At 37.0% G+C, this 68,272-nt stretch overlaps 3 protein-coding genes across 3 annotated transcripts in view; 1 reads left to right on the top strand and 2 right to left on the bottom strand.

The window, feature by feature from the left end:
- Positions 1-7,866: 7,866 nt before the first annotated feature.
- Positions 7,867-36,480, bottom strand: LOC140159053 (elongation factor 2-like). The gene is made up of 14 exons (XM_072182381.1): positions 36,272-36,480; positions 34,454-34,635; positions 33,219-33,427; positions 31,563-31,796; positions 30,527-30,640; positions 28,023-28,161; positions 27,108-27,306; positions 26,041-26,179; positions 24,487-24,714; positions 18,349-18,492; positions 11,442-11,651; positions 10,553-10,735; positions 9,183-9,315; positions 7,867-8,136 (listed from the first exon to the last, which is right to left on the bottom strand). The coding sequence occupies exons 1-14, from the start codon at positions 36,448-36,450 to the stop codon at positions 7,943-7,945; spliced, it is 2,487 nt and encodes an 828-aa protein (XP_072038482.1). The 5' UTR covers positions 36,451-36,480; the 3' UTR covers positions 7,867-7,942.
- Positions 36,481-43,707: 7,227 nt separating this feature from the next.
- LOC140159052 (RIIa domain-containing protein 1-like) lies at positions 43,708-51,388 on the top strand. Its single transcript, XM_072182380.1, has 3 exons — positions 43,708-43,812; positions 48,629-48,705; positions 50,239-51,388. Exons 1-3 carry the CDS (start codon positions 43,717-43,719, stop codon positions 50,381-50,383), a joined length of 318 nt encoding a protein of 105 aa, XP_072038481.1. The 5' UTR covers positions 43,708-43,716; the 3' UTR covers positions 50,384-51,388.
- Positions 51,389-64,526: 13,138 nt separating this feature from the next.
- Positions 64,527-68,272, bottom strand: part of LOC140159051 (prostaglandin E synthase 3-like) — a 21,542-nt gene continuing 17,796 nt past the window's right edge. The window contains exons 4-6 of the mRNA XM_072182379.1: positions 67,781-67,867; positions 66,271-66,358; positions 64,527-64,877 (exon numbers count right to left, since the gene is read on the bottom strand). Coding sequence (XP_072038480.1) covers positions 64,837-64,877; positions 66,271-66,358; positions 67,781-67,867 — 216 coding nt within the window. The 3' untranslated portion in view covers positions 64,527-64,836. The remainder of the gene's footprint in view (positions 64,878-66,270; positions 66,359-67,780; positions 67,868-68,272) is intronic.

Here is a 68,272-nt window from a genome sequence, read left to right as displayed (position 1 = left end):
TAACTTCGCTAATTTTTGTCCTACAGACATGGTTGACCCCTCATTTTTTTAAGTTAAATATTATCAGTATCACCTAAACAAAATGTCATGAATGTGAAATATTATTATAATTATACTTGAAAATTTGATGATCATACCTAACTTAACAAACCCATCGATATACAAAAATTGCTGAAAAGGTACCCCAAATCCGTGGCACATCCCCGTATACCTTCAACCAGGGAGAACCCCTCCGGGTGAACACCATTGCATTGTCTTTTCATGATTGTCACTGTGTTAACGCCGAATACTGCCGAATTCGGAAGATGTGTCACATGTGTCGATTATTTCAAATCGCTACTGTACGGTCGAAAAAGTAACAAGTAGGTATCCCAGGCAAACCTTAGTTAACACATTTACTAGTCAGCGAAATTCGCCGAGACCGGGGCCCAAACACAATGCATATTTACATAGAAATTTGAATTTTTTTTTAGAGAATAGGTTGGTGAAGGAAACCTACATAAATATGTTTTCTATACTTCACTTGACCCAAATATATGATTTTTATGGTGATAATCAAGTCGCATGGAATTTTAGAGGATTTTGATAGCAGTTCCATTAAAAAAAGCTGCTATCGCCATGCGATTAAGATCTAGAAACACCCCTAAAAGCCGTTTTGGGGAATTTTGCTAGCAGAATCTTTTTGATGAAAGTCAATCTTTGACAAGATGTAACTTTGTTACGGAAAGTGCTATGACAAAAATGTTTTCAGTTTTGGCTTTCTTTACTCAAGGCTTTAATTTGATATGTAAAATGATGCAGTTTGATGGCAAATTTGAATTCACCTAGGATACCTATAACAAGTAGCTATTTGTGCCATTCCCTTAAATGTCTGAATCTTAACGATGTCTTTCTTAACATTTCTGATGAATATAAAAGCTTAACTTACCAAAAATATCGACAACAACATTCGCTTCTATCGTCGTTTTCGCTTCGTTTATCTAGGGATGTGCGGTATGAATAATTATATAGGGATGTGCGGTATCTGTCAAATTTATGGGCGCACACCACCATAAGATTCCACGGCCAAAAAGTGATTTTCAGTAGTCCCTGGAACATACTGCAGTTACTGTCCGTTTTCCTATACACAATACACAGTGCTCTTTCCCATTGACGCGTGACCTCTACAAATAGCCTACGTTAAAAGTATGGGGATATGCCTAGTTAACGTCGCTGTGTGAAAAATAACCGGCTAATATTAAAAGTACTCTTCTAAAGTTCTAGAAAATATAGTTTTGTAACATGTCCTAAATTTTTAGCTATTAAAAAAAAATGTTTGGAAATATGCGTACTTTGGTGTTTTAGTTAATGTTATAGTACATTGCCTAGTTAACGTCGCTGTGTGAAAAATAACCGGCCAATATTAAAAGTACTCTTCTAAAATTCTAGACAATATAGTTTTGTAACATGTCCTAAATTTTTAGCTAATTTAGGTGTTTGGAGAGGGTCGCACTTTTGTGTTTTAGGAAGGATATGTAAACGACAGATAACACCAAAAATATGAAGAAATTATTTCCAAACCGTGTTAAGTCAACAATCATTATGTTGCTCATTTTCAAGAATGCTGGTTTACAAAAGCACGCCATTGTCTCATTTCGTGAACAAAGGTACACATACCATTGTTTCCTTTCGTTTCCTTTATAATCGGTTACCCAACTGAAGCTATAATAGTACCAGCTTTATTGCGATATCGCACATGTAAAACAGACACTTGTGCACAACCAGAGAAGATCCGATTTAATCAGTTGAGCTGTTTCAATGAGTGTTATCTTGGTTTAATAGCTTTTAATGGGGTCTAAGTCCTGCAAAGGTCGAGATGAATTCTACTGTAGACATGACTGCATCATGAACATTGAGCTTATTTTTGCTGAACCATGAAATGGTATCAGCCTATATTGAGTGTATGTTACTAGCTTACTTACTAGCTTACTTACTAGCTTACTAAGTTACTAGCTTACTAACTAACCATTTGGTCTGAAATGGACATATCTCTAAATGCCACGAAGGTATGACCCCATGAGTGGTGTCATATGAAAGAGGAAAACATAAAGAATATAATAAAAATATTTCCAAACGTCGGAGGTCATCCAGGGTCACAGGGGTCAAAAAGGTCATTTTAACTGAAAATGCTCCGATTGAGCTTAAATTTAAATGCAATGATCCTTGTAACATTCTAAACATGTTTCAAACATTTAAAAATTTATTTAAGGTCATTAAGGGGTCATAAAGGGGTCAAAGGTCAAGGTTCTCAAAATGCTTCAATTGAGCTGAAATTTAAATGCAATGATCCTTATGACATTCTAAACATTTAAAAAATATTTTAAGATTCATTTAAAGTCATTAAGGGGTCATAAAGAGGTCAAAGGTCAAGTTTTCCCAAATGTCGATTGAGCTGAAATTTAAAACGCAATGATCCTTATGACATTCTAAACATGTTGAAAATATTTTAAAATTCATTTAAGGTCATTAAGGGGCAATAAAGGGGTCAAAGGTCAAGTTTTCAAAATGCTTCAGTTGCTCTAGTTTATTTTATATTCTTTACTTTTCCTCTTTCATTAACACCACTCGGGTGGTCATACCTTCGTAGCATTTCAAGATTATGTCCATTGCAGACTCCGGGTGACAGTGGTAGGCCTATAGGCCTACCACAATATACTGCCAAAGCCACATGGTTCAGCTATGGTGCGGTTATCGCTCTAGTTTTTAAATCTTCAGCCATATACAGTGGCGTAGCTTTTTAGAAAATTCCATTGGATAATTGAAACTAAGCGGCCTATGCTATACCATCAGGCCCCCCCCCATGCCACCACAATTTATGAGTGATGAGTAATAGAAGATTTCAGCGCTGGAGGTATTAATTATTTTCTTTGTAGGCCCTAAATGCTATCTTCAGAAGATAGCAAGCAAAGAAAAAGACAAGAAAAATATTAATGTTCCGAAAAAACATTGCCTATATATACGCGTTCTAGATGATGATTCAGTACGCAGCGGGGTTATACTAATTGACCGCGCGCTTAGGAAAAAATAACCAATAGACCGAATGCAAAACTATAAAGAAATGCTAAAATAACGAAGCTGACCAAAATTAAAAACGGCATTTATATAGCAGAGATTAGCAGGAACACGAAGAAAAAAAATAAAGAAACAAAATGCAAAACATGGCTGATATTGAAAAAATAATAATAATGATTCAGTACGGCGCAAGAGATTATATACCCGCTGACATTGCTATCTTCGGTAGATAGTCAAAATTTAAAAAAAATCATTTGACATAAAGAAAGAGCGGTTCTCGGCTTTCATGTTCTCAGCATTCATGTTCTCGGTGGGTGTTTTCGACGCATAAGGCGTCGAATGGGATGCCTCCACCATGGGGCGATTTAAATGTGTACAAATCTTATAACGCTAAAAGTCAACTAAGTGGTAAACAAACAAACATAAAAAAATATGGGCAACAATAAGAGTCACATAAATGAGGTTGAATTATAGGGAATTATATGACAGTCTTTACTAATTTGACTTCAGATGACCCCTAGGTGACCCCAGCTGACCCAAAATGACCTTCCAAAAATTCAGCCCTCAATGTTGATGGTACCCACCACGTTTCATGCCCATACGGCAGTTTTTACTAATTTGACCTCAGATGACCCCTGGGTGACCCCAGATGACCCCAAAATAACCTTCCAAAAATTTGGCTTCAAATGTTGACTATACCCACCAAGTGTCATGCCCATACGACAGTTTTTACTAATTTGACCTCAGATGACCCCAGGGTGACCCAGATGACCCCAAAATAACCTTCCAAAAATTGGCTCCAAATGTTGACTATACCCACCAAGTGTCATGCCCATACGGCAGTTTTTACTAATTTGACCTCAGATGACCCCTGGGTGACCCCAGATGACCCCAAAATAACCTTCCAAAAATTTGGCTCCAAATGTTGACTATACCCACCAAGTGTCATGCCCATAGGATTTGAACTGTTCATATGAGACCACATTTACAAGTTGACCTCCAATGACCTTTGACCTCAGTATATGACATTCAACCCCACCCAAAAAAAAGTATCCAGGGTTTTTGACCATGACCCTCCTATCCTGTAAATGTGAAGTCAATCCGCCCATCCATGCCTGAGATACAGCATCCGGACGGACGGAAGGACGGAAGGACGGACAGTGCAAAAACAGTATGCCTCGCGGTGGAGGCATAAAAATATATATACAAAAAGATTTTTAACAGATTTAGCTGGAGGTATTAATTATTTTCTTCGTAGGCTCTAAATGCTATCTTCAGAAGATAGCAAGCAAAGCAAAAAACATGAAAAATAATAATGTTCCTAAACAACATTGCCTAACGCGCGTTCTAGATGATGATTCAGTACGCAACGGGCTATTACTAATTGACCGCGCGCTTAGGAAAAAATAACCAATAGGCCGGTAAGAAATGCTAAAATGACGAAGCTGACCAAAATTTAAAACGGCACTTATATATAGCAGAGATTATCAAGAACACAAATGATTCAGTACGGCGCAAGAAATTATCCTTTGTCTTATATAAACCCGTCGAAATTGCTATCTTCAGTAGATAGTCAAAATTAAAAAAAATTATAATTTGACATAAAGAAAAAAAATATATACGAAACGATTTTTCACAGATTTAACTGGAGGTATTAATTATTTTCTTCGTAGGCCCTAAATGCTATCTTCAGAAGATAGCAAGCAAAACAAAAACCTAAACAACATTGCCTAACACACGTTCTAGGTGATTCAGTATGCAACGGGGTTAAACTAATTGACTAATATAATTAAAATATAATTAAAATTATTTTCTTCGTAGGTCCTAAATGCTATCTTCAGAAGATAGCAAGCAAAACAAAAACATGAAAAATAATAATGTTCCCAAACAACATTGCCTAACACGCGTTCTAGATGATGATTCAGTATGCAACAGGGCTATACTAATTGACCGCGCGCTGAGGAAAAAAATAACCAATATATAAATAACTTATATAGCAAAGATTATCAAGAACACAAAGAAAAAAATTAAGAAACAAAATTGCAAAACATGGCTGATATTTTAAAAAAAAAATGATGATGATTCAGTACGGCGCAAGAAATTATCCTTTGTCTGATATAAACCCGCCATAATTGCTATCTCAATTAGATAGTCAAAATTTAAACAAAATTATTAAGGGATCTGGAATGAGCGTTTTGAGCGTTTAGACAGTATTTTTTGTGGGACATGAGAGCACATCAGACATATCGAATTGCATTCTGAATACATGAAACGTCTTTCTGATATCAAATAATTTTCATTTTTGAAATTCACGATACAATACAAATTTTCTGACAAATTATTAAAATTTGATATTTTTCACATTTTTTATATATAACAGTCCTCGAAGAAAATTGTATAAAGCTAATGATATATTCTTAAAGTGTATGTAGCTGGGAGGAAAAGCCGACGATCAATTGGAAAATTTATTTTGATCTTTCATATTGAAGATATGGATTTTTTCCCAAAAAGACCAATTTTTTTTTTGGTGTTTTGGGGAAAAAATCCATATCTTCAATACGAAAGGTCAAAATTTTCATTTGATCGTCGGCTTTTCATCACACCTACATACACTTTAAGTATAAATCATCAGATTTATAAAGTTTACTTCGAGTACTGTTAAATATCAAAAATATCAATTTTTAATCATTTGTCATAAAATAGAAAATAAAAATTATTTGATATCATCAGGACATTCTTCGTATTCAGAATGCAATTCGATGTCTGATGTGCTCTAATGTCCCACAATCAATACTGCCCAAACCCCATCCCTTAAACATAAAGAAAAAATATATATATACGAAAAGGTTTGAACAGATTTCGTTGGATGTATTAATTACTTTATTCGTAGGCCCTAAATGTTATCTTATATAAACCCAGATAACACGCATATATTGGCCCAACGTTTGGTTTTCGAACGCCAATCTTGGCATCGGCATTATTTTGCTGCCCATATTGGGCCAATCTTGGCTTACCATCGGTAATCTTCATATTGGCATCACAGTGGCAGTCTAAATTGGTCCAATATTTGGCCCATGAGCAAATTATATTGGGCCATTATTGAATATATATCGGGCAACCATCGGACCAATATCGCTATGTTATCAGGGCACCCGCCGTAATTGCCATCTTCAGTGGATAGTCAAAATTGCCATCTTCAGTGGATAGTCAAAATTTAAAAAAAATTATAATTTGACATAAAGAAAAAAATGTATATACGAAACAATTTTTCACATATTTAGCTGGAGGTATTAATTATTTTAAATTCTTCGTAGGCCCTAAATACTATCTCCAGATGATAGCAAGCAAAACAAAATCCATGAAAAATAATACTCTCAAGTATTTGCCCCTAATATACATATCTTACTTGTCCCCAATGCGCTATAATTTTTGAGAAAAATACAAAAATAGGCACAAAATTGGACAGGGGTGTAGTACCCCCTTAATTAAAACACATTCTTCTAAATGTGTAAATAATTTTTTGTATTTTTATTAAGCTCTAAATGCTATCTTCAGTAGATAGCAAAAAAAGGAAGCATCATTGTATAGTATACCAGCAGATAACTGGTGTTTAGGCAGGGCGCACTTTCAGAAAAATAGTAAGAGATGACGATGCAGGCCGTAACACAAAAAAAGTTCACAACTAACACTTGTATCATAGTTTTTGCATATTTTAATAATTTATATCTTTTTGAGTTACATTATAACAGTTAATGCTTATAATTGCATTGCATAATAACAATATTCATAAAAATGTTTTTGAATAGAATATATTTTAATCATTGAAAAAATAATTTGAAGCAATCTATTTTTTGTCAATATATACCTATTTGCTTCAAACTGTATGATATTAATAATAAAATAAAAATCATTCTTACACACCTCATAGCATTTATTTCAGTATAGCAATACAATTCTATGTCTTTAATAGTTTTATGTGCATATTCTGATATTATAGTTTATTATTCAATTAGAAATGTCTATACCTTTTGCATGTATTTTTTTTATCCTTTTCCTGATTAAAAAGCATATTTTTATTGCTTCAGTTCCAAAAATATCTGTGTATGTCTGCAACTTGCAGTTGGGTCTTGCACAATTGGAATAATCTCAGTGTATTGTTTTGTCATTAATAACTGCCTTTTCAACAACAATATTTTGTTCTTGTTTCTAGTTCTAAAAATGTGAAAAATTCACTACCTTTGTTCTTTTGTTTTGTTTTCTGGGTTTTTTATATTAATTGTTTGCTTTTATTACTTTGTTTGGATAGTAAGGTTATGTCTTCCATGGATTTCAACTGGGAGAGTACAATGTAATCTTTGAATTAGTATATACGACACACAATTTTCTTCATTATGTTAAAATTAATAGTACAGTTTATGATTTATTGTCTATGTTTAGCAGAATTTAATTGTACTACAAAAGACTTTTAAATTTGATATCCATCTTAATGTTGGCCATACAATTCAACATAAAAGTCCCAAGTTGTGAGATATTTTCCCAAAATATCAAGAGCTATCTAAAGAACCACTTAACCAATATTAGGCTTGTTTGTACTCATTTTAATGCATTTTTCATGCTGAATCCAAATATGTTCATAAAATGTACAATTTTGAAATTTTTGAATATTTAAAGAAATTTTGAACCTCATTGTCTGCAGTCGACACCGACGTGCAGAGGACCTACACCCGATACATGAAGCTGATTACATGTTATTGCAATTTATAATATAAAATCCTTTGAAATTGAACCGAATATTAAAAAAAAAAATTCTACATGAATTAAATCTTCTCCTTCTTGATCTATACCTATATCCCAATGAATATTCTAAACACTACTTAAGGATCATGAAGATTTACAATCTATCAAGAAAACGATCCAACGGAGGCACCGATTCGCTCAGTCCTTTGCGTTTCCTTGTTTCTACGACAACCATTCCGGCCATGGATGTAGGGTCCAGCGGGTCACCTGGTAAATGTTGCCAATGGTCAAATACACACTGTGGAAATGCTTTACCACCAGTGCCAAGTCGTAGTTCTTGGGTGAAACCTGTACGGAAGAAGAAAATGAAGGATATTGACTGATTAATCCTCTGCACAAAGAAGTTGGTATTATCACAAAAGAGTTTTTAAAAAGTGAAGCAATTGGGAGTATTGGGCTATTCCATTTAAAATCCCCACTACCCCTATATTTCCAATATCTTCCACAGGGGGAGTATAAATTTCAAATCGAATGAGCACATTAGGCAGCTCCATTTTGAAACTTTCTCCCTCAATGGAAGATTCAGGTTGATCTTTCTCAGAGGGTGTATGAAATTCAAACGGAGCTGCTCATTCCATTTGAAATTCATATTCCCCCTGTAGCAGATATTTCAAAAATCTTCCACAGGAGTAGTGGGGATTTTACATGGAATAGCCCATTTCATGATTCTAACATCCTCAGTTATGAAATTTCAGTTTATTCCGATTTGCTTTAAATGCATGAATGTAATGTATAGGCACATAGGCCACTGTGTTGTAATAAGTACACATTTGACAGTATTTTTGCCAATTAAGTGAATGAATCTGCAAGAATTTTTTTGCACACAACTTACATTACGTTGCGAAAGGTTTCCGATGGTATAAAAATCTGAATCATTTTTTAGACAAGCAGGTGGGGGGAGAGGCTGTGGATCATGAAATGCCCCTTAAAAGGAAATCTTATTAAAATTATTTTAAAAATTCCCCAAAAGAACAACAAATTTAGATACACTTTTGCAAAAGTGCCTGTTTATAGTGTTTGTGCTTATTGGATAATCTTGGAAACTTGGAAGTATTACGTTTGTGAAGTTTTGGCTTGAACTTCTGCTCACACATTATGCACTATATAACAGAACATGTGCATCAAGAGCTGGTCACAAACGATACCAATGTCTGGCTCCTCAGAATGACATTTTTGAAGATTGTCCAATCTTATTTTTATTACCACTTTGATGAAATACAATCAATGAATGTTTCTGGTATGTATGCATTGGGTTCCTGATGCAACATGTTGTAAAGGATTCTGGGAAGGGTAAGATACCTTCTCTAGTATAAAGTCAAATAGGATGAACTTACCAAATGACTCATTGACAGGAAGATAGGCCTTGACAATGAACATAGGAGTCCCTGGTGTCTTAACTTCCTCAAAGACATGTCCTCGTCTCTTGTTCAAGACACCGTACACACCACCGACGGCTGATTCAGGACACTGAAAGATCAAAGAGCAAAATGTGTTACTGTTTAACTCTCTCCATGTGGGTGTCGTGACTGTCGTCTGCAGATGACATGCTCCAAATTTTCTTTAAAAATTCAACAATTTCAGAATTTTAAATTTTCATGACCATATTTGGAATCAGCATGAAAAATGCATTAAAATGAGTACAAACAAGTCTAGTATTTGGTCAGGGGTTCTTAAGATAGCTCTTGATATTGTGAGCAAATATCTCAAAAGTTGGGCTTTTTATGTTGAAGCCTGTGGTCCAGTACTCAGAGCATTAATATTAAATTTCCACTTTACACTTGGTAACTGTACAGGATACAGTGCAAAAGGCAACCAGTGCATATAGACAACCACCTTTATACTAGTGGATATTCATACGTAGTGGTAGATAAAATGATTAAAGAGTTTAACTTCAACACTACACTATTTTTAGCGCTCACCTGGAGCGTTTTCACTAGTTGAAACTAGCGTCTTCAGCAGATGGTGATGCTGTGATGATATCTTGTCTACAATCGGGATATCTCTCACTGATGACGTCATATGATTGACAGGATGACGTCATAGTATGTTACGCTGTAGCGCCGCCCCCCCTGGGCATCAGCAAGTTATCCCAGATGGGGTTTATCCCAGATGGGGTATAACTTGCTGATGCCCAGGGGGGGCGGCGCTACATCGTAACATCCTATGACGTCATCCTGTCAATCATATGACGTCATCAGTGAGTGAAAACGCTCCAGGACGCTGAGTGAAAACGCTAAAAATAGTGTAGTGTTGAAGTTAAACTCTTTAATCACCTTTATACTGTTGGTGCTCTTACAGGTGGTTTGTTTTGATCCAGATCAGTGTAGACTTGTGCAACACCCTATGATCTAAAACTGCATTAAATAGTTTACTCTGAACACCCACAAGGCATTTGCATTCTACACAGGGGCAACCACCACAGGATACTTAATATTAATCCGCATCATTCCAAAATCAAGATTGATGTGGGTTTCCACATGGCATTTGAAAGGAACTGTAGCATGTAATAAAGTGCAAATCATGCAACATATAATTGAGGTATGCTTTTTGTGTTGCAGTGAAAGTCACACACTTTTCAGAATCATGTTAGCATCACGTTGGAGAAAGAGCATTTACTATAATATAACTTGTGTTTCTTTTTGAAACACAAATTCTGTTATTTTACATGATTTTATTTGCAAAACTAGCAACAGTATATTCTTACCTGTATTTCTACCAGATAGACTGGTTCCATGACACGTGGTTGAGCTGTGAGAACACTAGCCAATACAGCGCGCCTAGCTGCTGGGATGATCTGACCTCCCTTGCGATGCATTGGATCACGGTGTATCATCATATCTGTGATGTTGAAGCGTACACCACGCATGCTCTCTTCGCACAAAACACTCTGTATTCAAAATGATACCATTAAGAATTGAATGAATAATGGTGCACGTTTATTCCCAACATTTAAGTTGGTTTTGGTTTTGCATTTTATATTGTGAATTTCAAAAAATCTAAATGATTTGATATCAAAAGGACATTCCTCGCTTTCAGAATGCTATTTGATGTGCTCTCAGGTCCCACAAAAAATACTGTGCAAAAAATTAATGTCGCTGACTGATCCGACAGAACATAGATTTGACGATATTTTTGCCAGGCGAATGTATATGTAAGAAATTTTTTGCACACAAACATTATTTAGCCAAAGGTTTCCAATGGTGTAAATCTCAACTTTTCTTTTTGAAAAGTGGGGATGAGGATGAAATGCCCTATACTTTGATCAGCTCGTAATCGGGCGGAATTTTAACATCATGCGGATTAATATCAATATATTTTATTTTGAGAATTGTCTTGTGACACCTCGCCAGAAAAAAATCACAAATTATTAATTCAAGTCCTAAACTTGTCTACTTTCATTAACATGCACATTTTAGATCTTCCAGATGAACAAATATAACTCTTAACGTGGATCTACTTTTTCGGCGTAGTGGCAAAAGCCTAACAATTCCCGCCGATTACGAGTTGATCAAAGTATAGGCAATGAAAAAAAAAACCTGTTCCACGGACGGATGGGTTGGTTGGTCTGGGCTTTTGCAAACAACCTTACTCACCTCCTTTGTAGCCCAGTGGAACCCAGCCACCACACTGTCTTTCATGTCCATAATTCCCTGTACACCTTTCGTGGAATCAAACAGTAGGTTGGGACCATTGACGTCAGGACCAAAACACCAAATCTTTTGTGCTTCTCTATAATCGTAATCATAGGTTCCTTCAAGATGTAAAGCGCGCTCCTTGCGGTCTTGTCGTGGGTTGACATCACCCTACGATAGAAATGATAAAATAATGACTTTATTTGATATGTGAATTCAAAGTTGATTAGAGAAATGATTGTAGATAACTGATGGTAGCTATTTCCAGGGTTCCTGCGGTTCTTGAAAGTCCTTGAAAGTCTTTGAATTTGAAAACACCTTTTCAAGGCCTAGAAAGTCCTGGAAATTTGCACAAGGTCCTTGAAAATTGGAATTTTACCTAAAGTATAATTTTGACAAAATTTGGGGAATGGAGAGGAGCAATCACTTTCATATGAATTTCTCCATAGTCAGAGCCCCAAGAATACAAAAAATGAGTTAGGTTACCTTGAAAGAACTATTTTTAAAACCTATGTATATTGATAGTCTGGAACCTCAGGATTATGAATTCAGAGGTCGTATTTTTCTCCAGGATTGCAAAAAAATAGATATTGCGTAATAAGGATGACGTCATCAAATTTTGGTGAAAAAAGTGCAAAATTTATTTAAAAAATATTCTTGCCTGTGTGGATATATTAATTACCCCTCCTTCTATTTCTGTTAAGGTAGAAGCTGTATTATATTTAGATATTGTGTTAGGGAGCTTTTAAATTTATTTTTCACATTGACGTGTGTACTAAATATTATTTTTGATTGCGATTTTCTCAATATGCCGTTTTTTCACTTCTCGTGGCTATAAATATTGGCTATTTTCTCTGATAAACATATATTTTAATCAATTTTTAAATCTTTCAAACTATTTTCATTATACACTAGGATGTTCTTAGTAAGAAAAAAATATGTTTGATTTCAAAACATATATTTGTATAACGCTATCTATGTACAAAATATGATGACGCTCATCAAATTTTGGATAAAAAATACAAAATTTACCAAAAAAAGATCTTGCCTGTTTGGATACATTAAATACCCCTACTTCCATTTCTTTTAAGTTAGAAGCAGTATTATATTCAGATATTGTGTTAGGGAACTTTTAATTTGATTTTTTACATTGACGTGTGTACTAAATATAATTTTTGATTGCGATTTTCTCAATAAACCGTTTTATCACTTTTACATTGCTATAGATATTGGCTATTTTCTCTGATAAACATAATTTTTTATATATTAACCTTTAAATATTTATAAATATATATTAAGACTATTTTCATATGCATTTGGATGCTCTTAGTAACAAAAAATATGTTTGATTCCAAAATACATATTTGTATAACATCTATGGGACAAAATATGATGACGTCATCAAATCTGACTCCACATGTAAAAAATATCGAAATAGTTTTTATTGTTTTCTATGATGACGAGCATCGTTACCTTTGATTTCAACTCGTGTAAAAACCGCACACTCAATTTCTTTACGGTTTATGAGCGACAGAAACTATTGATATGCATTGCTGTCTGTATGAAAATTCAACTACAAGCGAAGTTTTCTTGCATTATATGACTTTTGAGCTTCACAAGACTTGTCTACTTTTTGTTTTTCTTGTAATGCAGCGTGGTTAAAATGTTTATCTACATAAATTTGAAACTTTGATGTATAATTTGAGGTACTGTATATATCATAAATAGGTTTAATTTCATGCATGATAAGAAAGACTCTGTTGGACTTATTTCTGTAACCTAGATTTCTCAACAGCAGTTTCTGTTGCAGTTGTTTCACCACTTATTCTGTCTGTAGTTTCATATCTGACACTACTCATCATCCTTATCCTGCAGAATGCAATCAGCTGCAACACGTATGCCTTTATCAGGGCTACCTGACTGTACATGCATACACCTTACACCGTTATTTGCACATTTACAATTTTTCGTGCACTTTGACACCCGCATGGCTTATGTTTTATTGCGATTTGGAGTTTGGGGTCTTTCAGCATTATGATTGGGACAGGTTTGCCATTGACAATCTTCCGTCCAGCGTTCGCAAATGCATCTTCTGTAGGGGGCAAGGGGGAAATAATAATAATATGAAAATTTATAACGCGCAAGTATCCGTCAGAGCCGCTCACTGCGCAATAGCCGGAATATGACCACAAAGGGGAACATGATGAACAGAGCAAATACAGAAAATGTCTCAAGTCCACTTTTTTCTTTTGCAAACAGAGGGGCTTGCAAATCATCCAAACTATAAGAGAAGCCATGATATCGCCCATAGAGCGCGAAGAGGAATTGCTGCCCTTATCACTTCTTCTTCCAGCTCCATATATCACCATCTTCACCATAGTTACCTTATGCTGTGAAGGCATTGCATCTACCACTAAATTACTCAGAAACCAGAAGGTCGGTAAACATTTAAAATGAAGCACACATGACAGTTGACAAATCCAAGTATTTATCCCTTCTAATCTTCGTTGAATCTGATTTTTCTTTCAAATGAGCAGACCGTCGTCTATTTCAGTACATATTTTTCAACAATTAAGCCGTATTCGGTTTTGCATGGTGGGCATGTATGTGAATTCGCAACTTTCATTGACATATGATTTGATAGCAAACATACAGGCCTTCGTTATGTACCAATATGGGCATTGGCATGAATGGCGGTGTTTCACAATACTGTCATGATGTCAAATTGTATTCAGAGGTAATATTCGGTTACCGAAATTTACCTACGAATACTTCCTTTTATTGTTGACATCTCAGAAATATTTAAACACAGGCTATTGAAACTTGGTATAAATAAAGAGTGTATTACCCTGCACCTATTCCTTAACTGTTGTTTACTATTCTCTCACTTTGTGGAAATGACACAGCTTTTAACATGTATTCGGAGGTAATGCATATTTTTTACCAAACCTAACTTTGTGCCATTTAGAATTTCTGGCAGCTAAACACAATAATAAAGATGTCCGAATACAATGCATTTCAGTATTGGACATATCAAAGCTTGTATCAATTGAGCATTTATTAGTGATTTCCATTTTTTAAAGATATATCTAGTTCTATGAAAAATTGTATTCGTAGGTAATGTAAAAAAATACCACTCAAAAAATGATCACAAAAATTCATAATTATGTACAAATATGTGCAAAATTGAACAGGCAATCTTTGAATACACACCTTTCAGGAAATCAATTTAGATTCAATCCAATGACTTCTTTTCATAACTGATTTAGATGTTTTAAAAATACCTTAAGAAATATTTTGAAAAAATGGGTAAAAATAGCATGTTTTGGGGTCTCTGTGTCTAAAATTTTCACAGAAGGGGGTCTTATTATATATGGCGCGAAGCGTATGATCAAGGCGAATAAACACAATATAAAAAAACGAATGTCAATTGATTAATACTTTTAAGTTATGGCCCTGAACATGCCGTGTACACTTTTCGTTGGATTCGACCATATGTACATCAGTCAAATAAGACACATAGGCGATGTGTACTGGGTTTTCTGGAATTCGACCATTAAAGCAGTTACAGCCTTCAGTGATTCATCTGCCTGCATGACTACATCACTGGCCTTGTGTGTGTCCTCTGTTTTCAATGCTGCCATAAGTTCTTGTATATGGAGGGATATTCCAGAAAGGCACTCAGCATCCATTCCTTCACCCTGAAAACACTACTCAAATGATTCCCAGTATGATTCAAACATAGCATCTGCCACTAAAGGGTGTGCTCGCAGCATTAGGTATAGTAATCTTTCCCTGCCATTATTTTACTTGCTGTTCCTCTTAAACATGTTTTCGATTCTACCAATATGTCTTCAATTCCTGTTGACTTCATTAGGTGAAGCTCCCCTGAAATTTGATGCAATATGACCATGGCCTATTTTGCTGTGTTACCTAGGTAGTGAAACATGCAAGATGGTGCAATCCTATCCTTATTTGAATTGATTTATCAAAACGAACATTTTGACACCTCTTTTGGCAAAATCGAGCACGTTGATGTTTTTGACCACCATGAAGCCAAAAACGTGACATTTGACCTTTTCGGTTATAACGATATGTCCTATATAGGTCAAACTATACAGTTTCTGAATCTTTGTGACTAGAGATATGGTTTGTAACACAATTAGAGCAAGTTTGAAATTTGACCCTGTGTAAAGTTCGATGACCGTTTCCCGCCAAAAGCTACACCGGTTCAATTGCTATCAGGCATTTTTGTATAACCCATGATATCAACTACCTATGGTAAAAGTGCAACTTTGCCCCACCCCCAAGTAGTACCGTCCAACCCCGAGCTCACACACTATTTGGATGGGAACAGAGATATGGGTATTTGTGATAACGCTGGGGATTCATTAATGTAATATGCAAAATATCACCAAGCTCAATCGTGTTGAACATTAAGCTGTTAAACGTCATAATGCAAGAAAAATGCATTTGAAGTTTCAATTTTATACAGGCAGCAATGCATGTATATATTTTGTTTTGCTCAGAAATCGTACATCATGGCCAGGTGAGGTTCCTATTTGAGTTTAAATTACATTAATTGATGTCAGCTATCGTTTTCAGTAACAAAAATGATTTTGATATTTTTCACATGCGGAGTCAAACTTGATGACGTCATCATATTTTGTTCGATAGACGTTATACAAATATATATTTTGGAATCAAACATATTTTTTTCTTACTAAGAACATCCAAGTGTATAGGAAAATAGTTTAAAAGATTTAACAATTGGTTAAAATATATGTTTATCACAGAAAATAGCCAATATTTATAGCCCCCAAAAAGTGAAAAAACTGCATATTGAGAAAATCGCAATCAAAAATTATATTTAGTACACACGTCAATGTAAAAAATAAAATTAAAAGCTTTCTAACACAATATCTAAATATAATACAGCTTTTAACTTAACAGAAATGGAAGAAGAAGTATTTCATGTATCTATACAGGTAAGAATATTTTTTTTATTTTTTTTGCATTTTTTCACAAAAATTTGATGACGTCATCATTATTGTGCAATATCTATTTTTTTGCAATCCTGGAGAAAAATACGACCTCTGAATTCATAATCCTGAGGTTCCAGACTATCAATATACATTGGTTGTAAAAAAAGTTCTTTCAAGGTAACCTAACTCCAGTTTTAGAGCCCTTTTTTAATGCTGGGGCTCTGACTACCAATGCAATTTTGTTCAGTGAAATTGTATAGTAAATTCACTGGGCATTTATCAATTTTCTCTGACCACCATCTGCTGTTCAATACACACAAAGCAATGCAAACAACATTTCTATTGTTCGATACGAAATTCCGCACACACAGCGTTACTGGATCGGAAAACAGTTAGAAATTGTGGATCACACTTTGTTTTTTCGTCATAGCCCCCAATAATTTATTTTATGACATTTAAAACAACAGTAAAAACATACACATTTTCAGTTTTCTGTACATATAATATTGTGTATATATCTACATTAGCAAGGTTGTTTTGATCGGAGGAAGCCGAGTCCCGTGGCCGAGTTTGTAAGCAATTTGGGCACCCATGCAAACGCTATGGAAATTGCTGATATTACGCCGCTTCGTATTGGTTAATATTTTGAGATTTACAATTCGACGGTGCTTTATTTTAACCAATCAGAAAGAATTTTATATGAGCATTTTCCTAAGATTGTCAGTAAAATGATTGACCTTGCGTCCAAAATAAATAATACACGCCGGAGTATTTACACACAGAGGAGGCCAGTCACCATGGACTAAAAATGATCACGCCACAGGAAATTTGGCAAAACTTGGGAACAGAAAAAATTAAATGACGGCGGATTTTTACAAGATATAAATATAAATTTTATACTACAAGATCGGTGACAAACTAAGCTTCAACAAACCTTTTTCGTCCATGAAAAAAGACCTTTCCATTCAGAAGAACGGACTAAAAACCATGCGAAATTGGCCATTTTTCAAGGTTTTTCAAGCCTTTTCTAACCCGAAAACAAGTCGCGCTGAAGATGAAGCTTGAGTGAACACGACAAATTCATATGCATGGAGAGCTGGATCATGAATTTTGTGTTGTGATAAGTCCTTGGACCTTGAAAATCCTTGAAAAGTCCTTGAATTTTAAAGGCTTCACGGTGCAGGAACCCTGTTCCCTATCCCCCTGCCATTTGGATTTTGATATTCCCAAAAATTAGCTTCCTGAAATTCAGCTTGAAACAGAAGTAGGAGAAGCTGAAAACCAAAATTTGTGTGAATTGAGAATAAAACATGTGTAGGCCTCTGTATTCATGTTACATATTCAGGTTTTTGCATAGGTACTCTGGTTTTCACCCTGTATTCTATAATTAGACTGTCTTCTTATATTTCTGTTCTGTCTTAAAGTTTGTTCAGCTTGAAATTGGCAAAAAGTGTTTTATAGGGATGATTCAATAGTTTGTCAAAGTGGTCCATTCTGATGTGACACATTTATTTGTACTATTTCATGCCACTTAGAAATGAGAAAAATGCTATATATTTTCAAAGGATTAATGAACTGATTAACAACAAGTTAGTTAATGAGTGCAATGATTATTAAAGTGACATCCAGAGATCAAGAATTGGATCTTCAGTGTCCCCAGGGACTAGGAGCTTTGTGCAAGCAAGGAAGCTGAATTCGGATTCAGACACCATGCTTTACATAATGACGCTAGCACACGACATTATGACAAATGAATGGACATATCAAGAAAGAATTGCTTGACCTATTTCATTGTATTTCATAAAAGTTTGCATGATCAATGATCATGATGATAAATGATTCTTGAACAGATGACATAAAAATCAAACAAAAATTAACAATACCTTTTCTATTTCTTCAGCTAACCCATCTGGCAATGGTGATGCATTCATGTATATCCTGTTTTTCTTATTAGCTGTTTTGGCTAAGCAGTCACGGTCAGATGAAGCCCCTACTGTCTCCCTGTACGACACAACTGGGTTGGATTTCTGGAAGAAAAGAAATGAAATACATCAAAATTACAGTGGAGATACAGAGGAGAGGCAAAGTTTTGAGAAAAGGAAAGTTCATGGTAAAAGAAGCTAATTTTTTATCAAATGCTCTCTGGCCCGGCTCTCTGGTCGGGACAACATTTTCCCAGGGTTGCGATGTTTGTTGTGTTATATTGCAATGCTAATTATAATCTTCATGGCATCATCACACTACAAATTGATGTTAGCCCTCAAAGACTTTTTGTATACAAGAGCACCAATGGCGCTGTGGCTCTACGCTTTTTTGTGGGAAAGCAATTGTTCTTGGAGTCGAATGCGCAACAGGTTGGTAGCTTTATGGAAAGGATGGGTAGGTCGGTCAATTTTTTAAACCTTCAGTTTGAAAAAATTCCCCTAAATATTCAATACGGTCCTTGAAACTCGATCGCGGGGTCAATCTTCCTCCGCCACATTATTATTTTTTGCCGCATTATTTTTTGCAGCATTACTATTAGTTGCAAAATCTGAAAATAATTCATTATTGTGCAAATTACTACTGAACCAGCAAGAATAATTTGTTCTGCAAAATTTTAAAATCCCTTTTTTTAGTATTTGAAGCTTTCAACAACTATAGAAAGCCTTGGCAACTATTAGAATTCATCTAAATTGACCTCAGACGACCCGAAATGACCTCCCAAAAATTTGGCTCTAAATGGTGACCTCAGATGACCCCGAAATGACCTTCCAAAAATTTGACTTCAAACGTTGACTGTACCCACCAAGTTTCATGCCCATATGACAGTTTTTAGTAATTTGACCTCAGGTGACCCCTGGCTGACTTGAAATGAGCTTCCAAAATTTGACTCTAAATGTTGACTGTACGCACCAAGTTTCATGCACATACAACATTTTTTAGTAATTTGACCTCAGATGACCCCTGGATGACCCCAAAATACCCTTCCAAAAATTTGGTTCTAAATGTTGACTGTACCCACCAAGTTTCATGCCCATACGACAGTTTTGCTAATTTGACTTCAGATGACCCCTGGATGACCTCTGGTGACCGTGACCCACTAACCAATACAAACTTGTTCTGTGCGACCCCACAAAATTAGGCTCCAAATGTTGGCCGTACCCACCAATGCCCATATGACATTTTTAGCAATTTTACCTCAGATGACCCCTGGGTGACACCGGTTGACCCTGAAATGACCTTCTAAAAATTTGACTCCCAAATGTTGACTGTACCCACCAAGTTTCATGCCCATATGACAGTTTTTGCTAATTTGACCTCAGGTGACCTTGACCCACTAACCAATACAAACTTGTTCTGCCTGGGGTCAAGATGCACCCACCAAGTTCGAGGAACATGCGACCTCACAAAATTTGGCTCCAAATGTTGACTGTATCCAGTTTCATGTTCATACAACAGTTTTTTAGTAATATGACCTCAGGTGACCCCAAAATGACCTTCCCAAAATTTTGATTCCAAATGTTGACTGTACCCTCCAAGTTTCATGTCCATACGACAGTTTTTAGTAATTTGACCTCGGATGACCCCTGCTGACCCCAAAATGACCTTCCCAAAATTTGACTCCAAATGTTGACTGTACCCACCAAGTTTCATGCCCATACGACAATTTTTAGTAATTTGACCTCAGGTGACCCCGGATGACCTCAAAATGACCTTCCCAAAATTTGACTCCAAAGGTTGACTGTACCCACCTAGTTTCATGCCCATACAATTTTTAGTATCTTCCCAAAATTTGACTTTAAATGTTGACTGTACCCACCAAGTTTCATGCCCATACGAGTTTTTAGTAATTTGACCTCAGATGACCCCTGGGTGACCCGGATGACCTTCCCAAAATTTGACTCCAAATGTTGACTGTACCCACAGTTTCATGCCCCTACAACAGTTTTTGCAAATTTGACCTCAGATGACCCCTGGATGACCTCAGGTGACCTTGACCCACTAACCAATACAAACTTATGCTGGGGTCAAGATGCACCTAGAACCAGGGATCTATACGATGATTTTGTTTTTGGGTGGATCACCGCATAGGCATTTTACACATAAAATACACGTAACCCACACACAACGCAATTGAATAACAGACCGGCAGTGCCGCTGGTTAATACCAGTTGTTCTCATTTATGTAATCAGCAATTGGAGCCTACAAAATGTGGTGCATTTATAGTGTACGGTACTAACATGTGATATCGGGAATTGACACAAATTTTACGGTAAAAAAATCAGTCATACCCTGAAAGGATAAAATTCGAATTGAGAAAATATTGTATGTGTGACTTGTTGTACTAAAGATGCATCCACCCACCAAGTCATGCGGCGGATGACATGATCGAGCCGGCAACTCGTGAAACCGCCCGGCCGTATGGCATTTTCCATGTACTCGGTTAGTTTTGTGGGGTTCATTATCGAACCCCAACGGTTTTAGCTTGTAATTATATTATTTATCATCATAGGCCTATTTGTTTGTGCTCTTTCAAGCGTTTTAAAATTTCAAAATAATCCCATTCAATTACACGGTTGACGATGAAAATTTACTGAATTTAGGGACTGCACGTCATACACCACCTGCACCAAGTTAGAGGAACATGCTTCCCCTACTATGCTAGTCTGAGCTGAGGTGCTCTGACGATATACTCTGACGATAACACTCCGATCGCCATGCAATCTATAGGTATGCCAGGTGAATTCAAATTTGCCATCAAACTGCATCATTTTATATATCAAATTAAAGCCCTTGAGTAAAGAAAGCCAACACTGAAAACCTTTTTGTCATAGCACTTTCCGTAGCAAAGTTACATCTTGTCAAAGATTGACTTTCATCAAAAAGATTCTGCTAGCAAAATTCCCCAAAACAGCATTACGGGGTGTTTCTAGATCTTAGTCTCATGACGATAGCACCTTTTTTAATGGAACTGCTATCAAAATCTCTCTGAAATTCCATGGGCGAGTCTCTCATCACAAAAAAAAATCATATATGTGGGTCAAGTGAAGTATAGACAACATATTTATGAAGGTTTCCTTCTTAAAAAGCTTCTTTTTAATTTCAATGTAAATTTGTATTGCTGGTTTAGGCCATTTTGACTGACTAACAAATGTGTTAACTGAGGTTTCCCTGTGATACCTACAATCTAAGTTTTGTAGGCCAGTGGGACAACGGAATCACTACGTGAACGAGCTACTACTACACTAGTCTCTGAGAAAAGAGGCAGACTCTACAAACAAACAGATTCTAGTGAATTAAATAGTGATGATCAGTTGTAGCAACTACAAATTTTGAAAGTTTGTCAGGGGGTTAAACCCCCACCATTTATATTTCCCCCACACTTTTTAGACAGACACCCTTTTATCAAAAATTGAACCCCCACCCTTATGCAGTGTTTGTGACCAAAGCTTACAGCATTACTTTATCAAATTCGAAGACTGAACATCGGCGCTATCACCGCTTTCATACAGTCACTTCGGGTCCATTTTATTACTATCTGCGCCATCAATCCATTTCAGAATCCGAATTGATGCAGAATTTATCCTCATCTATCAAACACTCATGATTTTCTTATTCATCTGAAACATTTGCGACATATTTATGATATTAAATGTTGGCAAAACTGCATCACTGCAACTGCATCGAAAAGATACGACTTTTGTTTATCATAAACACATGGGCAAATAATAAAGGGCTGAGATACCTGTGAGATCCTGAATACTATACTCTCTACACGGCCGCTGTGGTTCGGATCGCTCCACTTCTAGTGTGAGCGAGCGGGCCAAAGCGGCTGATGTAGAGACTGAAAATTATATTCATTCCAGCCTGATTCATTCATAAAACTCACGGCGCGTCGATTCTACTACGGGTGACGTCGTATGAATTGAAAACATCAGCAAATAAATTTTGACATTTTCTTTCCAGATTTATGAAGAAAATATGAATGTTTTTCAACAGATCATCAAATTACTTTATTATATATTTTTTTTCAATTGGTAGCGTTACCCACACGCTTTATAATTATATATTGCTCCCACGCTTTTTAGAAACCCACCCTTTATTCCGCAAAATTGTAATTTTTACAGATTTTCAGAATTCCCAACCCACGCTGTAGAAAGCGTGCCAGACAAACAATGATAATGAAAAGCCAGATGTGACCTTCGCTGTCGAGACGTTGTTTTCAGGGTTGTCAAACCCAGTGGGACAACGGAATCACTACGTGAACGAGCTACTACTACACTAGTCTCTGAGAAAAGAGGCAGACTCTACAAACAAACAGATTCTAGTGAATTAAATAGTGATGATCAGTTGTAGCAACTACAAATTTCGAAAGTTTGTCAGGGGTTAAACCCCACCATTTATATTTCCCCACACTTTTAGACAGACACCCTTTTTATCAAAAATTGAACCCCCACCCTTATGCAGTGTTTGTGACCAAAGCTTACAGCATTACTTTATCAAATTCGGAAGACTGAACATCGGCGCTATCACCGTTTCATACAGTCACTTCCGGGTCCATTTTATTACTATCTGCGCCATCAATCCATTTCAGAATCCGAATTGATGCAGAATTTATCCTCATCTATCAAACACTCATGATTTTCTTATTCATCTGAAACATTTGCGACATATTTATGATATTAAATGTTGGCAAAACTGCATCACTGCAACTGCATCGAAAAGATACGACTTTTGTTTATCATAAACACATGGGCAAATAATAAAGGGCTGAGATACCTGTGAGATCCTGAATACTATACTCTCTACACGGCCGCTGTGGTTGGATCGCTCCACTTCTAGTGTGAGCGAAGGGCCAAAGCGGCTGATGTAGAGACTGAAAATTATATTCATTCCAGCCTGATTCATTCATAAAACTCACGGCGCGTCGATTCTACTACGGGTGACGTCGTATGAATTGAAAACATCAGCAAATAAATTTTTGACATTTTCTTTCCAGATTTATGAAGAAAATATGAATGTTTCAACAGATCATCAAATTACTTTATTATATATTTTTTTTTTCAATTGGTAGCGTTACCCACACGCTTTATAATTATATATTGCTCCCACGCTTTTTAGAAACCCACCCTTTATTCCGCAAAATTGTAATTTTTACAGATTTTCAGAATTCCCAACCTACGCTGTAGAAAGCGTGCCAGACAAACAATGATAATGAAAAGCCAGATGTGACCTTCGCTGTCGAGACGTTGTTTTCAGGGTTGTCAAACCCGCGATTTGGTAACCCAATTAGGCGACTTTTGAAGATTTTCCCCGGGACAATTTCCTGCCCCATAGGATACAAAGGGTAAAGAAAAAAAAAATTGGGCGACTTTTCGATTATTTGACCTGCGATTCGGGTCGGGCTAAATTTTGTTGGCAACCCTGGTTATTTAGCGTTAATTTAACTAAATTACTACGCCGCTGGTCTCTATAAAATAAGTGTTGTCCCATGGTAACAAAACTCCCGAGAACTCAATAAACAATCTGGACAAAGGAATCATCCAATCACGTTTCTATCCATGTGAGATCACCACAAAAATTCATGATAAAAGGTCACTTTCCCAAAGAAAAATAGTGCAATCCGTCAATTCCCGCCATGATCTCACAACTTAAATTACTCAGACCAAAATAATCTCTAGCGCATACAGGGAACCAAGCAAACCGATAGAAATGACTTGTTTCTCATGACGACTTTTGACTTTTCTCACTTCAAAATAAGTACTTTCCCCACCCCAAATTCACTTCTAAAGGAGTGCAATCGATTGCTAAATAACTAAGCAAACCTTGGAACGTAATTTCAAAGCCAGATATCATAAACAAAAGAAGCCTTAGCATAAAAAGCAAGAACGCAAGTGGCCAAAATATGTAGCAAAAATACAGTCCTCACTGACTGCAATGACTAAGGCTCAGTAGCTACGCTAGAGCCAAAAAACCACATTGAAAAAAAGTCATAATTTTATCAGCTTACTTGAGCTGTTGTAGATTATACTCTTACCTTGATTGGAATGGCAGCGTAGTCTTCCTCCAGATCTTTAAGGCAAACTTCTAGATGAAGTTCACCTGCTCCTGCCACGATGTGCTCACCAGACTCATCAGTAGTGCATTGCACCATAGGGTCGGACTTGGCCAGACGCTCTAGGCCTTTCACCAATTTGGGTAAATCGGCTGAATTCTTGGCTTCCACTGCAACACGCACCACTGGACTCACGGAAAACTTCATCACCTGAAACAAACCAGGCATGTTTGAGATCTGTTTAGTTTTATATCCCTTAAAGACAACATTAATAATTTACTAACAGAATGGTATCATTTTGCTTCCATGCTTTATTTGTACCTCTCTAGAATTTCAGTTCAGCTGCGGTACTGAACGCAATCTTCAAAATGATAAAAATGAGTTCACTTGCATTGGTCTACCAGTCCATAAGGCCAAAAAAACAAAAACAAAGATTGCTTGCTTGTCCTCCACAACTTTTTCAGAATTGGATCGGTTCGTCAGGATTTTTTGACATGACTGTATGCCTCAGTTTAATTAGCTTAATAAATAGCCCAAATAGTTACCACTTCATTTATGTTTTAAAACAGTTTAGAAGTGTGTAGAAACTGTAAAAAAAATTTCAGGATGTCAAAAATGTTGAAAGAAAAAACACCTTTACTGGAATTTCCAAAATTAGGGTCGGTATTCATTTGAACAGTAAAACAAAACAAAAAAACTTTTTTTTTTTTTTTCCAGATTATAATATAGGGTTGGTCGGTGGATGACAAGCAACCAATCTTTTTATTTGGCCAGGGGATCTGACCATTATCAATTTCATGTTATTCGAAAGGATCAATGTAGAAGAACATTTGATTGATCATTCTATTTGATCTGAAGGCCCATTAAACAATACATGTTTTACTTGAATAAGAGAATAATGGTATTAATTTTAGCCACTGTTGTGCATCAATTAGCTTCTATTGTCTCATATAACATGGGCAACATCATATTACAACAAGGCGAAGTAGAAATAGTCTATGGAATATAATGACTGATGTCAAAGTGAGTAGACTCATTGGGCTATTCCATTTAAAACCCATACTACCCCTGTGGAAGATTTAGCTCAAGTATTCCACAGAGGGAGTATAAGTTTCGAATATAATAGACAATTGGATATCTTCCATTTGAAATAGTCACACCAGTTGTGGAAGATATATTTGAAGTCATAATACAGGGGGAGTATAGGTTTCAAAGTGAATCCCTGACCAATTACATTTGAAAACATACTCCCCCTGAGGAAAAAAAAATCAAAATCTTCCACAGGGGTAGAGTGGATATCCACTGGAATATTCCATTTTGCTTAAATTCTTATCGCATAAATAAAACCTTTCTTCCGGTGTATATATATAATAATGAAAGAAGGAGATAAAAAGACTAGTTCGCATCTGAAATTCTGACAACTAGACAGAAAATTCCGTACTGCGCAGGTCGGCAACCAATCATGGTGCACCATTGCCCTGACGATAGACACGATATAGTCTTTTTATCTCTTGTCTTTCAAAATAGTAAACTTACCTTCATGTTGTGTGCTTGTTCATAGGTGGTGATGGTACCAGTCTTGATTAAGAACTGATCAATTCCTGCGAGTCCAACGATGTTGCCACATGGAACTCTACCTATAGGTTCCATATGACGACCCATCATTAAAACAGTCCTGTTTGCAAGGAAAGAGAAAAGTAGAAAGTTTATTAATGTTTTGAAGTTGACTTACTCCTGATTGAACAATATTAAAAGGAAAGATGTCTTATTTATATTTGTCATTCAAATTTGGTATAACTTGTGCATTATTGGGCTGCTTTTGGACATCTCCTCCATACATGATTCACTTGTTTGATTTAAATTGTGATGTTATAGTTTGGTATTTATAATAAATTATGTGAAGTATAAAAAACAATTTATATATCTTGAATAGATTTGTTTTGAATCTTGTAGAATTTCTCAGTAACATCAAAAGATAGATGAGGAAAACATTTATGTATATTTTGAAAATTCAAATCCAAATAATACAAAGTTTTTTTTGAAAACAATTCAAACAAGCTGAGTTTGCATGAAGTCACAACAAAGCAGGGGCGTTGGCAGGGGGCGGGGGTTGTGGTCACCCCCTAAAATCACCAACGGCCAAAAAGGTCCACTTTGCGAGGTAGTAAGTGAATAACAAATGGTTTTTATACTTTTTCAGTCAAAAAAGGTCAAAATTTGCCCATTTACTAATGTATCGAGCGGAAAGGTATGATAAGGTTATTTATGCTTTCTTGGTCAAAAAAGTCCAAACTATTGGGAAAAGGTCCACTTTTTCAAAATCAGCCTCCCCCAATAAATCCTGGCAACGCCCTTGCAACAAAACATAGAATCTGTTCCATCACACATTGGTTTTGACACTGAAACTGTTGATAACCAATGGCGGTGCCGGGACAACTTTTGCGCAAAATTGCTGCAAAAAGTGGAAATTTACATGATTTTGGGAGTTTTGCCTCAAAAGAGGGGGGGGCAAGAAAAATAGGGAGGGGGGAAATACCCACTTGCCCCCCCACCCCATTATGCCACCACTATCAATAACAAATTTCTTTCTGATCCTGCCTCACCTTTGGATTGGTGCAATGTACAAGTCATCTTTCTGGCCAGGGATGTAGTTGGGACCCATGATGCGACACTTCAAACCAGAGCTAACCGCGCCTGAAAACACACGGCCAAATGCGTAGAATCTTCCCTTGGCTGAAGTTGCAGGAACCATCTTGGAAATGTACATCATCAATGGTGCCTCAGGGTCACAATTCTTGATGCCTGTAAAAAGAATTGTTGCCATGTTAAAATGTAAATGAACGTGAAATTTGGCCTGTTTTGATTGATCAATATCCAATCAAACATTAAACATTTTCGTAAAAGGGTAGAAAATGGCAGAAAAACTTGCCAGAAACAGATATATAAAAACAAATATATGGTCGAATAAAGGGTATAAAACATTTGAAAAACTTTTTTTAGTTGTTGCAAATCATAACATACTTTTATTTTAGTGTTCACAACAATTTTTGACAACATTCAAAAACTTATTTGTAGTGTTTTTCCATACAAAGGTTTTAAAACACTTTCATGGCCTTTATGTAAACTGACATTTAATGTTATTAAAATCTTTTGACCAAAAAAAAATGTTTGAAAACATTTCTGTGTTTGCTGGGATATGCCCTCCACAAAACAGAATATTTTCATTTGCTTACAATTTTCATGCCTTCATCACATTAAAAGGCTCGATCATCGTGGAATAGGTTGCAACATTTAAATTACTAGCATATTCTTTGGTTTGCCTAAAGTTTGGTAGGGACATCAATGCTTTATCAAAGTCCCACTGCAAGCATGATGACAAACCACCCTTGTATGCTCTGAGCAATTAACTCTATGCACATGATTTGATACTGCGATTGCTGACGATTAAATACACACCTACATCACACCAACCTTTAGGCGAACCAATGTATAGCTAAAAGGGGGGAACTTTAGCTTACCCATGCATACTGGATCATCATTGGGTCCTTCATACAACAGCTCAGCTCTGTACTTCTGAGCTGTGACAGGAGAGGGTAGGTGAATAGTGATCATCTGGAGGAGGGCATCACCAGCTGGCAGCCACTTGCGCATCAGAGTCTGATTACATAACGAGAATAAAATCAAATGTTATTTTCAAAGAAACCTTTAAAAAAGATAGTTTATGTGTAATTCAAAAGGGCATTACTGGTACCATCTTCTAAAACACTGGGTCATTGGCATTTAAATCACAGTAATAATAGATGCATTCATTAAACCACTTAACTCTCTCCACATGGGTGTCGACTGCAGACAACAAGTTTCAAATTTTGTTTTAAAAATTAAAAAAATTCAGAAATGTAAATTTTCATGACCATATTTGGACTTAGCATGAAAAATGCATTAAAATGAGTACAAACAAGCCTAGTATTGATTCAGTGGTTCTTGAGATAGCTCTTAATAATCTGAGAAAATGTTTCAAAACTTTTTAACATTTCATGTTGATGCCTATGGCTAGCATGTAGAGCATTAAATCAGACTAATGCATTCATTTAACCACTTCACAATTCAAATTTGACTTTTACAGACAGTTCTAGTTAAAAAATCTTTTCACTTATGAAAGTTTCATCGCAAAATGTAAAACCCATTTATATCAAATGTGAAATTGATTGTGATCAGTCATGGCCCAATTTGGTTGATCAAATCAGGTCTTAAAGTGGAAGAAGGAAGCATCAGAATTACACCCAGGCCTCTTTGGAATTTAAATCTTACATTAAAATATATGGTACAAGAAAACTATCACATAAAAATGTTCTGCAAGAATCAAGAGACTGGAATCAAATCCAGACTTGGCTGGGAACAAGTTTGCAGTAAACTAATGGAAGATGAAGTTTAAAGGAGTATTTAAGTGATCCTAGCATCCTCTTTTTGTGACATTTTTCAGTAGATATTCACGATAAAGGTTTTTCTCACAAATTTTCTTTGATTTCGAATTTGCGTTTGCGAGTTATGCGTGATTTATGTGTATGACACGTACTGCTCCATAGGCCACTGTTGTAATATTGTTCTGGTATACCAGAACGAAATTCAAATTTGGTGATTTTTTTTTGCTAAACGAATTAATCTGCAAGAAATTTTTGGTACATGAACATTATGTAGCCAGAGGATTCCAGTGGTATAAAAATCTCAACTTTTTTTGAGAAAAATGGGGGGATGAGGCTGTGTATCACGAAATGCCTTTTATTTAAGCAGCAGGGAGAAAAAAAACTCATGGGAAGTGAAACTTTAATATGATCCAACAGTGAACATGTCAACATGGTGAGAGAAACTAAATGGGAAGTGAAACTTTAATATGATAATAATCTTTAGGGGATTGAGTAGAATGCAGAAAACCACCTACAATATTGTTCTTATTAAACATGGGCAGGCCCGTAACCAGGATTTACTTTGGTGGGGGGGCTGATTTTGAAAAAGTGGACTTTAAATTTGGACCTTTTTTGAACAAAAAGGCATAAAAAACCCAATTTTTGGCGCTCAATACGCTCGCAAATGGAACTTTTTGGGTCAAAAAAGGAGACTCTTTGGTCATTTTGGGATGTTACTGGCCTGCACATAGGCAATATCAAAGCACAACCTTGTTACTCAATATGACATGCTCGAAAGCAACTAAGATAACAACGAAATGTGAGAAACAAAATGGGAAGTGAAACTTTAAAATGATGATAATCTTTAGAGGAAGTATAAAATAAAAAATACTGCCTACAATATTGTGCTTATATTAAACATGGGAAATATCGAAACACAGCCTTGTTACTCCACTTCACATGACATGCTGAAAAGTATATTTAACTCCTATTTAATTGACATCAAAATTATGTCATGTATTATGTGTATATGCTTTTGGTTTTATTTGATTGACATCAAAATATATGTGTATGATTTTGGTTTTTATTTCCAAAGTAAGAAAAGATTTTCTAGCGGTAAGCTTTAAAGCAACCTTTATAGACCTGTGTCATTCCCACACTATATACAGTACAGCTCAGTACTGACCCCTGCAAAATGTTCCAAAAATGTTCCACTGGTCATAAGGTTTGTTGTCACCAAGTTTGACTTGAGTCCCGAACTCCTTGCAGATGTCCAGAAAACGCAATTCTAAGATATGGTTCCAGATGACTTTTGACCTGACCCCTGTAAAATGTTCCCATGGTCATGAGGTTTGTTGTCACAAAGATTGAGCCCTACCTGACCTTTGACCTTGGATGACCGTTACGGTTTCATACTCTCCAAATGTCAGGGCTCATTTTCCATGAGTTATAACCCGAACTTTCACCTGGGATGATCTTTACGGTTTTATACTCCCCAAGTGTCAGGGGTCATTAACTGCAGGTTGCAGTCTGGTCGGAGCAACTTTAAATTGGTCTTGACCTTTGACCTTGGCTGACCTCAACAGTTGCATACACTCCAACAAAATTAGCAATAAACATACCTTGAACAGGTGTTTTCCAGTCAGCAGTTGTTCTTCTGGTGTCAGTCTGATGCTGAGTTTTTCTATCAACTTGGCTGTTTCATCATGCTTCAGGTTCATTGTTGCATCATAGATCTGGAATAAAAAAATTGTTAGAAATGATTGCTGTTAAAAATTACATTTTCATTATTAAATTATTGTATAGATGTATAGAAAATGTGTTTTGGAATATTCATAAAAATGTTTTCTCTTCCTTGACATTCATCTAGTCAAATCATTAAGAGGGAGGAGTTGTAGCTTATATTAAGGGTAGATGCGGTATTGTTGGTCAAAGCAGCCAAAAAAATCAATATGTTAATTGTTATTAAAAAATACTGCACTTTGATGTTTTGCAAAAGTTCATTCTACAAATCATATACTTTGAAAACTTGCTTAATTTATTGTTGTTAATGAGTTATGTACATTTTACAAAAGTGTTGTTGTTTCAGCGTTCTTTACAACATAACTCAAGAACCACATGACCTACAAAAGTATTTCTGTGATATTTGAATTCTTCTACATGCTCGCAAAGCAATGCAATTTTTGCCAAAGCTCACTACCATTCGCAAGATGTAGTGAACTACCAAATCGCAACACTTTAAAATAGTGTATTACCTTAACATGTTTACATCACATCATTACTTGAGGAATGTAATGATAGTGCCAACACACAGTTCAACTTTCTAATCATTTTTGCTTTCCTTACTTATGCTGGCTAAGGTATAAAATGCTTAAATATAAAACAAGTCAGATTGATTGATTATCTTGTCATATCCTCAATCTCATTAACTCTCTCCACACAAGTGCAAATGACAAATTTCAATTTTTTTTTAATTCAAAAATTTCGGAATTGTAAATTTTCATAACCATATTTGGAATCAGCATGTAAAATGCATTAAAATGAGTACAATCAAGCCTAGTATTGGTTCAGTGATTCTTAAGATAGCTCTTGATATTTTGAGAAAATATCTCAAAACTTTTTATGTTGAAGCCTATGGCTAGCATGCAGCCCCTTTACCTTAAATATGGGATCCAATACAAACATGTTGAAACCTCTCACGCTGCCTTCTCTTGGTTCCTTGCTCCACTTCTTCTCCACAGGATCATAGAAGTTATCACCCCAAAGACGCTTCATCAATTTGGCTGGTTTGATCTTCAACTTGTCACCATAGATCTCCGCAAACTGTTTGAGAGTGAAAGCCCATCCATGAAGACCAGCTCCAAAGCCAACTGAACCATCAGATGCAGTCACCTATTATAAATGAAAATATTTGAGATGTAAATACCGGTAATGATTTTTTGTCATTAGTTATTATTATCATTGTTGTCATACCAAGCAGGGTTTGAAGAAACATGCACATTTGGCAAAGTTTAATAATTCTACCATTGAATTCCATCTACAAGTATATGTGACACGATCTGGTCCATGGGGGCCAAAGGCGGCAAATTTGAAACTGAGATAAAGGTAAAAATATGGGAGTAAAAAACAATGAAATACATAAGAAAATAGACATCAAAAAACTTCATAACTTTAGAACCAAGTATGCAAGACCTTTGGTATTTTCAGTAAATGATAGCCTATTGTATGTGTAATGTATTAATTACAGTAACTCAATTTTCACAAATGCCTCCTTTGCCCCAATGGACCAGATCGTGTCACATATGTTTCTAAATGAGTTTTGTTTTACCAAAGAGACACAAGGCAGACCTGAGACGAATATACCTATATTTAGGTATTCGTCGGCAGACATCCTCTATTATAGTACTGATACAGGTTGCTGTACAAACATATATTATTGTAAGACCAGTCTATTGTATGGTAATGTTTGGAGGGTGTATGTCTGCCTTTTGTCATTTTCATGAAAAAAACCTCATATGTGACATGATCAAGGGGAATGAGTCACATGTCGGTAATTTTCAATTAGAGGTTTTTACATCATTTCTGGCAATTTATTAATGCTACATTTTGATGTAAACCCCATCAAAATTGGACATCTGGTTACCGAGTTATGAGCAATTTATCAATGGCCGAAAACAATATAAAACAAAAGAATTTGAACACTGTTTTTGTCAATATCTCGAAAACAATATTAGCGACATCCGACTCATTCCTCTTGATCATGTCACATATGTGCATGTAAATGGAACTGACGGTATTTGGCTATTAAAATGTTCACCCCATCATGCTTTGAAACACCAAAAAATCTATTATTTTAGTTACGGGGAAGATGGGGAACAACCATAGCTATATCCATGGTATCAATGAGGCGTTCCAAAAACTAATGAAGAAGCTACAGTGAATTTACACCCAATGTCACAAGACTTTCTTTAATATTCAGCAGTTTTTTTTGTATACTTTGCAAATATTTTCTCTAAACATGAAATTTAATACAAAAATTGCATTAATATTACTGCCATTTTTTAACCGATCGAGCTAGACCCAGTGGCGTAGGGGGTCATCATATTGGGGGCACTGACCATGATTGAGGAGCACAGGGTCTGATGGGGGAGGGGCACAATTAAGCCATTTTTTGGCAATTTTCCTATGTGATTGTCTAAATTTTGCAATCGATTGGAGGGGCACGTGCCCCCGGCCCGCTATGGCGCTATGCCACTGGCAAGACCACCTTCCCCATACCTTAGCTGGTACCTATAATGTGCTACACAAACTTACTGACACATTTCCCATAGGTCCATCTTCATCACTGTATGTGCCGACGATAACATTGACATTCTCTATGATGCGTTGGAAAGTCTGGTAGAGATCCTCCTTGTCCATTTGCAATTCAAACAAGGCACGATCCATCTTGTTGAGGAATAGGACTGGCTTGATGCGTTCAGTGATGGCCTGACGAAGGACAGTCTCTGTCTGGGCACATACACCTGTTAAGAATAACATTAAAGGAGTATCTTGTGATTCTAGCATCCTCTTTTTATGACATTTTTTCAGCAGATATCCACAAAAAATTTGTTCCCAAAATTTCAATTGATTCTGATTTTGTGTTTGTGAGTTATGCATGATCATGTGTCTTACTCTGCTCCATTGGCCACTATGTTTTTGGCCACTGTAATTTTGTTCTGATCCAGCATGTAATTCAAATTTGACAATATATGTTCGCTAAATGAATTAATCTGCAAAAAATTTTTTTGTCCATAAACATTATGCAGCCAAAGATTTCCTGTACGTGGTATAAAAATCTCAACTTTTTTGAGAAAAATGGGGGATGAGGCTGTGGATCACGAAATGCCCTTTTGATTTTTGAAAAAATATCTCAAAACTTTTTATGTTGGAGCCTATGGCTAGCACACAGGGCATTAATGAAAGGTTACGGTTCGCTATCTCTAAGGTTCGATATCTCTAAGGTTCGTTATCACTAATTACGAAAAAGGTCCGCTATACCTAATTTCGATATCACTAATTTTGAAAAAGGTTCGGTATTTCTAAGGTTCGATATCACTAATTTTAAATAAGGTTCGCTATCTCTAATTTTAAATAAGGTCCGTAATATCGAACCTTAGAACTAGCGAACCTTATTCTAAATTAGTGATATCGAACCTTAGAAGTAGCGGACCTTTTTTTAGGTATAGCGAACCTTTTTCTCTATTAGAGATAGCGGGATTCTGATCTCCATAAACTTTACACGTTAGTGATAGCGAACCTTAGAGATAGCGAACCTTAGAGATAGCGGACCTTAGAGATAGCGGGATGTCACCTAATGAAATACTGTGTCTAAATAAGTTGTACAGTACACAGTGGCAGAGCCAGGGGGCATGGGAGCAGCTATGTACTCCTCTGTGAGAACTCTTGCCCCCACTCTTGAATGATGAAGGGTGAGGGAGGGGCTATAAAGCTATAATAATTTGTCCAATCAATCAAGTTCTGTGTATGCCTATATCATCAAGACTTACCACTCACGCAGTCTACAACCACCAAGGCGCCATCTGTTACACGGAGAGCAGCTGTCACCTCAGATGAGAAGTCCACATGTCCTGGAGAATCAATTAGGTTGATCAAGAAACCTTTGCCTTCCTTTTCTTGTTCAATATACTCAAGATCCTTGTCGGGTAACTCGTAGTACATTGAAATGGCGCTGTAAGAGACAGATCAGCAATACAAGTTATTTGGTTTTTATTGGTGATAATTAAGCCAAGGAAAGGCTATTGATCTGTGCTTTCTGGAAAACTTTACAAAAGGATGTAGCTGGGTTTGGTGCGAATTTGGTTTCAGGAAGGCACTTTTCAGTGGTGTAGTGTCATAGGGGCATGGGGAACATGTGGAGGTACATCCCCCAATTGATTTGAAAATTCCACAGGATAATTCTGAAAAACAGCTTGTACCCCCTAATCATGGTCAGTCCCCCCACAGAATGACTCATGCTATGCCAGTGGCTCTTCTCTTTTTAATGTCAACATTCCACCGGCGTGTCCATGATCTTTTCCTGCGGGGCTCAGCCCCTCTTTCAGATTTATGCGGAAGGGGGGGGGCTTAATGGCTAAAATCACCAAAAATGGCTGATTTTACATCTGCATCTGTTAGCTACTGTGTAATCTCCAATAGGATGTCCAACACAGGGACATGATTTTTAACAAAGTGCGGAGGGCTTCAGCACCCAAAGCAGGGCTGTCAACTTTTTGGAATTGCTTGGCGTGAGACAGAGGCGTACCGGGATTGCCGACTCCAATGTTCATTTTCCACCATGATTATTTGAGCCACGGCGCTCGGGAATGTGAAAAAGGGGGGTAGGGCAACATACTATTCATGAATGTGAGATTTTACCAATTTTCCAGCTTTTTGCGTGAGATTTAGTACCTAGACGTGAGATAATACTACCTTGGCGTGAGACCATGAGAAAGTGACCCAATGCGTGAGACTCACGGCCAATGCGTGAGAATGGCTGATTTTACATCTGCATCTGTTAGCTACTGTGTAATCTCCAATAGGATGTCCAACACAGGGACATGATTTTTAACAAAGTGCGGAGGGCTTCAGCACCCAAAGCAGGGCTGTCAACTTTTTGGAATTGCTTGGCGTGAGACAGAGGCGTACCGGGATTGCCGACTCCAATGTTCATTTTCCACCATGATTATTTGAGCCACGGCGCTCGGGAATGTGAAAAATTTTCCAGCTTTTTTATGAGATTTAGTACCTAGGCGTGAGATAATACTACCTTGGCGTGAGACCATGAGAAAGTGAACCAATGCGTGAGACTCACGGCCAATGCGTGAGAATGGCTGATTTTACATCTGCATCTGTTAGCTACTGTGTAATCTCCAATAGGATGTCCAACACAGGGACATGAGAGTTGACAGCCCTGCCCAAAGCCCCCCCCCCCCCCTGGAAATGCCACTGCATTCATAGCAATTAGCAGAGAGGCCTCACCACTGGTGTAGTCAGGGGCAAAGGGCAGCTGCCCCTGAGAGAAGTCTTGCCCCCCCCGATCATAGATTTTTAGGCTATTTTGTACTTTTCAGCCCATTTTGACCATTTTCATCAAAGTTTCCTCCTTGAAAGTTGCCTTGCTCCCTCCCTCCCCCCTTGGCCATCATCTGAAAAAGTGCTGGCTACGCCACTGGGCTTTACATAGGCCTATTTGAGGTCTGTACTCTGTACCATCTACTTCAGTATCACAACACCCCACACACAGCTACACACCCTCACCCAGTCACCCCCTCATGATCAGGAACCCCCATCCCCTAACACCCCCCCCCCACACACACAAATCTTACGTTGATTTGATGGTTATACACCTGTCCCGTTCATCATCTCTAGTATCAGTAATCCTCTCCCCAGTCTTACTGGCTGCAACTATACCAGCCTTGACCACCAGAGAGTCGGTCAGTGTGGTCTTGCCATGGTCAACATGCGCTATGACCGACATGTTACGGATGTTTTTACGCTTGTCCATGATGGACCGGATCTGGTCGATTGTGAATTTCACCTGCACATGATAAATTAAAACAGAAAAACATGGAATTTAGTACTTTTTACTTTTTAAACTTTGCTAGCCCAAATGTTTCATTTTTTTTTTAATTGTCTAAATTTTGACAGTGATGCTAGGGTTAAAAATTACCATGCAGCTTCAGTGTTACCTCCCTCTTGAAATAAAAAGAGATTCTCGATCTCCCTCTTGTAATACACAAAATCTTTGCCCTCCTTGCACACCAATATTTTAAAAAAAACACCTTTGGGCTGTGTACTATTCATGAGCCCTGGGATAGGGTAAAATTGGGGTGGTGTAAGCTGGAAGAGGGTTGGGGTAGGTATTTTTGGGCAGTTTGAAAAAAGGGGGGTGGGAGCCACATGATTTTGGCACACATGCATTTATACCTTTAAAAAAAAGGTTCTAAAAAGGAACAGGAAAACAGTTGAAAGTTCCCCTGGAAGTGCCTCCTCCCCTTGTCCTCTCAGTCCACCCGGGCGGGGGGCACTCGAATATGAAAGTGACGTACCTGTTCACACCAGCGTACAAAACTAGGGGTCTATCAGCAGTGGCGTGTGCAGCACATTGAAAGTGGGGGGGGGGGGCAGGTTGTTCAGTTCCCCGAATGGAGTCTGATTTAGGTGTGTAAGGTGCGGTTTTAGCGTTCCCAACCCCGAATTTCCCCGATGACCAACAAAGGGGGCACATGCCCCCTGCCCCCATTTGCTTTTACCACTGTCTATCAGTGTAGAAATTTTCAGAAAAACAGGGGTGTTGGCAATGTCAAAAATGGGGTGATTTTGAATGGGAGCGCCCAAAATTTCACATCATTAACAATCAAAAGTAGCTTTTTACCCAATTTTACAGTACAAAATCGACAAAACTCATTTTTTACAAAATGCACGTGAAGTGCATCAAATTTTGAGGACTAATTATTCAAAAAAGGGGTCATTCAGTGTAGGCTACTGAAAAAAACAGGGTCATTGGGTGTAGGATTAGCCAAAAATAACAGGGTCATTTCATGGGCACATGACGCATGTCAATATATGGGAGTGCCCCCCCACCCTGGACTCTTTAAACTCAGATTTGTATTTATAAGATCTAAATTTATAAAATTCAATTCAACTTTTTTTTTTTTTTAAAGTTTGGATATCAAGTAAGTCAATGAATCATCTCCATATTTCTGAAAAATCACTCTCCAAAGAAGTGAAAATCACTCCAAATGGGTGAAAATAAAATATTACTCCGAAAAGAGTGAAAACCACTTCTAAAGAGTGGAAACCACTCTTTCCAGCTTTCAAAGCTAATTACTAGTTTAGAATTAGAAGTATAGCGATTTTCACTCTCGGTTCTTTAACTCTTTTTGGAGAGTGGGGTTCACTCTTTAATTGCATTAAGATAGAACAAAATCAAATTTTACTACAGAACATATAACTTGATACACAATACTAGTTCTCTGACAATACAAACTATTACTCTTCACTATTACAAGCCTAGCCTATAATAGGCCCTACACAATGAAAGAATAATAACATGGAATAATTTATAAAACAATAATAGGAATATCTTATTTTTAGCATTCACTGACACTGGATATAGAATACTGGCACCCCCGGATGGCATGATCCCCGCCCGGGGTACCATCATCAGTCCATCAGCAAAATTGAAACACAATGATTAAAACAATGACAGTCTTTTAATTTTTTGTGTTTCTAAAACAACAACAAAAAATACTCAAATTATAAATGCCCATATTGGTTCAACAACAGGCCTATAATTATTGAAGAGCAAATTTAATTTAAAACATCTCCCTTGACTAACATGACTAAAATCATCTCCCTTGATCATCTTTAGCATCAAATGAATAATTTCTTTCAATAGAAAATCAATAACTTACCATTTTGCTAAAGTACTTTTTCCTCCAAATATCTTCTTGAATTCCTGTATTTTCTTTAGTTTTAGCTTCTTTTGTTATATCCTTGACGAGTAAAGATGACTTGTACAAAATACTAATCCGGGCAAATCGCCAAACCCTATATGGTTACATCGCGAACCGCTTCAATAATGCTGCAAGATAGCTTGCAGCTCTTTTTATAGAGAATTTTACTATTGCACCACCAAATGACATGCATCCAGGGACCATCTCATCCCATTATGCCAGCTTATGCCATACCAACTATTGCTGCCATTCTGTCAGAACGGTTCTATTTATAAACACCATTCCCATTGGTTCTAGTGCAGGTTCTAGTGTATTTCATTGCATTGGACCATGCTTGATTGATATGCATGGTCAAGGCCAAACTATGACGTCATCAGCCCGAGCCTTTCGCCTGGTTGTGCAATCAACGGCACGGGTTTTTCAAGGAATACTTGTTTGTTTTTGCCTCATCGTACTGCATGATGGGAAGCATTTCCATGTCAACAACAATCAGTTCAGCAAATCCGTCAAAACGAGCATATATACCAAAACGGGATGTACATCCCGAACGGGATGTATAAGCGGGAAGTACATCCCGAATGGGATGTATAAAACGCCATGCTTACAACCGGGCGCCCAGCAGGGCCCGCGTATAACTAAACTCATTTGCAGTGATTTATTCCAGGACATTAATTAGGCCTATAGCCTTTCTTGCAGCACATGTTCTCAAACGCGATGGAAAGCAATTTATTTTTATTTTAAAGATTGTAATTAATTTATTTGTATGCAATATCAGATTTAACCAGGGACTCAAACAGAAGATAGATCAGCCAAACATTGTTCTCTTAGTGCAACGTAGAACCTTCTTTTTTCCCCGTTTTCAGCGCCTTATAGCAATGATACTATATAAAGAACCTTAAAAAGTTACATAAAGCATAGACTCTACTTTTTAGAGTAGCCTACGTGTACATGCATATAAGAACCTTAAAGATTTAAATAGGCCTAGTAGAACAGCGACTTTCAATCTAATTCTAATTATTTCAAGGACTCACATCGCAAAGTTAAGAAAAGTGAAAAGCAGTAGGCCCTATGTTGTTGTTTTTTGGTTTTTTTGGATAAAACCATTTGCTTGGCTAGGCTAAAGAAGATTTCTCTTTTTGATATAGAATCTTTGAAGGGTTCTTAATGTTCCATCTTTAGACAAGGAAATGCTTTATTGTAGAACCTGGAACCCTTCAAAGGTTCTAAGTAGAACAGAAAAAAGTTTTTAGGCGAAAAAAATATACATTGTACTAGAACCAAAAAGGGTTATCACTTCTTTTCACTTTGTGATTAGTCCCTGAACTATTGATTATTATAAACTCAAAACTCGAAATTTGACACTCGATACTCGAACCTCGAAATATGAGACTCGCAACTCTAAATATAAGACTCGAAACTCGAAATATGAGGCTCAAAACTCGAAATATGAGACTCGAAACTCGAAATATAAGACTCGAAACTCGAAAAATGTAACTCGAAACTCAAAATACGCGATACGAGACTCGAAACTCGAAATATAAAACTCGAAACTTTCGAAACTCGAGACTCGAAAATTTGACTCGAGACTCGAAACTCGAAGATAAGCAACACACACGAAGTAGCACTATAGCTTTTTGAGTAGGCCTATTCTATACTGATTTTCATTCAATATGCAGAAGTCGGTTTTAGTGGTTTTGTAATTTCGTCCCAACCCTATTATAGGCCTAACACTGACCCCAACATTTTATTATAAACTGTAAAAAATAAAAATAAAAACCAAGAATTGCGAAGCAGATGCATGAAATTGCACTATAACATGGGCATAGGCCTATCCTCGATATTGCTCAACATTTAAAGATCTTACCATTTTTAAAACGAGTAGCCTACGCAAAAAAATTAAAAGTTTATAAATTGCTTTAAAGTGAAGGATAAGTCATTCAAATTGTCATTTGGTATTTTTGAAATAACAAATTTGGCAAAAAACGAAGAAAACAGCAGTAGTGACGAAGTTGAAGCCACATTCAAATACATGTATACTGTAAGTATCTAAATAATCGTGTAAAATGTCTTATTTTGTCTTAAATACACGGCTTTAGGCTGAACCACTCGCATGCTGTGTTAGCACATCTATGACAAAACAAAGGTACCAAAACCTGAATTTTGATGATTTTTACGAATGTCCGGATGAGCAAATCACTGAATGGGCCTTTAAATACATTTATAGCAAAAACTAAAAATGTCCTATACCTTAATGGTTATGGAACAAAGGTCCCCCCCTTCGGCTCGCCAAAATGGGCTTGCCCCTCCCCAATTACCCTCCCCAGGGCTCATAATAATTATTACACAGCCCCTTAGTGTAGGCCTAACCAAGAAAATCATGCATTTATTTCAAATCGTGTTTCAAATCTATTAAAAACATACCTCAAATTGCATTGAAGATTCAAACATTTTGGTTCAAGATTGACATTAAAATTTGGCTTCCTATACCATTTTGGTGAGCCACACTGGGGTGCCTGGGGTTCCCCACAGTCAGGAAATTTTACAAAATAGGTCACAAACAACCATTTTCCTCTATTTTATCACAATTTTAAACTTCACCTAGGAAATACCTTTCAGCCCCCCGCACCAAAATTATTAAGGGAGCTGAACCCCCCCCGTTCCTGAGCCTATGATTTAAGCATCAAAAAGATATTTAAAATATTACAATTCTGAAAATTCACCAAATGACGACTCAACACATGCCCTGATGTGCTGTAGAGATTGGTATGGTGTATCCAGGCCCGTACACAGGATTTTGTTGGGGGGTGCTGATTTTCAATTTCGTGAAAAGTGGACTTTCTTCCCAAAATTGGGACAATTTTTGACCAAAAAAGCGTACAAAACCTGATTTTTTTGCTCGCTACGCTCGCAATTTGTGATATTTTGGGACCTTTTGTATACTTTTGCAAATGGGGGTGCGTACGGGCCTGGGTGTACGTGTATCAGAGAAGATCTTCTCTGGGTGTACGTTGTGTTCGAATTTCCGCGGAAAATCCGAGCAGCTCGACTACCAAAAAATTGCGGGGAAATATATCATAAACTTGAAGGAAAATGGTTCCTTGAATGCATGATATTTTAACAATGAAAAAAATCATGAGCCGAATTATTCCTCTCTGCCTTTTATTAAACGCATAACAGAATATTGGAACTTGATTACTGGTGAGGCCGGGCTGGTGGCCTACTGGGAGCTACTGGGTACGGTGGGCAAAATAATTTACTAGGTGGGCTAAATTAATGTCCTCGCAGTTTTAACGGAAGGGGCTTCGCTCTACAAAAAAGACCTTTGCATACATTGACATTTTCTGTAATGTTCAGTTTCTAAATTCTTTTCGCCAGCGTTAGCTGGCTATCTAATTCGGAGATCGTCTTTGTTTGCTAAAGAGATTACGGGGTACTAGCATTGGTTTGAATTACTTTGGGGAACTTTTTATGGTGAAAATATATAATAGACCTGTTATTGGATTTGTAAGAAAAAGAAAGTATGTTTTGCCGTTTCAACGAATGAAAACGAGTGAGAATTTCAAAAGTTATGGTTTGAAGGAAATATGACATTAAAAGTTCATGCCAGGCCTATAATAGTTTCCACAGCATATCAACGAAAGAAAATTATAGAATCCTTGTTATCAGGCGTTCTTAGATTTACATTTGCAGACCACCTGGAGATCAGCACAGCATGAGATGTGAGTGTATTGATAACATGATTAAAACCTTTATGGACGTAAAAGTCAAAGTAAAAATATCCTATATCCTGTATCGTTTTATGGATAAAAATGACTCAAAATGTCATTAATGAAATAATTTATATCTTAAACATCAGTTTTGTCTTTTCAACGGGAAAATTTCGATGCAATTTCAGGGCCTATTTTTGATATGGGTATAATTTATATACATGTAGGCCTATTATAATTGAACAATATCAGTCTTTATACATTTTATAATGTGCTATATTAAGTATAAATTGCGAATTAATATAAAATTAATGTGCATGTATAAGGCAGTAGGATGGCAGTTTTTAGCCAATTAACTAAAAACTGCATTTCTTTATATTAATAATGAGCTAAGGGTAGCCTAAAAGGCAGAAGAGACAAAAAGACAGAGCTGTCATGTGGACTGTCATGAAACATGATGGATCATAAAAAAGAGTGATCCTAAAAATGCCACCACCCAAACTAATTACAAGGCATCTTCTGCATTGAAGCTGGCTTTCCCTTTAAAGGAAATTTTTATTATAGCTTAGGCCTATAATAGGCCTAAAGCGTTTTAAAGTGTATCCGTAATATATATCCCCCTTTTGACTTGCACCCTTTCCATTTTCAACTTAGGCCTAAATGTTGATAAACATTTTGAATTTTTTTCAAAACCAAGTGAATTTTTACTGACTACATAATTATAATGTGTCGTCCTACAAACAATATTGTATAGTGAGTAAAAATTTACTTCGTTTTGTCAAAAAGCAATCCAAAAATGTGTAGGCCTAAGCCTACATTACTGAACAAACCTGCATGATGAATCTATTCAACGAACTTAAAAGTTGCTTGCCTTGCACAGCTGCACCCCTACCAAAATCCTCCCTTGCTTAACAAAAATCCCCCCAAACAAAAACAACATAACAACAGCAACAAAACAAAACAAACGAACAATGAAAAACAACAGTAAACAAACAAACAAAAATTTGAATGAAGTAGGCCTATTGTGCGTGTGCGATCTGTGCGACTTGACTGATCAATATTTAGGCCTAAAAGTGCATCCTTCAACCATTTTAGCTCATTTTTACATCCGAGATCATATCTTCAAAACTGTTTTATTATGAGCTCTATTTTTTGCAAATGATAGATATAAGTCGTGACTTTCATCTGAATGTTGGAAACACATTTTATAATGTCGCCACATTCGTTTGGGCCTGCTTTTTCTGCGACAACCTAACTAGGGACCCTGAATTCTTACAAAATTAGTTTTTTCAACGTAAAATCCAACTTTGAGGCTCTATAACTTTTTTTTTGCAACGGTAAACCTCTTTTTTCCCACGGTTAACCTAGGGGTAAAATTTTGTAAGGAATCGATTAAACATGTTTAAAATTTTCCGAAACCATGAACAAATTTCCGCCAGCGTGTTTGTCACACCCTACAGTGGTCACACCCTACCCTGGTACGCGTTAGCGAATACGAACTGCCCACGTGTTTCATTTCCAAATGCGCCATATACATCCCGATTGGGATGTACATCCCGATCGGGGTATACATCCCGATTTGACGGATTTGCCGAACTGACAATCATGGCTGTCCCAAATCACAATCCTCCCCACGGAATGGAAGGCTACGATTTTGGTGCTTTAAGCCCAGAACAACAAGAAAAACTTAATCAGTTTAAGGTAAATGATACTTTGGGTTTCTGTGACTTTCAGATTTCAATAATGAAAAGCGGTAGATGTTACAAAACTGCGTAAAAGAACACGTTAAATCATCATGTCACTGTCAGACATAAAAATTTAATTTTAAGCTTACCAATTTTCTGATTTATTCATGTATTTGCTGTTAGAGGGTTCATACCACTAAATCCGCGTGTGAAGCGGTTTCCGGTAAAAGTTTATCACGACTATAGTCCCAACTTTGCATAAAAAATGTGCAAAATCGGTACAATATTAACAATTTTAGTGTTGCAAATCGTGTTTTGTTAGAACTTGTGAATGTGATCTCTACTAATTTGAACAGAAAACGCTAAAATTTGAGTGATGTTTACAATGATGAGCGCATGAACACACGAGGTCAAAAGCGCGTTAGCAGTCAGGCGTAAACACGGGAAAATCGGGTCTTTTTATATGGCGCTATTTTTCTCAAAAAGTAGACCTAAAATATGGTATCATTTTCAGATATGTTATGCAGAATTTTGTTCTGATTAAAATGATATCAAATATATATTTCAAATTAAGACTTAACTTGACTTATAGCCTAAAACGTGACCCCTGTTTTGCACGTAAAGTCTATGGAAAGCTATTTGGTGGCATGTACCCTTTAAGGAGCAATTCCATGCGTTTTCCGCGCGTCTTTATCTATTTAAAATGCACGCGAAGAAAAGAGGAGGGACATCAGCAAGCGCGTTCATGGACGCCACCAGGTTTTTCGCTGTATGTGCGTTTGCCGCGAATAGGCCTGCTTTTATTTCCAATTTAATAAAAGTTCCGATTTTGGTAGAAGTTTGAAACCTTTTGATATGAATAAAGAAGAGTTTCAAAATATTGAAAACATTGTTTATTGGTGTTTAAATTACAAAGAAGTTTTTCAATTTCATTGTTATTTTTAACCAATTTTTTGTCATTTAAACTCAAGTTTTGGCCTTCAATTTTAATAAAATTACATAAAAATTAGATTTAAGATATTTAAGTTTCTAGTTTGCTTTATTTATACCACTGTCCAGTATTTTAAATTGTTATAACATTCAAAGTTTCATTTATATTAATATTTAATTTCAACTAGCCATTCATTACATTTGCTTTTTGGACAAAACGGGTTAAAAGTGACGCTGGAGGGGGGGGGGGTAGGCCTAAGTTGATTGACATTTCTTGTCTTTTTAAATATTCTGCAGGTACTGAGAATGTTTTAATTTTGAAGTTATGCACTTGCAAAAGATGTTCAAAGAACGTTTACTATTAACATCAATTAATATCTTCATGAAAATAGCAAATCAGCAACCATTGTGCATTCATGTGCATCAAAATGACGAAAAATGGCAATTGTCGGCTATCATGTTTGTGCTTGAAATCGGCATCCTGTCTAAAGTATGAAAGAAAATAACCCAAAATTTCTTACAATTAATTCAAAATGTAGTGAAAAAGATAACAAAATCATTTTCAAGGCCTAAAAGCGATGTTTTAGCCTCTTCAAGGGTTCATACCACTAAATCCAGCGTGTGAAGCGGTTTCCGGTAAAAGTTTATCACGACTATAGTCCCAACTTTGCATAAAAAATGTGCAAAATCGGTACAATATTAACAATTTTAGTGTTGCAAATCGTGTTTTGTTAGAACTTGTGAATGTGATCTCTACTAATTTGAACAGAAAACGCTAAAATTTGAGTGATGTTTACAATGATGAGCGCATGAACACACGAGGTCAAAACGCTGTTAGCAGTCAGACGTAAACACGGAAAATCGGGTCTTTTTATATGGCGCTATTTTTCTCAAAAAGTAGACCTAAAATATGGTATCATTTTCAGATATGTTATGCAGAATTTTGTTCTGATTAAAATGATATCAAATATATATTTCAAAGTAAGACGTAACTCGACTTATAGCCTAAAACGTGACCCCTGTTTTGCACGTAAAGTCTATGGAAAGCTATTTGGTGTACCCTAGAGAAGTCTGAAGAACGACACTTGTTTGATATATATTCTAATACTAGCATGACTAGCGTACACAGCGAAAGTATGCCTGCATGGAAGTGGGATTCCAAATGGATGGGTAATATTCATATTAAGGGACCGCTCATTATTTACAGGGGGGCCGGGAAAAATGTAGGGGGGCTATGTGATTTTCACTTAAACAAACAGGGGGGGTTATGTGATTTTATTTTTCCTGATAGGGGGGGTCAGGTGAAATTTAATATTAAATTATTCACTATGATTATGATTCACTACAATATTTACCTCGTATTTAGCCATTTTAGCCACAAAATGTCAATTTTTAAAAGCTTCTTGGCAATTTATTCCTACACCATATTTTGAGTTTAGCTTCAATATGGCAACATTTTTGTGCGCTTCGCACGCATTTGTGTCATAAACTTATACACATGTCACTTGTATGACCCACCCTAGGATAGGTATGTTCATAACATTTTGAAGTTCAATATTTTTAGCTGAAAGTTCTTTCATTTGAAAGAGAATCAAATTACCTAAACAATAAGGGGTCAATCATGTTTCTAGTGCATATACTTTTGAAGTTACAGACAAAAATAGTGTCACCAAATTGTTCAAAATTTTGTGTGTGAAATTGTGACAGCAGGCACATGTACAATGTACACTACTGTATGTGACCCCAGATGACCTCCTATTCTTTACTGCAAGAAAGCTGTTTTGGATGGTCTTGATTTACACACAAATTGCTTTTGCGCTTTAACAAGCGTCCACTTGGTGGAACATAGATTGCACTATGTGATAGCTTATGAATCCATTATTATGCCAGTACCAACATAAGTCAACATCACTTAGGTTTTGGTTGGCAAAATTAATTTTTAGTAATTTTTTTCCATTGAGCCCCACAGTAAAGCCATTTTTTGACTGTACATGCACATTCCACTTCCCTATGGACGAATAGCGCCACCTATAGTGTGTGATGTGAGCCTGACTACCTAGGACCCCCGGGGGATGTGCGTCATGGTTGGGTCATTTACCACCCAATTAGTGACGCAGGGTACGGTCATTTACTCAATATGTGCGTCACAACATACCCCGAGGGGTGCGTCAGTGTCAGTCACTTTACCTAGGTGCGTCAATGGTTAGGCGCATCAGTGTCAGTCAAAATACCTAAATGCCAAAAATGGCGAGTCAAATTTGCGTCATGAGGACAGTCATAATCCTTAACATGTGCGTCACAATTTTGACCAGGGGCTCAGTCATTGTCGGCAAATGTCAGTCATTGTTGTTTAGACGCACATGTGGGTCATGGTATAGTTAAATCCGACGCACCTATGTAAAGTGACTCACCACTCCCGGGGGTCATAGGGTGGGTCATACAAGTGACATGTGTATTATTCTCTCACCAAAAAGTGCTGGATTCACATAATAAGTTCAAGAAATTTTTCCAACCACCTCATGTCAAAAAGAAATCTACGCCACTGTTCAGCACTTCAGCACATTAACCATATGGCAGGGTGGCAAGTCAGTCCCCTCCCCTGCTCAGTCGACAGATGTATTGTGACAAAACTTATGATTTGCATCTTCCTTTTGGTCTATTTTAGACCCTAAATTAATCCCATTTTTTTAGTATCAAAATGCCAAATTGCTGCGCGCTTTGCGCGCATTTATCTCAGAAAAACCATTCTGTGAGTAGATCTGCGAGACGTGCCCTTGTAAATTCTGGTGTTGTTTTCATCTTGAACTTGAACACGAATGTCAAAAATGAGAGTTATAATTCCATCCATTCTATAATGTAAATCATAAATATGAGTGCTAGGGCAGCTCCTCTGATAGCTTCTGATGCTTGGAAAAAGCATAAAACTTGTATACTGGATCAAAATACTGGGACTAAATTAACCAAAAGTTGAGAAAGCCATATGCATCATCCTTTGGAATGATTTTAGGGCACATATTGTCCTTAATTTGTTCATTTTAGCTTTTTTTTCGCGCGCTTCGAGCGCATTTGTCCCGGTAATGTTCTTTTAGTAGCAGATCAGTGGGACGATTTGGAAATTTTGCCCCCTGGCTCGGTGACTCCGATACATCTCTCTTTGAATTTTAGCATTGATACTATGCTAACCAATCACGAGTGCGTTGGCATGGTTGGGTTCACTACCGCGTTACTCACGCACAGTCGCACTCGCTGGCGCACATATCTCACAGTTTACGCAAAAAATCGTCACACTATTGATAGCTGCGTTCATTCAATTGGAATTCGCACTATAAAGTCTCATGTGACCGAAGTGATGCTGATTTAACGAAGAAAATGTACATTTCTTGCTTTTCAGATCATTTTCCAATTTTTTTTTGAGATAAAAACTTTCTAGAAAAATAACCGGTTCACTTGTTTACTAAAAGTTGTTTTGACCTTATTTTTATACCCCATAATTTCCTCATTTATTGAAGCCCTGCCCTCCTTCCAATACATTAAACCTGGACTCCAAATTGTTTGGCAACTTTGACCCTAAAGACAGACCCAAGGCTCGAACCCTCACAGATTTTATCCTGGCTGACAGGGCAGCGCCTTAAGTTAGAGAGCCCTACTCAGCCATCTAACCATCTCGCTTAAGCTAAAGTTGATTCTTAGTTTCCCGTCACCCGCCCACATCACCTTTTCAATTTAACCAAAACTTTCATTATTTTCATAAAAAAGTCAAATATCTGAAAATTGAGATGGAAATAATCAAAATTGAAACTCTCATTTATTGCATTATTGGAGTGAGTTTTGACAAATTTATACTAACTTTATAAATACCGGTATACATGCATTTAAATTTGAATATAAATATTTCTTTTCAGATACAAACAAGGCAAGCAAATGAGAAGTATTTACGAGAGCACCCTGAAGTTGATCTCCTACTTGCTGGATTTCTAGGGTATGGAAATGTGTTTCTTTTCTGCATCAGTTGTTAAAATATATTTAAGTTGAAGTTCATGAGATGGGTTAGGTTCCAGGTGTATGCAAAAGAAAGAGCATCTTATTCCATCAGATAGGTAGTTTTACAATCACTGCAGGGTACATTGTAGGCTAAAAAACACATTGTTGTTTGGGCCTCATTTACACAAAATATATTCACTTGTATTTAAAAGCTAGCACCGTACTGGTATGCCCAATTTAATACTGGCCTCCAGTTATAGCTCTCTCTCTCGAATACAACAACAACAAAACAGTTTGAAGCACACAGTAACCTTCTAAAGTATGTAGCATTTCTGGATGATAATCAGTCTCAGACCAAGGCCTCAAACTTTTTTTTTTATTTCTAGGGCTACTTGTGAAACAAATCACCCGTGTAAATACTAGGGCTGCACGACATAGGCATTTTTAGTACTCGACTAATCGCCACCCAAATAGTCGCGACTACGACTATAGATTGGTGACTATCAAAGGTCAAAATTTGCTTGAAGTTCAAGCTTACTTTTTTTTGTTCAGAATACACTTAAAACATACACTAATCCTTTTTTGCTGAACCATGAAATGGATCAGCCTATAATTGCATATGTTACTAGGTCCCTAGGTTACTAGGTTACTAGGTCCCTAACTAACCATTTGGTCTGAAATGGACATATCTCTAAATGCCACGAAGGTATGACCCCATGAGTGGTGTCATATGAAAGAGAAAACATAAAGAATATAATAAAAATATTTCCAAACGTCAAAGGTCATCCAGGGGTCACAGGGGTCAAAAAAGGTCATTTCAACCAAAAATGCTCCGATTGAGCTTAAATTTAAATGCAATGATCCCTATGACAGTCTAAACATGTTTAAAACATTTTTACATTTATTTAAGGTCATTAAGGGGTCCTAAAGGGGTCAAAGGTCAAGTTGTTCAAAATGCTCCAATTGAGCTGAAATTTAAACGCTATGATCCTTATGACATTCTAAACATGTTGCAAATATTTTAAAATTCATTTAAGGTCATTAAGGGGTCATAAAGGGGTCATAGGTCAAGTTTTTCAAAATGCTCCAATTGAGCTGCAATTTATATGCAATGATCCTTATGACATGCTAAACATTTTAAAAACATTTTAAGATTCATTTAAGGTCATTAAGGGGTCATAAATGAGTCAAAGGTCAAGTTTTTCAAAATGCTCCGATTGAGCTGAAATTTAAAGGAAATGATTCTTATGACATTCTAAACATGTTGCAAATATTTTAAAATTCATTTAAGGTCATTAAGGGGCAATACAGGGGTCAAAGGTCAAGTTTTCAAAATGCTTCAATTGTAGGTATAGGCCTACCACAATATACTGCCGAAGCCACATGGTTCAGCTATGGTGCGGTTATCGCTCTAGTTAATGAAATATCTGGGTTTTTTTGTTCTCATTTTAATTGCATAGTTTTAAATTTAAATTCTACCCAAAAATAGTACAGCAAATACAATTTGATTCTTTGGTTTGTTAATTTACAGTGAAGTGTTAACCAAGAGACCGGACAACGTACGTGACTTTGCAGCTGATTGGTTCACCAACCCTCAGTTACCCGATATGGTACGGAGTCAACTGGAACAGAGAGATCGCACACTTAGGGAAGCCAGATTCAACAGAAAACTATGATACCTGGTTACGCATTGGGCTTCCTTCCAATCATTAGGATCCACAACATGCTCATCTACCAGGGCACATTTCTTTAACCCCAATACAGTTGCACATTCATTGAATGACCTTTGAAAATTTGGGTACACAAACTCATACTCTGCAACTTGAGGTCAAATTTTGCTTTATGGTTGTTTAATTGAGGTTATTGAACTATGGCATTGGGATGATGCTATTGTGGTCCACAGTGAGTGGTATTATATTAGAACTTTGTTATGTATAAATATGGGACCAGTGACTTCCTGAAACAAATTTATATTCACATTGAAAAAATTGTACAGAGTGCATGATGGGAAGTTGGCAGTAGTATTCATAAGTTGAATAATGTATTGTAACAAATGAGGTACATGTACAACTAAAGAGTACCCCCCCAAAAAAAAAAATTATTGTGTTGCCCATTAATACATAAAATTTGTGGATAGAGTCAGGCTGTATTTTCTACCCAAGGGTGAATATTTTTCTAGAAGTCAGCCAAAACAATTATTCACGCTTCATTCGAGACTTTTCTCAACTGTTTTCCCTACATTTTCTTACATTGTACTTCCCCAAAATGTTGCAAAAATCGGGTCGGTCGGGTAAGGGCAACACAACAACAATTTTACTTTGCCTAAACAAGGACATTGTGTATATTTCCTGCACTAGCTTCCAGAGAAGTACGTCAGTCTTTTGCTCTGATTGGCGTAAGCACCCTGTTAATGAGTAACATATGCGGAGATTAGTGTTCCCTTCAAAAGCACTGTTCTGCGCCGACCAACGTTTTGATGTGTAATCGGCCAATCAGATTATCGGTTTGTTGTTGATGATTGTCAGACTATTCAATCAGCCAATCAGAACCTCACTTTGGTGTTTGTTTACACTCTGCCGTTCTTCTCTGCCAGAAACTGTAATGCAATACATCTGGCAGTGTTCTAGTAAAATGATTGTGTATTCTATTTGATAACACAGGGTATTTGAGGCCACAATGTTTTGTGAACTCAAAATTACATGTATAAGAGTTCATTTTATATACCGGTACTGAACATGTGTGATGCAAGTGAATTAGGGGTTCATTCATAGGATTGAGGGCATGATCGCTGTTTATGCTCGAGGCGTGAGCCGAGGGCATAAATCAACGAAATCCTATGAATGAACCCCGTTCATACATACCCAACATTCTGAACATTGTTAGCAATTCAATACAAATGAAAACAATATACACGTTTAAATAACATTTCCATACCGTTTTCTTTCAAAAATTGGGAGAAAATGAGTAGGCCTACTTGCAGGAAGCAGCTCGGCTCATAAGGTCAACGGCCGGGAGTCAACGCGTTCATCTTTTGCGCTCCGCGTGAGATGGGCAAATCGTTGATCACGTTAATTGGGTTCCAACGCTGCGTGACGCTGCTTGTTTATGCCCTGCGTACTGGTCATAAACGGAATTTATGACCAGCAAAACAGGGCCCAAATCCAATCAGAAACGTCGTTATATCGTGAGTATGTATGAACATGCCATAAATGTTAATCACGTGTAACAATCTTTTCTGAGTGAGTGTATATATTGCGTTCATTGAAAATTAAAATTGTGTGCATTTCATTGGGTTGCCCCAAATTGTTTAAATAGGTAGGCAAAAGCAACACAAACCATCACAAAGTATTATTCCCTATTCCTGGTTTGTTTTTAGCAATTGTTTTACTTTGTTTGATTTGCACGGTGTTGCTAGTTAGTCTCAGGTATCACAGTAGTGCACTTAGCAGGGTAAATAATTACTGCTATATATGTGTATTATAACACTATTCATGTTTTAGTTCCATACACACACAGTCACACTGAAGATATTAACATTCAATCACAATTTTGATTTGGTCATTGGTTCTGGTACCATACCATTAAAACTTATTTTTGGTCAGTTTGATTTGGTCATTGGTTCTGGACTTTGGTAACCAGCACCATACCATTAAAACTTATTGTTGGTCAGTCTGTCACATAAGACTGCAGACTACACTGGCTTTCAGAAAAGAGTGGCACTTTTTGCTCTAATTGATGTGAGCACCCTGTTGATGAGCAACATACGCGGCGATTTGTATTCCCTTCATGAGCGCCAGTCTGCGCCAGCCAATGATATTTTTAAAGCGTAATTGGCCAGTCAAATTATCGCCGGTCTGTTTTAAGATTGTGACACAATTGAATTTGCCAATCGCAACCACACTTCCATGTTTACGCTGTGTACACTCTCAACATGTAAACAAATGCCATTCTTTCAGCTAGCAAGTGTAAGAGACATGTTTTTACCTGTTTCACTAGTCGATCACTATTGACATTATATTATCATTGATGTTAGTGTATCACCACCTGACAGTTTAGTTCTAACTAGGTTTAGTAATCTTTGCTTGTACTTTATCATGAAAACTAATAAATAAATTTTAGGTTTATTTGTTTTAAGTTGACACTTCTAAAATTGTTTGGATGTAATCTAAATTCACTTTGTTTCACTTTGAGTTTGAAAGTGGGGGCAGTGCTTTTATGAGGTTGCGCCACAAGAGTGCGGACCAACCACTCCCCTAATATGCATGTGTATAGATGAGTTGACCTCAATGTTTATCAACAAAGGCAAGGGACTGGTATATCGATATGCTTGAGTGAATCCCATTCAACCACTACACTGTTCAATAGCCTTATTGTGATGTGGCGGGAGTTTTAAAAACATGAGCCCTGAACAAAATATGATGCGTGTGCATACTGCCAGGCATTGATGTCAGAAGTCAACTCATCTATATGTTCCACAGGATTAGGTTAGCATGCATGATTGAATACACACCTTCATGTCATTACCGAACTTGAGGTGGAATGAAGTATATTTTCTAAATAGTAAATATGCTCATTATAATTATAAAAAGCACCATTTTTGAAAGGGAAAAAGTAGAAAACCATCTGCATCACTTTGGGAAAAGAGGATGTAGCTAGGTAGCTCCTCCATCCAGGAAATCCGAATGTTTCAATTATATACCAGTGAAAACATAATATATAATGTAATTAGTATTATTTCAGTGTGTAAAATGTAGTTTCCCTTTGCACCTTGATTGATAAATAAAAAGTTGTACCTTTTGTTGCAATTGAGTTTGATATAAAACATTAGGCTGCATGATTGACGAATCAATGAATTCACAAGTGTGTAAAAAGGTCCAATTTTTTTAAACTTGTGGATCTTGGTATTATGTGTGTGCTCATTCTCAACGACGTATGCAGCATGACCAAAGTACATTTGTAAGTTCCAGTATAACTTGGAAATTTCTAAGAAGTAATCCCCGGTTCCATCATCTTTTTCGATTTTCTTTGTTGTTCATCAATGCTTATACATTTATTATTCCATTAGATGGTAAAGATGGACTATAAAGTTGTGCAATATATCAGCTTAGTATTTGGTAAACCTTTGTATTTAGAACCATTTTCTTGCATGCACATCAGTTGTACTTACAGAGTTTGTTTCCACTCTAAATACTCAAAGGATTTCTTGAACTAAAGTGTGTCTCATCTCAAATTAAGAGTAAGTCCATGTCAGGGGCCATGTTGGATTTCACAGTGACAGATTTGAATCAGTGCGTTTACGCGATTAAATTGCCAGCGTATGGACCAAGCAATCATCCTTCTATGCATGTTTGTACGCCCTGTGGCTGTGGGGTTAGGTTAGCACATGCGATTCGAATCTGCCACTGCGAAATCCAACATGGCGTTATTCACAACTTGAGATGAGACACACAATAGGGCTAGAACATGTTTATTTGTGCAATATGATACACAAATTGTACTTTTCCAATAGAGCATGGAAAAGCAAGATTTCTTATTAATATTAATTTTTAAGTATGGATAATGGAAGTGAGAATCTATTGAGATTCCAGGAAAGTTGAAATCATTTTGTAACTGAAGCGATATTATCACGATAATGGGCTATTCCAGGTTGTGATCAGAACAACTGGAAGTTAGGAATTCAACTGATATGATTTAATAAATTGGAAGGCAATTATTGCTGTTGTGATTTCAGCATATATGTACATGCTTCTTCTTTCTGGTATGTGCTCAACATGGGATCAGTTTATGTGGAATAAGTTGCCAGATCTTTTGGAAATTCTCTACACAAGTTGAAATCCATACATCCCCTATGGAAGACTTAACCTTAATCTCCCACACAAGGGGTGTGCTGATTTCAAATGGAGTCACACATTCAGGTAATCCAATTTGATATTCACACACCCTCTGTGAAAGATTTTAAAGATCATGTCTTCCACAGGGGGTGTATGGATTTCAACTGGAATAGCCCATTGCGTGAGAACAGGTAATAATTTGTGAATAGAAAATGTATACATGTATATGTGTCAGCATATTAATGGCAAGTCATTGCTTTTATCTTTGCATTTTTCAATTTCCATGTTTAATGTAGATACAAAATGCATTATTTCATTTCACGATGTTGTGCCCAAGTTGGATAACGGAGCTCCAAATTTGTTGCTTCATTGTAATAATTACAATCTTTGTTTTCAAGATGTATATATGTATTTATTGAGATGACATGCCCATTGTTGAGACATTGGAATAAAAGGAATTATTAGTCATGACAATTGTAATGTTTATTTGTCAATTTTTGGCCCCACACGTGTGGGGCTTATGTTATCCAAATAAATGGTTGGTTGGTTGTATGTCTGTTTGGCTGGCTGTCATTTTTATCCAAAATGGGCCAGACACTTGAGGAAATAACGAGCATGGAACAGTGCCCATTCTCCGCTTAATTTCACCCTTGATTGCATTAAAATATGTGACCGTCCATCTCGAAACGCTCGTAAAGTCAGCAAATGTGATTTTGAGTTGGGCCTACTGTAAGTCAAAATGTTCATGAAAGTCATATTCAAGTGTGTCAAGTTTAACTAACCCCCAAACTCCGCTTCTGGATATCGTAAAGCTTAAGACATATAGGCCTACTTTCTAAATGTGAAATAAAAAAAAATAGATCAGGGCCGACTTTACACTCCATTTGTGGTGGACGGTCACATATGACAAGAAAGACAAGAAATTGACAACACACAACTACTGGATGTTAGACTCCATGAGAATGTATTCTTTATTATAAGCCCTGTCTCGGACAATTATACAAAGCTTGGTCTTTCATATACCAGCAAGTTGCACCTTGAATCACCTTTAAAAGAACAGTAACTTTTACTGTCTCTGTACAATTATATACGTAGTGTGAATAGGTTCCTATCTATGATCTTCTGTGCAGTGAATATAGTTTATGTTCCACAGGCACCATCAAATGTGTGGCTTTATCATAGCTGTCAAAATGAGGCATTTAGGCTCTCCCTCTCCCTTCACTAGGGTTTTCTGCAAGGAAATGTCAGGACATTTGTCCAGTCAGAATCTCCTGTCCCCAAGTTTTGTACTATATTGGCCAGTGTCAGACTCCTACAAATCTTGTCCGCCCGTAGGACGGTGTTTTGTTTCATCGCCTAATGTTAATTGTACACAAGAACATTTGAACAGCAGCTCACAAACACTTTTGTTGACATCTCCATTTATTGACACTCCTTCATGTAAAACAATGGGGAGATGCTGCCCTGATGCCATTTGTCTTGAAAAGTACTTGCAACATCTTTAGCACAGATCATGGTCAACTTCACCTGAAATTGGGCTATTCCAGTTGAAATCCACACCTCTGTGGAAGACATTACCTTAATCTCCCACACAGGGAGTGTGAATTTCAAATAAGGCTACCTGAATGGGTAGCTCCATTTGAAATCTCCACCCCCCCTGTGTGGGAGATTAAGATCATGTCTTCCATTGAGGTGTATGGATTTCAACTGGAATAACCCAGTTTGGAGCAGATGACACTGAATGGATGACTCCATTTGAAATTCACACTCCCTGTGTGGGAGATTAAGGTCATGTCTTCCATAGGGGGTGTGGATTTTAACTGGAACAGCTTACTGTGGACACCACTTATAAATATTTGGATACACAAAAAGAAGTGTGTCAAAAAGTGATAGAATCACTGCACATAAGAAAGAAATACATGACTACACTGGATTAGTAAATGACTGTTGCACACAGCAAGGGAAACCAAGACTCTGCTATATTGGGCTATTCCTGTTGAAATCCATACACCCCCTATGGAAGACACAACCTCAATCTCCCACACCGGGGGTGTATATTTCAAATGCAGTCAACCATTCGGATAACCCCATTTGAAATTCATACCCCTTGTGTGGGAGATTAAGGTTATGGACAGCATTTGGCCAATCAACTGGGTGATATTCGCCCTTTGCATATATCTGCCATCTTGCTATCAAAATGAGGTTCTCCCTGGAAATGCATGCGCAAAAAGTGCATTTTTGTTTCTCACGCTTTTCTAGCAACGCGCCAGAAGGTTTTTTCAAAGCATATGCGGTAATTAAAGCACACGTTTGACAGGCGTACGCACACACAGCACATACTTTGCGGGTAGAATCTCGTTTTGAGATGACCGTGCAATCGGCCAGATATGGAGTCTGGATTCTCCCTTCTTTATTTCTGTTGCACCTGATTAAAACTTACAAAACTATTTGAATTATACAGAGGCCATGATAATAATTACAGTATCTCATGAAATCCACAACTAACATAGTTACTTACACACAAGTAAAGTATTCCAAAAATTATATGTACATGTATAATATTCAAAAACACTTTGAAGCTAAGCTACATGTTTATTGCAAACAGGGTTTAACAGGGGATTTATATGACTAGGTTTTAAGTTTTTCACTTTGATCACAAGATTACTGACAAAACTGAAATTTAGCATGTCGGTAACAACAGAACAGGCTATTTCAGGGACTGTCTTTTGGAATTTGCAGAAGAGCATTAAATAGCTCTTCTGAAGCCTTCAGGGAGAGCTGTTTAGAGCATTTACAATAGAATGTGAAGACAGAATGGTTAACTAAGGAGAGCTAAAAATCACTCTCCTATATCAGATCGCTCGCCTCAAAAGGCAGTCCCTGCTATTTCATGCATGGCACTCATACTTGAGTAATCTTTTATTATACCATGCACCTGTGACAAGTAAGCTTACAGAATAAACACATGTGGACAGTTTTACTCTGTGAGTGTATGATGTCGTAGATGGTAAGATACAAGATTGCTCAAACTTCTTCATTGGTAGGCACATCATGTGAATATTCCATAGGCCTTTTGAAATTAACAGGTTGATGAAAATGGGCTATTCCATTTAAAATCCACACTAACCCTGTGGAAGATTTAGCTCTACAGAGGGTGTATAAGTTTTGAATCAAATAGACAATTCGGTAACTTCCATTTGAAATACTCACTCCAGTTGTGGAAGATATAGACAAGCCATAATACAGAGGGAGTATGGGTTACAAAATGATAAACTCGGACCAATTACATTTGAAAATCTTTAAAATCTTCCACAGGTGGAGTGTGGACTTTAAATGGAATTGCCCAATAGGGCCTGTATACCAAGATCAAGATCCGTATAAAAACGGTCTTAAACCAGAACTGCTGGAAAATTACACCTATTTGAGAAGCACTTCAGTAACCATGGTAACACATGAAAGGCTAAAACAAACTATTTTTCATTCTTTTCTTTGATCAGTGTTGTGATATTTCAAAAGGCTTTTTTATCTTCTATCAATCGTGATAGCAGTTTCATTGTTCGATTGTTGTAAACCAGGTACCAGGCTTTCTCTTTTTAGTGCATTTTAGAATGATATTTTGAGGTTAACATAACTTGTTCAAAACAACACCCACAGTTAGTTACAAGTTATTTAGTCTTACAATTAACAGGCAGAAGTTCTGAGTAACAGTTACTTGATGTTGCTTATGGAAAATATTCTGAATATACTTTACAAAACTCCCATGTTTACCATTCTTAATAGAACCCAATTAGAAGTTGAAAATGGGTTATTCCACTTGAAATCCATAACCCCCTATGGATGACATTATCTGAACCTCCTAGTTTCTACAACATAACCATTTGAAATTCACACTCGCTGTGTGGAAGATTAAGGTCATGTCTTTCATAGAGGGTGTATGGATTTCAACTGGATAAGCCCAATCCAAAACTAGCGCTTTAACCATGTTTTCCGAAAAACAGAAACCAGGCTCTATCAACCAGTGTTTAGGTTTTGAAGCTGCCCCCCAATTATACCTTCCTAAGCATCATTAGGATATGTACTGCATATTGGTTTCTTTGTACAGAAGTGTGTTTTTACACAACAGTGTCTAAAAACAGTTTCCATCAGCTTTCTAATTGACTACTCCCAATTCCAAAACAATGCAGCACTATTTTTCTTTCAATAAAAGAAGCAATAGAAAGTGACCCTAGTACAATAATTTACTTGAAACAACCATAATTGTAAAACAATGTTATGACCAAGATCTTCAGTCTTCACTGGGGTTATGACGTTATTGACCTTTGGTCTTCACAACCCTGTTGATGACTTTAAAAAAATGATTTCACTGCTTTGTTATCCCCCCCATCCCTCAAAAAACGTTTACATGATTGTCTGGTTGTCCAAAATAAATCATTATTCTAGTTTCAACATTTCCCAGATTAATACAAGTTATCTTAACTTCTTGTGATCAATTTCTACAAGTTTAGACTGACTTTCAGCACAATACATTCAACGAACCTTGAATTTTAACGATTGTCACATATCTTCATCAGAAGAAGTCTTATGTTATGTTGGACTTGCCCTTTTGTTAACTATTGGCAACTTTGGTTGAATGAGGGCATTGTATGAGGATGACAACTCCAGGCCTTGATTGGGATTTAGTTTTGGCAATTTTTTCATGATTTGGATGGCCTCCTTCACTGTTGTTGTGCTGAACTTCAGTTTAAACTTTTAGAAATTGTTTATCACCAGCACGTATGAACTTGCATTCAACTTCTTGTGATCAATAAAGCAAGGGGTTGACACAGTTGTTGCTGCTATTCTACTGGGCTAAACCTATTTACACATGTTTATTTGTCCCTTCAAAAAAAATGATACATTCTGCAAAAATATGCAGAGGAATGACAAGTTATAAATAATTCACTTTTTTTAAACTTTGTTTTAATCATCAGCATACAATATATTTGCATATATTCAACTCTTCAACTTGTTTTTGTGATATAAACAATGGCAATAAAAAAATGGAGATGTTTTTGATAAATGAGAAGTTATGAAAAAGGAGACCAAAGATTGGAAGATATTTTTCAACTCCAGTTCTAGGGAAGCCAAATCCTATCAGAGATTAGATAGATGCATGCGTAAGCAAGTATTTTCAGATTCAACATTGTTCTCATAATACTTCAGTGTGGAATGGCATCGCCTTTATAGCTGCCTTTGCTTACTTCATTGGGCTAATCCAGTTGAAATCCATACACCCCCTATATGAAAGACATGACCTTAATCTTCCACACAGGGAGTGTGAATTTCAAATGAGGGTTACCTGAATGGGTGAATCCATTTAAACTCGACACTCCCTATGTAAAAGATTAAGGTCATGTCTTCCATAGGGGGTGTGATTGGATTTCACTGATTGATCCCTCATCATCATAATGCATATCATATAGCCTCATTTAGGTAATGATAAGGGTTACGCTGGTTTCATACTGCTTGTCGCCGAGTGGCATGATGCATCATCGCGCCGCTTCTACAAGTGGCAGTACGCTGCTCAGCGGCAGTAGCACGACTCTGAAAGGCAACGTTGCTGCTCTGTGAACAGTGCCCCAAAATCACATCTTGTGCTCATACGTCACAGTAGCAATGCTCCTGAGTTGACTTGAATTCAACTCCAAGCGATTTGGGAAAAGTGGTGGAGCGATCTATATATATCGGGTTGCCGGCGAGTGCCGCTGGCGTTACTAGGCCGATTGCAAAAACTGTAAGACTAGTACCAACAATCAAACTATCCCAAGGACTCTTACGTAGTTATTGCTGTTTCACATAGTGTAAAAGGTGCATTAATTAAAATCAAACACAATCATGTTGAGTATATAGAATACTTCACCATAGGCAATCATGACCAGCTCTAAAGTTTGTTTGGCTTATAATAGGCAAAAATTATTTGGTTTTTGTTATTGCCCGCATCAATTAAGTCCCAATGCGTAAATTCACATAAGTGTGCCGTGCGCCAGTCATGCATTACGCTTAAGGGTCCGTAACCTGATCGACAGCATCATCCCCGATTTTTTCATTGTTGATGAGGTTTTGGTATCACATAATAGATACTATTTTTCTCATTACTATCCTGAAATTTGACGCTCCAAGTCGATGTATTTCGAGAAATCACGAATCACAGCGGTTTTACAGGTATACCAGTTTGTAAACAATGGTAAATACTTTGGAATTCTGGGAGGAATTATGAGCGAAATATCAGTCACCGCAAGGCGGTGCGCCGTATATAGTTATGAAAACGGCAACGGTAAGCGTGGTGTACTAAATAGCTCAATTTACTAGCGCGTTTGTTTTTTCCCCGAGAGGTACCCGGTTCAAAACCCGGTCTCGGAAGGGTTTTTTTCCTCTCCATTTTACCCAAACTTTTTTTATATTCATTTGAAATGTACATATTGCAAGGGGGAATATATTTTTTTTCCTTTTTTTCTTAAACGGTACGAAAAAAAAAATTTTCCGTTCAATACGGGCCGGGCATTGTACAGCATGTCAGCATTCGTCATTGCCTGCCCAGAATGCAATTCACGTATACCAAGGTATTGGATTGCAAATTTGGCTATTTATTCACATTTACGCTGAAAATGCTCTCGTTTTTCACAAAGCAGCATAAAGGAGGCGATATTTGATATTATTATGTAATTTTAAAGACAATCCATATCCAAAACCAATAGGGTTACCCCCCCTTTAAATGATGTGCCCAGCTGCGTGCATGCCATTCTATATTAATACACAATGTTATAAGTCTCGCCTTTTTGCTTATTATAAGCCGAACAAACTTTAGTATTACACAGGACAAAATAAAATCTACCATTCTTAGTGCATCATCATGGTTCACATGGTTTGGTTACTCAATTTTTAAAGAGGATTCAAGATTTTTTTCTCAACATCAAGTTTCAATTTAAGTCACTTATTCGAGAGAACCTGGTAATTTGTTATAAACATACAACAAAACTGCACCAAAAAGTTGGCCAAATCACCTCTGACAAGAAACATTTTACAACATCATCAGCTCTTACCAAAGCATCATTTGCATAATTATGGTATGTTCTCAACTGGAATTGGTTGTGATATTATTTCATTTTCCAGTAGCCATTATTACTTAACCCCATGACAACTACCTGCCGATTGACCAAAAAGAAGTTTTCATTATCAATTGGACCAATCAGCAACATTGTTAGAATAATTTCATCACACAAAAAAATGGGGGTGAATTATTTGCAAAGCTCCATTCTGACTGGTGATTAAAGTGAAGATATCATGTAATTGACCAATCAGAGGCAATGTTAGATCAGCAGGTAGTGCTCAGGGAGTTAACAAATTAATTTGCACTCCTGGATCACATCAAATCTTCCAACAAAGTTGCAACAAAGCTTGACAGTTCCAAACTTGTCCGACGGCGAACCCACCGTCGTAAAAGCCTATCCCACAAAGTTGCAACACCATTGTGTTCGTTCAAATTTGACTACTCGACAATGACGTGTACTATCATAGCTGTGAATGACAAAAATCATAATAACAATACAAAATAGTGCAGCATTCATTCACCAATATAAAATCGGCCATTACAAAAGTGGCATTCTTATTACTTGAACCTTTCATGCAAACTACGACCGCTCGACGCCAGAAGTGGGTAGGTGCAATAGCTGCCCTGTGAACATTTGCCAATTTACACAGCGTATAGTGTAAATATAGTGTATATATATACTCATCTACACATGGCAGCTATTGCACTTACCCACTTGTGGCACTGAGCAGTCAACTACTTCTAGTCTTAAATACACTGTATAAAATTAAAGCTAAAACGTGGTACCAAGAGATAACTGGATGACAAAGAAAGAATTTGGAATGCAAATCGCGTACAACAGTTTAATCCTTCTGTCGAGGATACAGGTACATAAACATTCCATATTTATTTAATAAGTGGTGCCAGATCGGGCTGTTCGAGTTGAATTCCATACACCATAAAGACATGACTTTAATCTTCCACACAGGGGGGTGCAGATATCAAATTGAGTCTCCCAGTCAGGTAACCCCATTTGAAATTCACACTCCTTGTGTGGGAGATTAAGGTCATGTCTTCCATAGGGGTGGATGGATTTCAACTGGGATAGCCTATTGTTAAGATCAGTGTTAATCAGGCCTAAACTGTCCTACCAATCAAACAGATGCGACATAAACAGGACCTATGACCCTGTTCACATTAGAAATTTTCATCTTTACTGCGCTGAACAAAGTGACTGCACAATGCATGTTTCATGAGAATGACCAAAGATCAAAGTAATTGTGTTGGCCTTGATCTGTTTATATCTACATAGACAGCGACTTGAACCCGTCGTTAAGCATCACTTAATAGTAGGGCTAAACCGATATGGCTTTTGTCTACCGATCCGATATCGATGTTGTAATATCATCCGATATCTGAACCAATATCGGTAAAAAAAATTACAATTTGTCATTTTTTTTACCGATATCCGATCCGAAAATATCGGGCTGATACAATAACTGATCCAATAATCGGTTGAGCCCTACTTAACAGTTTAGTCGAACCAAACAAACATACACATTGCAAAAGCAGCTTTGTCTCGTTACAAATTAAAAGAACCTTTTTTTTTCATTGAATGAAGCAATTTTAATCTTTGTCATTGAAGGAAGACCTCTTTGTTCAAATCTTCATTGAAAGATTTAGAAGCAAATGCCATAGTGTGTACAAGGTCTATATCATTGTGATTTGTGCATAGAGATGAATAACGATTTGTCCCTTTGTAAATCTATTGTTACCTATCTTGGATTAGCGAACGGGGGTCATGGCACAGATGGCAGCGTCGTTCATTTAGAGAATAAGCGATACAATTTTTATTTTGCCTATCCTCTACCGTGTGATAGAGCGACAGGCAGGTCCAATATTTTGAGTAGTGGATGCCGGCGCAGCCGGTATCCACTACGATAAAAAAATATTGGACCTGCCTGTCGCCTATCATAGGTAGAGGATAGGCAAAATAAAAATTCTATCGCTTATTCTCATTCTTAGTCAGTTAAATATTATTTTAATAACTGTAAACAATTTTTAAAGCAAAAACTAAGTTACCGTCATAAAAACTCCCCTCATTATAAAATGAACGAAACTTGTTTACAACTTCACGTATTCTGTTGCGCGTACTGCTAGCGCGTCGCGTATTCCGCACTAGTCTCCGCATACAGCGCGATACATACGCGCACCTCTACAAGCGTGTAAGATATTATCAAGACGCATGATGACGTGGGGTCGCTACGGCCTGATAAACGGCACCGAAATCTTGCGATTGTCCAATCAAAAATGTTTCTACGAACTAGACCACTCCCACTGACTAAGAATCTCTAATGCCATCCTCTACAGCTCAGTGTCATGATATGAACTTTACTCTCAACAGACAGAATGTTTGATAAACATTAACAAATTAACAAAGGGATCATTGTTTCCCTCAAAAGAATAAAAAATTTACATGTCTCATTAAAATCTCCATGCAGAAGCCATAACAATATATTTTACGAATGATCAGGTATGGTGTGTGAACTGTTCTGCTTCTGGTGAATCAAATGATTTGTAAAGATGAGTTTTGACCTGTTGTTAGCCAACAAGCAACTTAAAAGTGACTACAATGTTTTCTTATCAGATATCAATGATACAGACCCTCTCCACCCTTATAATATTACATTTTAGAGAATAAGTTTAACTTGGCCTTCTTGGTTTTTTGCCATTAATGCTTCACATATTTATCATGCAGCAAAACCATCTCCCTTTCAGATTCTGGACATTAATAAATCTGAGGTTAGGGCATCCATGATCATCATACATGTTTCATAATCATTTTGGGGTGTATCAACCACGATGACAAGTACATCTGAATGCACTTCGCTGTTTTTTTTCTATCTGATAATCTATTACACCTTTTTTTGTGTAATGTTGGCCACATTTAACTTCATAAGTTTTCTGTGCAGTTAATTCATCCACAACCAATGACTACACCTTATTCATACTCAACAAATCAGAAATACAGAAAATGCTTTAACTGGACAAATTCTTGCCACTTGCCATGGCTTGTATTCTATGTCAATCGAAAAGTTTTTGAAGTTGAAGAAATGAAGTGCAACTGCTGATCTCTCTTCCAAGCCATTGATGAATATCACAAAAAAGGACGTCTTCTAATACAATGATGATCTATAATGTATGGGTAGGGATGGTGGTGATGGGACAAGGGCTACTCCTTTGTGTCTGCCGTTTCTTCCAAGTCTGGTAAATCTGTACGATAATATGAAGAAATAATAACACAGAAAGGTTGAAATCTGAATTTGATGCATACTACAATTTATCAGGGTTGTGATTCAAATCTTGAGAAATATCCTGAAACTAGTACAAAATCCTGAAAAACAGCGTGAAATTGGGCTAAAATACCCCAAACAGGCTGAAAATCAAAAATTTCTTTTGTAAATTTTAGGCACAGGAAAAATCCTGAGAACCACACCCGATTTATATATATTGTCTTCTGCAATTGTCCATAATTCTTACCGCTTCCATACTTAACCCCATGAGAACTACCTGGCGATTGACCAAAAAGAAGTTTTCATTATCAATTGGCCCAATCAGCAATATTGTTAGAATAATTTCACCACACGATAAAATTGGGGTGAATTATTTGCAAAGCTCCATCCTGATTGGTGATTAAAGTGAAGATATTATGTAATTGACCAATCAGAGGCAATGTTAGATCGGCAGAAAATAGCAGTGTTTGAACTAGGCTGTACTTTTATGAAAACGTCGCACTGGTTGAGGTGGATTTGGAAGTAAGCAGGGAGCTACTTGCAACCCACCAGGAGTTAAAAACATGCAACATGTAATCTGGCGTGTATACATGTATTCTGGCATGCATATGCATAAGTTATTGAGACTTTCTGCCAGGAGAGAGTTTCAGCTTAAAAGTAACTCCCAGTCACATTATACTGTAGAAGTTGCGGTTTCGCGATTGGAGTGCCATCCGCGAAATTAACACCTCCCAAATATATGTATAATGTATTGCAAGTACAGGGCAAGACTAGGCAATTGTGAAAATAACAATTGCAAAAATGTTTCTCTCACTCCATTCACGAAAATAATTGTACGTGAAAATTACCACTTATACAGTACAAGAGGCTATTTCATGTTAACCAGTGGGTAAATAGAGTGCAAGAGCCTACTTATTTTTTCCCTTGTCCATACTTCGTATTTTATTGCTTCCTTGTGTGTGTGTGGGGGGGGAGGGGAGGAGTAGATGTTTGCTGGCAAACAAGACCATTATTTGTAGTAACACACCTCCAACCGTGGACACGCACCAAAACGTGGACTGTGTAGTGTCTACAGTCTGTCTGTAGGTGCAGGATGACGGAAATGATGTAAAACGTCTTCTGTTGGCGGTATAAAGGTGTACCCCCTTATGATAGTACCATCTCATAGTGTGTATGTCCACGGTTTGTCGATTCACTGCAGGAATGTGTGTCCTCAATTGGATAGTACAGTGCTTTTTTTACTTCGTACATCCTTGTTTGGAGGCACTTACAGGGGTGGGTATGTGGGTGTGTGTGTTCTTCTTTCTAAGAGCTGGTCACAACAAGTTGATTTTCTTTATTTTATATCATTTTTTATCATTATGCAGGCCTACCTTCATCATCACTATCATCACTATCAGGCGCTTTGAGGTCATCCATGTCTGGTAAATCTGTTGTACCACTGGACATTTGACGCATCATCTGAAAACAAATCAACGCAAAACAAATCAATCTATTTGATTCTTAGTTGAAAGTACCGTATTCATTCCAATAAGCGCCCAGGGCACTTAACAGAGTCATTATGGGTGGGCGCTTATTTTTTACAAGGTTTACCCAATTTTTTCCTAACAGGCGTTTATTAGAGACAAATTTACATACGTTATAAAAGGGTCCTGAGACGTTCCAGTAGCTTTTCTGATGCAGAAAATATATTGCATGTTTACACAGGAACTAATCCCCCAGCTATTTCACTGTATCGACGTCTATCCGTCACTTCAACATTAATGGCACCCTTTAGCAAATTGAAAATACCCTGGGTGGGTGCTTATTGGGGCATGGGCGCTTATAGGAATGAATATGGTAGGTGGAAACAGGAAATACTAGGAAAAACATGGCCATGCTGAAAATCTTATCAATTTTCCTACACTTATGTTTGGGGAAAAGAAGGTCAAAAATCAGGATTAATCCTGAAAAACTTGCCTCTCTGGGCTCACTGTGTAATGGGCTATTCCTGTTGAAATCCATACATTTCCTATGGAAGACATGACCTTAACCTCCCATACAGGGGGTATAGATTTCAAATGGAGTCACCCATTCAGGTAAACCCATTTGAAATTCACACTCCCTCGATTACGGATCTGAAGGGGCACAGCAACTTTTTTAGGGCACGTTGATAATATTTCAAAAGGGCATCATGGCAACTGTTCAAAATTTGAGAAGGGCACCAAGGCAATTTCTCAAAGTGATTGCACATTTGTGATGCAAATATTTGACTGTAAAATACTATATAAATATGGGCCTAAATTTTCTGTCCAACTAAATTCACTTGCTACTTGCCAGCAACAGCCTTCAAAATTTCTCAAACCTTAAATTCACCGCATTTTTGTTCACAAACATCTAAATGAAACATATCCAGGGTCAAAACTAGGGTAATGAGATACTAAAATGTCAGTTTTGATGAAGAAAAATGGGGTATGAGGCCATTGATCGGGTCAAGGGATGGGGGTATGAACTATGAACGTTTGGACAGTATTTATTGTGGGACATTAGAGCACATCAGACATATCAAATTGCTTTCTGAATACGAAGAATGTCCTTCTGATATCAAATAATTTTGATTTTTTGAAATTAGCAATGTAATACACATTTTATGGCAAATTATTAAAAATTGATATTTTTGATATTTAACAGTACTTGAAGTAAACTTTATAAATCTGATGATTTATACTTAAAGTGTATGTAGGTGGGATGAAAAGCCGACGATCAATTGAAAATTTAAGAAAATTCCCACTTTTTGCTGTAATATGTGCAAAGATTGTTGACTTTGCCCCTGAAATTCACTTTGTCCCCAATGCCCCCCAAAAATCCTGGTGCCACCACTGCCCTTTAAGTAGTACTACTCACATCTTCTAAACTCCTGTCATCTTGCATATCTTCTTCAGAATCATCCTCATCTCGCCATCTGTTAAAGTCTACTTTTACATAATGTACCTAGATCAAGAGATATGGGATTAAAATTACTGTCTTGGTCAATTTCCATGAAAAAAAGTGTCTAATTTCACAGCGATGTCGCCAATGCATGTCACTCCGCTGGTCGTGACTATAGCTGGACGTCTTGATGTGATGAACATCCCGTACACCATGTATGTAGTGTAATGGTCTAGATAGCATTTTACCTGTTCAAAGTGTTCAGATGGGAAATTTTAGCCAAAGGTTACATAAAAGTAAGTACCACAATCGTAATGGAAAGCAAGCTAGCATTTAAATGCAGAAGATTTCTGCTAAGTGTAAAAAAAGCTTAGGATGTGGCGCTCTCGCTCCAAGAGCAGCAGCCCTTGTGTGGGATCAGCGCCCACGAAAGCTCCTAGATGTTAGCTTTTTGAGACCCTTAAAAAT

Source organism: Amphiura filiformis, chromosome 8 (genome assembly GCF_039555335.1).
Source record: "Amphiura filiformis chromosome 8, Afil_fr2py, whole genome shotgun sequence".
Classification (NCBI taxonomy): domain Eukaryota; kingdom Metazoa; phylum Echinodermata; class Ophiuroidea; order Amphilepidida; family Amphiuridae; genus Amphiura; species Amphiura filiformis.
The sequence above is the reverse complement of the archived record's forward strand: the minus strand, read 5'-3'. Positions and strand labels throughout refer to the sequence as shown.

Bases quoted from the DNA above. Each gene is read 5' to 3' on its own strand.
- LOC140159053 (XM_072182381.1), bottom strand. From the start codon at position 36,450: ATGGACAAGCGTAAAAACATCCGTAACATGTCGGTCATAGCGCATGTT. The intron at 27,307-28,022 runs GTAAGCTAAAGT...TTCTTTTTACAG, and splicing joins TGATGATCCAGTATGCATGG to GCATCAAGAATTGTGACCCT. The intron at 11,652-18,348 runs GTATTGTTAATT...TTTCTATCGTAG, and splicing joins TAGCTGAAGAAATAGAAAAG to GGTGATGTCAACCCACGACA.
- LOC140159052 (XM_072182380.1), top strand. From the start codon at position 43,717: ATGGCTGTCCCAAATCACAATCCTCCCCACGGAATGGAAGGCTACGAT. The intron at 43,813-48,628 runs GTAAATGATACT...ATTTCTTTTCAG, and splicing joins AAAAACTTAATCAGTTTAAG to ATACAAACAAGGCAAGCAAA. The intron at 48,706-50,238 runs GTATGGAAATGT...GTTAATTTACAG, and splicing joins CTACTTGCTGGATTTCTAGG to TGAAGTGTTAACCAAGAGAC.